Raw genomic sequence first — 72,089 nt, 5'->3', positions numbered from 1 at the left:
CCAGACCATGCTGGGACCTGATCCAGCTGCTCCCGAGGCATGTCCTGGTCCCCCTCCATGAGGACCTCATAGACCAGTCCGAGTTCCTGCCCTGACAGAGCGTGGGTCTCACAAGGGCTCCTCGGGGTTTCCCAGGAGGACGTCTGGGATCATGGACCTAACAGACTTGGGGCTGGTTTGATGTCTACAGGTCCCACACTCTGTAGCCCCTAGCTGTCTAATAAGGAGATAAACTCCACGTGTCCTCATCCCTGGCCACATATGCATGGTACTGGGGACCTTCAGGGAATCTCAGTGACATTTCTGCTCCTTGAGAAAGTGACCTTGGGGAGCCTGTCCTAAGGGGGCGGTTTAGCTCTTTTCACAGTGGGATGCTGGAAATCTACTAATGGTGAGTCCTGAGGGCAGCATTTCGGCTTTGTTTGGACCTAGCATATAAAAAATGAAATAAGGAAGGAAGGAAATATAGGACCATAATCTTCATAGTTTTCTTAAAAATATGTATTTAGTAAAACAGACCCAACATTAGTTTAATTAGATTTTTATGTATAAATGTTGCATACTTGACCCAAGTTAGTGATTTGTGTCTGTGTGCTAAGCCTCCTCTACCACTAACTCAGAAGAAAAAGCGGAGACCACAATTCTGTGCCAATGGTTGACAGCGTTCCCAGTGGGGCAGGGACTCAGGACATCTCCACCACCACATAGGACTGGTCATATGGAGACAAGGGTCCACCCTCTGCTGAGATGGAGGGGAGGGCCAGCCCAGACCAGGGCCATAAATTACAGGATGTCATACGCAGCATCCATGGGACACGGGACGAAGACACAAAAGAAATGAAACTCCAAAGATTCAGAAGCAGATGTCGCAGAGGCTGCAATCAGCTTCCACCATCATAGAACTGGAAACACTGACAAATGCATGAGGTCATCCTCTGATGCTGAGGATTGTGAGCAGGAAGGGAAGGCTGAGGCAGAAGCTTGGGTCTTAATGTTCAAGGGGATCCTACAGAAGGAGCTGAGAGTGAGAACCTGCCAAGAGGTCTGGAAGGATGTGGCTGCACAGGTGAGGTTGTGGGGAAGGGTCAAGGCAGCCAGGAAGCCCAACATAGGTTTCGGTACTGAGAAGTGGGCTGATTCTGTACCAAATACCAAAAAAGTGTGGAAGCAGTTTTGGAAAGGGGTGATGGGTAGAGGCTAGAGGAGTGTTGAGGTTCAGGCTCAAAAAGCCTGGATTATTGGGAAGGGACCAGTGGTGGAAATCGGGATGTCAAAGGCCATTCTGCTGGGGTCTCAGGTGGACGTGAGAAATGTGTCATTGGAAACTGGAGGAAAGGTGGTCCTTGCTATAGAGTGGCTGAAGTTTGTAAGTGGCTGTGCTCTAGAGTTTTCTGGAAAGGTGAACTTGCAAGCAACGACACTGGATTTTTAGCCAAGCCGATATCTAAGCCAACGGTTGCAGGAGCAGCCTGGTTCCTCCCAGTGGCTTATAGTCAAATGTAAATGGAGGGAGATGAATTGAAGAAGGAATTATTAAGCCAAAAGCAGCCAGAACTGAAGATTTGGGAAATTCTCAGCCTATACATGTTGCAAAAAGAGATACCTTGTTTTGAAGAGAACACTGAGGGCATAACTGAATGACCATCCAATAAGGAGATGTGTACGGTGTGAACCGTGAGCCGCATCAGTCAGCACAGAAGAAGCAGAGGCAGAGGTGAGTGTTACCAGCGGAAGCATGCCAGCTGGAGCCAAAGGGTATGGTTGCTCTTGTTGTTCAGTCACTAAGTCATGTCCGACTCTTTGCAGCCCCATGGACTGCAGGGCGCCAGGCTTCCCTGTCCTTCACTATCTCCCAGAGTTTGCTCACATTCATGTCAGTTGAGTAGATCATGCCATTCAACCATCTCATCCTCTAAACTAGACTTGCCTGTGTTTGGGAGTCTCCAGCAGAAGTATGGGCAGACAGCGGCCTGCCATGGGTTCAGGGGCACTGGCAGCAGCAGTCCTAGAAGGCACAGCACATTGGCATAAGTCCTCTTGGAGGAGGTCGCTGTTAGCCCTAACATAGTCCCTGTAGATCTACCATAGAGACTGCAGACTCTAGGACTGGGCCACCTCAGGCCAAATTACAGGGAGAGAGCATGGTCCCAGCCATTAGCAGAATAATGGATTAAAGATTTACTGAGCATGGCCTGCCCACCAGAACAAGACCCAGATTTCCCCACAGCCAGTCCCTCCCATCGGGAAGCTTGCACAAGCCTCTTATCCTCATCCATCAGAGGGCAGACAAAAGAAGCAAGAACTTCAATCCCATGGCCTCCAGGATGAAAACCAGAGTCACAGAAGTGGATGGCGACAGGACAGGAGAAGGACTTAGATTCTACAGAATGGCATCAAAGAGCTATTGGAGTGTGAACATTCGGTATGTTTCAAGAGAAAGGAAAATGACCCTGAGGGAAATACAGAGATCATCAGAGCCTCCACCAGAAGGACCTCACCCAAAACCAGAAGCCTGGGGTTATAGCCCAGCAGAACCATGTAGGCGACACTGCTGACCCAGAGGGTCTGGAAGGCAGTGCCTTTAGCCAAAAGCATTTACTCTCCACTTCAAGATCTAACAGGATTTGCCTTGCTGGGTTCTGGACCTGCTTGGGACGCGTCACTCCTTCATTCTTTCCAGCATCTCCCTGTGGACTAGCGAAGTGCGTCCCATGCCTGTGCCAGCCTTGTATTTCGAGAAAACATAGCTTGTCTGGTTTCACAGGTTCCCAGATGGAGAGGAATTCTGCATCAGGATGAATAGTATGTCCAGCCTCGCCCACATCTGATTTAGATGAAACTTAAATGAGACTCTGGACTCGTGATTTTAGAGTTGATTCTGGAACAAGTTAAAACATTTGAGACTGCTGAGATGGAATAAACGTGTTTGCATGTGAGAAGGGCATGAATTTGGGGAGATTGGGGCAGAGTGTTATGGACTGAATGTTTCTGATCCCTCTAAATTCACATGTTGGAGCCCTAATCACCAGTGTGACTGTGTTTGGAGATGAGATAAAGCCTGTGAGAAAGCGATGATGGTTAAATGAGGTCATGAGAGTGGGGCCCAAATTCTCTAGGGGCCCCTCTCTAAGAGGCAGAGACACCAGAGGCTCCTCTCTCTTCCACATGAAGATAAAGCATCAAGTCAACCGTCAGCCTATGAAAAAGCAGAGACGTCACTGCCGACAAAAGTGTGTAGAGTTAAAGCTGTGATTTTTCCAGTAGTCATGTATGGGTGTGAGAGTTGGACCATAAAGAAGGCTGAGCACTGAAAAATTGATGCCTTTGAACTGTCGTGTTGGAGAAGGCTCTTGAGAGTCCCTTGGACTGCAAGGAGATCCAACCAGTCCATCCTAAAGGAAATCAGTCCTGAATATTCATTGGAAGGACTGATGTTGAAGCTGAAACTCTAATACTCAGGTCACTTGATGCAAAGAGCCAACTTATTGGGGAAAAAAACCCTGATGCTGGGAAAGATTGAGGGCAGGAGGAGAAGGGGACGACAGAGGATGAGATGGTTGGATGGTATCACAGACTTGATCGACATGAGTTTGAGCAAACTGCAGGAGATAGTGAAGGACAGGGAAGCCTGGTGTGCTGCAGTCTATGGGGTCACAAAGAGTTAGACATGACTGAGTGACTGAACAACAGCCGTCAGCAAGCTGGGAAGAAGCTCTCATGGGGAATAGAGTCAGTGGCACCTTGATCTTGGACTTCTGGCCTCCAGAACTGTGAGAAAGCAAATGTCTGGTTTTTCAGGCCCCTAGCCTGTGGTGCTTTGATAAGGTAACCTGAGTCCATTACTACAGCCCTACTGTAACTCACGGGCTGAGCCCCAAGAATGCACTTTGGTGCCACACACTGAAGGACGTGAGCAAAGCTGAGCAAGCTACGGAGTGCTAACCTTGCTTCATACAACCATCAAACCAACAGGGTAACATTGACATACCACCATGCATGGACTTCCCCAGTGGCTCAGAGGTAAAGAACCCATCTGCAATGTAGGAGATGCAGGAGACGCAGGTTAGATCCCGGGGTCAGGAAGATTCCCCTGGAGGCAACCCACTCCAGTATTCTTGCCTGGAGAATCTGGAAAATCTCATGGACTGAGAAGCCTGGCAGGCTATACTCTATAGGGACACAAAGAGTCAGACACGACTGAATCAGCTGAGCATCCACCACCACGTACAAAATAGAGAGCTAGCGGGAACCTGCTGTATAGCACAGGGAGCTCAGCTCAGTGCTCTGTGATGACCGAGAGGACTGAGTTAGGAGGGAGGGAGAGGGGAGGCTCAAGAGGAAGGGGACATATGCATACTGTCCAGCTGATTCACATTGTTGTACAGCAGAAGCTAACACAACATTGTAAGGCCATTATCCTCCAATTAAAAAACAAGACTGGAAGGGAATTATCCAAGTGGATACAGGGATGCATAAAAGAAAAAAACATACAACCACTGGAAATGCGTTACCTGCACTTGGTTGAAACCCTACTGCTTGGTGCCCCCACAAAGGAAGTGCCCCCCAGCAAGAGGACAGGCAGAGCAGTGGAGACCACGTGAGACTGCGGTCCAGGAGTCCGGGCCTAGAGCTCCTCAGCCTTGCCTAGCAGGGAAAGCCAGGCCCACCGGGCACATCCCAAGGGAGGACAGTGTGGCCCAGAAAAGCTTGATGTCATGAAGCTGTCAACCAGACCTGTCAGAGCCCTGGGGGTCCTCTGGGAAAGACCCCAAATATCACAGGGACAGGGGACTCTCCCTGCACGGGCAGGAGGGCCACAGATGGGGAGGACCAGGACCATGTTCTGCAAAGTTACTCAATTTGTGCCCACTCAGCATTCAAAAAACTAAGATCATGGCATCCAGTCCCATCACATCATGGCAAATAGCAGCAGGGGGAAATGGAAACAGTGACAGACTTTATGTTCTTGGGCAGGGAAGCCTAGGGTGCTGCAGTCCATGAGGTCACACGTAGTTGGACACAACGTAGCGAGTGAACAGCAGCAACAGCTGGTGGGGCCCGGATCAAGTCCAGGATTTCCATCCCTGTGCTCATCCACTGACTCCACGAATACGTACAGGTCGCCACCCCTTTGCCAGGCATCATTCGAAGCCACCTCAGCTTGCTCTGGCTGTCAGGACAAAAGTACCATAAACTGATGGCTTGTCGACAATAGGGCCTTCTTACAGTTCTTACAGTTCTGGAGGCTGGAAGCCCACGGCCAAGGCACCAGCATATTTGGTGTCTGGTAAGGACCTGCTTCCTCACAGACAGGGTGGGAGGGGCAGGGGAGCTCTCTGAGTCTCTGTCATAAGGGCACTAATCCCACTCATGGAGCCTCCACCCTCTTGACCTAATCATCTCCCAAAGGTGCCCTCTCCAAAATTAGAGTCACCTTGGGGACTGGGTTTCAACTCATGAATTTGGGGAGACACAAATATTCAGTCTAGAGCATATGCTCTGGAGCTTCAGCAGTGAACAGACAAGGTGTCTTCTGGTAGAGCAATGACGGCCTGAAGGTGGGAGCAGACAAAGCCCTGGCTCAGAGGGAACAGGAGCGAGGGTACACGCACAGGCGTATATGGGACATGTGGGATATATTCACATTATATTGATATGTTCAGTCGATCGGCCGTGTCCGACTCCTTGTGACCCCATGGACTGTAGCTCACCAGGCTCCTCTGCCCATGGGATTTGCTTGGCAAGAGTACTGGAGCGAGTTTCCATTTCCTTCTCCAAGGGATCTTCCTGACCCAGGGATTGAACCCACGTCTCCTGCATTGGCAGGTGGACTCTGTACCATTGAGCCACCAGGGAACATACACACAGTTCATTTCTCAATGGGACAATCACTATGAAGTTACTTGTTGTCTTCATAAAATTGAGAGTTAAAAGGAGAGAGGCAGGTAGACACATTATCCCTGTTCTGCAGACTCTTCTTCCACCGCAGCCAGGCCCCTCCTCACATGACCAGCTCACAACCGTTTTGTACCAGGCAGGTGCCCGGGGCGCCTGGTCCTCCCAGGCAGGCCAGTCACACAGCCACCTGCTGCGCATGGCTCAGGAGGACTTTGCTTTACTAGCTTTGGGGGAAAACTGACAGGTGATAATCCAGCCAGCCACCTCACCCCCGTGAAGCTGCTTCAGCTACACTTCCAACATGTACGCATGCGTCAGGTCCCTGTGCCTAGTTATTCCTGGATCGCGTCATCTTCCTGCCAACCCCGAATGCTGCCTTCATAGGCTTAGGCGTCACGAGGGCCAAAGGGATTGCACGTGAATGCTGTTTTCATGGCACAGAAATGCAGCTGCTGAACCTCATCACGGCTTTCCTTATTATATTTTTTCTTATATATACAACCGTTCATGTGCCAATGTCAACTGTTACAGGGACTCGTGTTGCAACTACTATGAAAAAGCAATGAATCTATTCTCTATGTCTGTTTCTCCATTGCTGGAAACTTACGTTACCATGTGTAAAATAGATAGCCACCGGGAATTTGCTGTATGGCTCGGGAAACTCAAACAGGGGCTCTGTATCAACTTAGAGGGGGAGGATGGGGTAGGAGATGGGAGGGAGGTTCAAAAGGGAGGAGATGTGTGTGTACCTATGGCTGATTCATGTTGAGGTTTGACAGAAAACAGCAAAATTCTGTAAAGCAATTATCCTTCAATTAAAAAATACATAAATTTTTTACAAAAAGCAATAAGGAGGTTGGAACACTCAGTTCCTGTTCTCCTGCTATAAGCCTGTTTGACAATAATAAGGTCTCACCTGAATGCTGTATCCTGTGCTTTCAAAGCATTTCTACATTTTCTTGTTTGATGGCAGCACCTCTGTGACACTGGCAGAATAGACTATATTTTCATCTTTTAATAAGGAACTGTTTTTTCGCACATGCCTTGGCTGGTCAGAGGCAGACTTGACTTCAGTGCCAAGTCCTGGCTCTCCAGCACCCAGCCCCAAGCGCCCAGAGCAGATGACCTGGTGAAACTGTCAGGGGAACCACTAACTAAAACCACCCACCATGGCCAGGCCTGAAGGTAGCCACCGGCATGAGTTATATTAAAGTTATCTTCCTGGAAAGGAACACAACACTAACAAGTTATCACCAACTGGAAGAATTTGGAGAAGGTAAAAGGAGAGAGGAGATGCCAGCCCATATGTCCTACCAGCCTCCCAGAATCCTCCTTGCTGGAAACCATCTTGGCTGAGCCACGTATGCGCCACTTGGAAGAGCCCCAGGTCAGAGTGATTGGCCAGAAACAAGCCAGAAATTAACCCCATCACCATAAAGTCCGGCCCTGTGACCACGTGGCCGAGCAGTCCTCCCGGGTTGCCTCACCCTCCAGCTCTCTGCCCAGGCGCCCCTTCCTGACCGAGTCTCTTGCTTCGTCAGCATGTGTGTCTCCTTGAACAACTGAGCTCTGAATGTTAGACAAGAGCCCTGGAAAGGGTCCCGCTTACTGTAACAAACACTCTCCTTTCTGTTACCCTCAAACTCCATCCAATACAGGCTACCATTAAACTTGTCACGGTTAATTCAGGACCTGCAAGACCCATTTTGTCTACAAATGCAGTTACCTTCCTTTTTATACTTGATGATTCTTGCTGAAAATCCTCCATCTTGTCAGCTCATCCTTAATGTGGACAGTGCAAGGACTCTTGAGGGGACAGAAGAAGACGGTTCTACCTGCTAGCATCTCCCCCTTCAACTGGCCCAGGCAGAGTGCATGGGGGAGCAGTGGTTTTCCTCGTAACAGAGGTGGCGACTGAGCTTGTGACAGGACAGAGGGTTATCCGGACATGTCAAGAGTCTGTGCTTCTCAGGGGACGGTGGAGGTTCCCAGAAGTCCCAGCAAGAGACCCCCAGTCAGGGAGCCCTGCCAAGACCCAGGGTGTGTTCTTAACTGCTCCAGCCTGTGGCCCCAGAGTTGCCCAGAGAGTCTGCTGAGCTAATGTTTATTGATGCTGTTTTCTGTTAATTAAATTAAACCTCTTTCTGAAGCAGCGCTGGCAGGCAAGGCTGCCTGGGGGTGTGTGGAGGGGGCCTGTTTTCCCAGGTGCTGGGGTGGGGCCCCAGCCAAGGGAAGTGAAATGGGATCCCCCCAAGTGTGAAACCCCCCTAAAGTAACCCTGCCCTTCATGCCAGAGGCCCCCCACCCGGTCACCAGGGCTGCACTCGGAGTCCAGCACATCTTGCTTCGATTCCGTGCTTTTTACATAAAATTCCAAGCAGAAAAATAAAACTGAGACATAATGATTTTGACTGGAAATTACTGCTAACATAAAACACACTAAATGTCACTAAATTTATGGATTGCGATTCCCTAGTGGACAGCATACTAGTTTTGTGTTCAGAAAATCAGATATTTAGTGCATTTAGATCCACATGATTTATCAAGAAGATCTGAAATGGAATCAAAGTGACTTCATTTACATACCACAGATATGATGAAAACTTGCTGTGGTTGTTTTTAATGACCGTTGTCCTCTTTATGTGCTGATTCCATATCTGCAAATTCATCTTCTCACTGAAACTTATTGGTAACTCCCAACTAGGACACACAGTGTCTGGTCGCTTGTACACGTGTAGAGCAGTAAAAGCCATGAGCGTCCAAACACGTGCTCCCAGCTGAGGTCATACAAGGCGATGCTCTGTTTTTTGTTTCAATTCATATTATGAACAAGTGGCCTTTTTGCAGCCTCTTTGGTGCCCTGTTTCTCTTTTTGCATTTTTGTGCTTTTTGTAGGTGATTTTGAAGTTTAAGATGTAACGCTGATGAGTTGCTTAGTGTTCCAAGCACCAGAAGATGGTGATGTGCCTTCTGAGAAAATATGTGCATTAGCTGAGCTTAGTTCAAGCCTGAACTATAGCGCTGCTGGCTGAGCACAGTGTTAATGAGTGGACAGAACAGCACATTTAGAAAAAGGAATAGGAAATTCACCTGTCTCTGTGGAGGCTACTCTGGGAAATGCCAGAAGAACATCTACGGTGCACAATGAAAAAATGGAAAAGATGGAAAACAGCTAAATTTATGCTTTCATGAGATGATGACTGGTTTTTTAAATCTAGCTGTTGTGACACTAAAAGCCAAAGAAATTTATGACCACGTTTCTCAAGATCATGAAAATCTTAAATCCTTCTCAGCTAGTGTTTTATTATAAAGAAATACTGCATGTAGTTTTTTGATTCATCAGAAATATAAAATAAAATGTTTTTAAACAGAAACACACTCATGACAAGGTTATGTATTGATTAGTTGACGAACAAAGGCTCACAGGAACCTAACCCGTGTGTCATTTGGGAGCGATGGTTCAGTATTTGCAAATTCAGTGTCTGTGGTACCAGGACAGAAGATAACTACTGTGGACAGTGAGAACGAGCTGCAGTTTCATTAACTATGAACGCTGCACATAAAGAAAACAATATAAAACCACCAAGGGAAACTTACCTGCCACCTCTTCTCCTAGAGACGAGGAGGGTGAATGCTGGCCGATGCCCTTTCTGCCTTTCTGCAGGGGGTCAGTGTTGGTTCTTTACCCTGTTCGGGTCGCTGCTCTCTTTCTTACTGTTTCCTTGATGGCCTTTCTCAAGAAGCATCGGCCTACAACATGTCATTCCTTTGTTATTGCTGCTTAGTCACGAAGTCCTGTCCAACCCTTTTGTGGCCCCATGGACTATAGCTTGCCAGGCTCCTCTGTCCAAGGGATGTTCCAGGCAAGATGCTGGAGTAGGTTGCCATTTCCTTCTCCAGGGGATCTTCATGACCCAGGGATTGAACCTGAATCTCCTGCGTTAGCAGGAGAATTCTTCACCACTGAGCCACCTGGGAAGCCCCAGTGTAATAGTCCCTCCTACAAAGTTACTCTGATGCTTATATTGAATCCTCTTTTCTTGGGCAGGGTTTCCAGGTATGGTTGTACAGGTTGCTCACTGCACAACAGCACTTAACAGAAGGACCCGAGAGATGAATCCATCTCAGGTGGAACTGCCAAACCACGCATCCTGACTGGGGCTCTGTCTCCTTGGAAGAGGGGTGCTTGTCAGATCATGAGCTGAGGGCTGGCCACTCAGAGGGCACACATTTTCCCTCCAGGACACCATATAGGCCAGAGGTGGCCGTGATTGGACATCCACGTTATTTCCAGTTTAGGACTTGAAAACCATGTGAGGCTGTAACGGTTTCACTCACAACTCTTTCTGGCTCAAGCCACTGTTGGTTAATTCTTCATCAATTCCGAGAAGTAGAGTAACTAGGTTAAAAAAGACTATTAAGAGGCTACTTCAGGAGACAGAATAATTCAGATGAGCATAGGTTAAAATAAATTCTAACTTTAGGAAGAGCTCTCACCAGTAAATTGAGTGCAGCCAGATTTTGATGGGCTGAAGAAGTTAAAGAATTCTGAAGGGCAAATCTTTCTCAGCAACTCTGACCCACCATCTAAGAAAGCAGCGCTTTTATGCAAATAGACTCATTGCAAATCCTTCTCATTTATTCATGAACCCTGAGAAGCGGCGGGGTCCTCCCGGCTTAACCCTGAACAGGAATAGGATTTTAAATAAGGGAAGAGAAGCTGGTGTTTGTTCAGATTCCTTTTTATGCCAGAAACTCTGCCTTTACTTACATTTTCTCAGGGAACCTCCCTGCACCGCAGCTTCTTTTGAAAAATTATGTGATTAAATTAGCCATCCTTTTCTGTTTTAGAAACATAACTCATATTGTATTCACTAGACTTTGACTTTTATTTGGGGATATATTTGGTATCAGCATTTTAACTGGTTGTTGTTCAGTCACTAAGTTGTGTGTGACTCTTTGAAGGCCCCGTGGAGTGCATAACGCCAGGCTTCCCTGTTCTTCACTATCTCCCAGAGTTTGCTCAAACTCATGCCCATTGAGTCAGTGATGCTATCAAATCACTTCATCCTCTGCCATCTTCTTCTTTTGCTTTCAATCTTTCCCAGCATCAGGACTTTTTTCCAGTGAGTTGGCTCTTTGCATCAGGTGGCTAAAGTATTGGAGTTTCAGCTTCAGCATCAGTCCTTCCAATGAGTATTCAGAGTTGATTTCCTTTAGGATGAACTGGTTGGATCTCCTTGCAGTCCAAGGGGCTCTCAAGAGTCTTCTCCTACACCACAGTTTGAAACCATCAATTCTTTGGCGCATCAACTCTCACATCCATACATGACTACTGGAAAAACCATAGCTTTGACCATACAGACCTTTTAACCAGAGCACTTCTTTATTAAAATTCTATAACCCAGCATTATCCAGCCCCTGTGGCTTTCTGCCTTTAGGAATCACCACTGTGAGTTGCATTGGGTTTCATCCACTGAGCTCCTCTGTGTTCTCAATGGTCCTGCTGTCCATCTACTCCCATCTGAAGAGTTAAGCCACAGCCATTCCAAACCAATAAGCCAAACAGATGGAGAAATGCTAAAAATGCATTAATTGGCCTTTAAACAAATAATTTCTCTCTGACTGGCTAACATATATCTCCCCTGTTTGTTTTTTTCAGCAGGAGCTCTGTTTCCCACCATCCCTTTGACGCTAGCACCTGGCCCCAGCCTCCAAGCCCTCCTCACAGAGCAGCACCCTGAGGTGAGCAAGGCTAGTCCACTACAGCCAGCGCAGAAATGCGACCCCCACTTGTAGAAGACTGCTGCTGCTGCTGCTAAGTCGCTTCAGTCGTGTCCGTCTCTGTGCGGCCCCATAGACGGCAGCCCGCCAGGCTCCGCCGTCCCTGGGATTCTCCAGGCAAGAACACTGGAGTGGGTTGCCAAGACTAGGCAGGGGTTAATCTCCCTCTCCTCCCTGAAACCCACTGAAACATCATCCAGATGATCAGAAATCGGAGGAGAACTTCGTTTCCAAGGAGGTGTGATATAGGGTAGTATCGCTGAGCAGTGACCGTGGGAACTCAGGTTCTGGGTGGAAGGATGGTCATGGCATCATCCCTCCCGGAAGTGACTGACCGCTGCTTTGTCTCCCAGGACTCGATCTCCCCTGAACCCCCATAAGTGAAGTCAAGAGAGCCTCTGCTCCTAAACTCCCCCCAGGGGCGGGTAGGAAGACAAGCTTTCCCAATGAGGGAGCGGGGGCAGCTGTCCTCACGGGGGCAGTGCCTGAGAGGTGGGCCCACAGGTGAGAGTGTGGTGGGTTGCCCTGATGCTGCAGGGGCAAGATGGAGCTTTCTAAACTGAGGGTGAGGCTCTAGGGAAAGGGGAAGCTCTGCCTCTAAGACAGCTGGACCCAGACTGGAGGGAGGGTGATCATGAGAGAGTCAATTCCTAGGCAGGTTGGTAAGAAGTCCGGGGGTCCCCAAGAAGAGAGGGGTCTGGGGTCTTCGAGGAGGAGATAGGGGTCTGGAATTCTCAAGGAGGAGGAAAGGACAAATTTTCCCCTCTACATTCTTTAGGATTATATAACAATAATGTATCCTGCTTGAGGACAGTTTCTGGAAAAAATCTTCTGGCTAATCCCGTTATCTTAAAATGTAAATTATGAAAGTGGGCCTAGTAAGGTCTTTACAACCTCCAGACATTCTTTTGACTCACTGTAATAACTAATTAAAAAGTATACAACTCCATTGCTGACACTAGCTAGGCGGCACTCTTTCTGCCCGCTTCTGATGTCTCTGTCAGAAGCTTTCTCTATCTCTTTTATACTTTAATAAAACTTTATTACACAAAAGTTCTGAGTGGTCAAGCCTCGTCTCTGGCCCCGGATTGAATTCTTCTCCTCCAGAGACCAAGAATCACGGCCTTTTTCATGGTTCAGCAACAACCTTTCAATCACCGCCCCAGGGCAGGCAGCCCCTCCGTTGGAGACCACATGACCAGCTGTGGGACCCTGCAACCACAATGAGTGTCTCTCATGCTAAGACACTGCAGAGGGGGACATGGGGGTCTCTCTTTACGGCTCCTGGAGCAGCTGCAGATCTGAGGCTCCAGATCATACTCCTCAAGATGCCGGTGCTATCCTGGAGCCCCAGGCTCCTGAGTCAACGCTGAGAACAGAGAAGACTCCAGATGCTTCTCCGAGTTTTATCAGTGCCTGGTCCTCAGCCGACCTTGAACAGGCAGGCTCCCAGTGCCTCCTGGAGCTGTGATTGTCCACCATATCCACCAGCTCGCCCCACCTCTGGGGGGCTGTTCCACTTTCTCTAAGCCTGAGGACTGAAACTGTTTGCGCAGAAGGTGATCTCTGCTTATGTCTTCAGCTCTTTTGTCTCAAAATTCACATTTTTTATTCTTTGCTTCTTTTTTTAAAAATATTTATTTATTTTGGTCTTTTTTTCTTAATGTATTTTTTTTATTGAAGTATAGTTGACTTACAATGTTTCTGGTACATAGCGAGGTAATTCATGTGTTGTACATATACACATATATTATTTTTGAGATTATTTTCCATTATAGGTTATTACAAGATATTGACTATAGGTCCCTGTGCTATACACTAAACCTTTGTTGCTTGTTGCATATCTGTTTGTTTGTTTGTTTTTTAATTAGAAATCTGGCATTCTATTCATACTAAGTCAAACAAGTGGAATCAAAATGTCATAAATTTTTTTACTCAGGCAAATATTTATAAGTTTTCTGAAATATGTATACTATACATACTATTTACATGTATGTATACAGAAGCTCCTGCTTATTTAACTTCTATGCAGAGTACATCATGAGAAACACTGGGCTGGAAGAAGCACAAGCTGGAATCAAGATTGCTGGGAGAAATATCAATAACCTCAGATATGCAGATGACACCACCCTTATGGCAGAAAGTGAAGAGGAACTCAAAAGCCTCTTGATGAAAGTGAAAGTGGAGAGTGAAAAAGTTGGCTTAAATCTCAACATTCAGAAAACGAAGATCATGGCATCTGGTCCCATCACTTCATGGCAAATAGATGGGGAAACAGTGGAAACAGTGGAAACAGTGTCAGACTTTATTTTTTTGGGCTCCAAAATCACTGCAGTGGTGATGGCAGCCATGAAATTAAAAGATGCTTACTCCTTGGAAGGAAAGTTATGACCAACCTAGATAGCATATTCAAAAGCAGAGATATTACTTTGCCAACAAAGGTCCATCTAGTCAAGGCTATGGTTTTTCCTGTGGTCATGTATGGATGTGAGTTGGACTGTGAAGAAAGCTGAGCGCCGAAGAATTGATGCTTTTGAACTGTGGTGTTGGAGAAGACTCCTGAGAGTCCCCTGGACTACAAGGAGATCCAACCAGTCCATTCTAAAGGAGATCAGTCCTGGTGTTCTTTGGAAGGAAAGATGCTAAAGCTGAAACTCCAGTACTTTGGCCACCTCATGCGAAGAGTTGAGTCATTGGAAAAGGCTCTGATGCTGGGAGGGATTGTGGCCAGGAGGAGAAAGGGACGACAGAGGATGAGATGGCTGGATGGCATCACTGACTCGATGGACATGAGTCTGAGTGAACTCCGGGAGTTGATGATGGACAGGGAGGCCTGGCGTGCTGCGATTCATGGGGTCGCAAAGAGTCAGACATGATTGAGCGACTGAACTGAACTGAACTGAACTGATATAGAAGCTTTTGTACTATGCTTGATAAAGGCTTGAGAAGGAACATAAAAAAAGAGATGGAGAAATTGGAAATAAATTTTAAAAATCTAGATGCATATCAGAATTATCTTGGAAGATTTTGAAAATTACAAATGCCCAGGTATAGCTTTTTTCTCCAAAGCTCCAGATATGTTTCTAATGAGCAGCCATGTTTAAAAATAACTGGACTATATGATTCTTTACTTCTTCCCTTGCATTCGGCAGAGTCTTGCTTTGGGCACAGATTAGGAATCTGGAATTCTCACCCCAGCTTTGCTATTAATTAACTGGGGAATCTTGTGCAATGTATTTAAGCTTTCTTGGCCTCAGTTTCCTGAGTCAGAAGACTTCCCAAACACTACTCTGTAAATTGGTGCCAGTCAATGAAAAAGATTTTATGAGGCCAAAGCTAAATGAAAACCCCAGGGATAAAGATATTTACATGTGTGTGTAGTTATAACGACTGGGAAATTTTATATTTTCCAAATTTAATATTTGAGAAATCTCTTATTCTTTATCCTGATATCACAGCTTTCTAGTGGGATTCGTGTAAGGGTGGAGTGATAAATTGTTTTCATTAATGAAACTGTTATAATAAATTATTACTGTTTAATGTTTTTATCTTATTACTACTTTTTTTTTTTTAGGCAGTAAAAATAGTATTTTATTCCACCCCCTCCCCCCCTCCCTCCCCCCTTATTACTACTTTTATATGAGAAAATTAGAAATTGAGATATTTTGTTGCCAATGTCCTTTACGTTGTTGTTCAGTCGCTCAGTCGTGTCCGACTCTTTGCGACCCCATGGACTACAGCAAGCCAGGCTTCCCTGTCTTTCACCATCTCCCGGGTTATACTCAGACCCATATCCACTGAGTTGGTGATGCCATCCAACACTGAGTGTAAACTGGCCGAACCAGCCATTGTCTTAAGTTCTTTAAGCATCCAGTTCTCACAATAACCTTCAAGAAGGGTGGTTCCCGCTGGGCTTTTCTGTTTGTTTGGTTTTACCTCATTACATAAACCTTTATTGGCTATTTGGAAACCTGGAATTCGACTTTTAGAGCTGGAAGGAACCAATGAACCACAGTGGGTTTATTCTCCGTGTAGGACCAGTTCACATAATGATTCTATTTTCTCCAACTCTCTCCTCATTTAAGAAGATGAGTACAATTACCTCTGGCTCGATCCCAAGAACACAACACCACAGTTCTGCCTCCGTGTAATTCTACCAGTTGTTTTCAGAGCACTTGGAGGGAGAGGGAAGGATGACTTGAGGGAGGAGACAGACGTGGGGAACTGGTTAACAGCAACTTGCCGAAGGGGGCGTAGAAGGTGTAGAAAGCTTGTCACACCCATGGATTCACTGAGAGGCCCCAGCCTCCTGGTCAACCTCTCAGGCTCCCTCCCGCTTAGCCTGCAGTTCTGTGAGTGGGCCCTTCGTGAAAAGCATCTGGCAATACCCTCACCAGCTGCCGGCTGTTTTCACTGTCAGCCTGAAGGAATGAGAGGAGGAGACAGTGACAGAAACGCAAGAGTTGGTCCACTGAAGGCAGCTGAGAGGAGATGGGACCCAAGTGGAGGAAGCAGGCATCTCCCCGCCCAGATTTGTTCCCTCCCTCCCTCTGCCCGGGATCCCTGCTGGCAGAACTCAACCAGAGCTGGAACTCTGGGGGCCCCACAACAGTAATCCACAGGGATGGGGGGCAGAGGAGGAGGGCCTGTGCCATGGCACACAGCTCAGAGAAGGGCACAGGAGGGCCAGGGGCAGACACAAGCCTTCGCCTACTTCACAAACATTAGGCGTCTTTCACACTCCTTTCTTGGAAAGCCATTTTTATCATCTCTCTGCTTAGAAGTCCTTCTACTTCAGTAAGGTTATCTCACTGTCTGCTTTCTTGACTATTTTCTACCTCTAGACTTAAAGTTTCTTGAAGTCAGGAATTGTGTCTTAGTGATCATTACATCCTGGGTGCCCATGTGAGAGCCTTTTATTCAATGCCTGTGGGGAGAAAAATGCAGAATAAAACTTCATTTATGACAACACTTAGGGAGTTTTTCACAGAAGCATATTTTTACTCTTGTGTTTTACTCACTTATTATTCTTCCCAGCACAGATGGAATAGACACAGTAAAATATGAAATGTAGTTCATCGTTCCTGGGGGGTTCCCCTGGTGATTCAGATGGTAAAGAATTTGCCTGCAATGCAAGAAATCTGGGTCAATCTCTGGGTTGGGAAGATCCCCTGGAGAATGAAATGGCAACCCTCTCCAGTATCCTTGCCTGGAGAATCCCATGGACAGAGGAGCCTGGTGGGCTACAGTCCACAGGGTGGCAAAGAGTTGGACAAGACTGAAGTGACTTAGCTCTCATGCACGCACGCCTTGTGCAAGAGGAGGAGACACCAGGGGTGTGAGCCAACAAGAAAGGCCACACGAGGACACGGAGAGAAGATAGCCATCTTCAAGCCCAGGAGAGAGGCCTCAGAAAAAAATCTACCTTGCTGGTACTTTGATCTCCGACTTCCAGCCTCCAGAATTGTGAGAAACCAATTTCTGTTCTTTAAGTCACCCAGTTTGTGGTATTTTGTTACGACAACCTGAGCAGACTAACACAATGACCTGATATTTTTTAAGTTTCATCTTGTATTTGAATGATTGGAGAAAAACTATCTATGAATAAGATCCACAAAATAGGGAAGCAAATGGCATAATAGTTTCTTATTTTTTCAGTTCAGTTCAGTCACTCAGTTGTGTCCGACTCTTTGCGACCGCATGGACTGCAGCACATCAGGCTTCTCTGTCCATCACCAACTCCTGGAGCTTGCTCACACTCGTGTCCGTTGAGTTGGAGATGCCATCCAACCATCTCATCCTGGGTTGTCCCCTTCTCCTGTTGTTCTCCTTCTCCCCCACCTTCAATCTTTCCCAGCATCAGGGTCTTTTTCAATGCGTCAGTTCTTCTCATCAGGTGGCTGAAGTGTTGGAACTTCAGCTTCAGCATCAGTCCTTCCAATGAATATTCAAGTCTGATTTCCTTTAGGATTGACTGGTTTGATCTCCTTGCAGTCCAAGGGACTCTCAAGAGTCTTCTCCAACATCACAATTCAAAACCATCAATTCTTCAGCACAGTTCGAAATTCTTCAGCACAGTTCTTTGCATCAATTCTTCGGCAGAATTCAGAAGCACTAATTCTCTTCTCTCATTTTAGTATTTCTGATTAACCATAGATAAGACTTTTAAAATGTAACATAAAAGAGCAAAAGAAACACAATTCTATTTTTCCTTTCCAGGCACTTTTAAATTTCTTAGCATTCTAAGCAAGGATTTATGGTGTCATTTCGAAAGCATTCATTTTTTTTTTTTTTTGAAAAATGCATTTCTTTTATGGGTGTATTCTGTACCTCTATGGTGAATGACCAGAATTTGGGCCTATGAAACCAAAGGACACAGGCTAAGCCAGTTATCAATTGTGCAACATCACAAATATGTGCTGGGAGCCGGGGTAAAACAGGATTTAAAGGAAGAGCTAAGTTTTGAATGTGGGAATTGCTGTGTTGGCTCTTGTCATGAACGCAGGCATATAACAACAATGAATCAATATTCTAGCAAAGGAACACTGAACTGAGTTGGCAAATCTAGTGTGTAATGCCCCACCATCCACCCTCCCATGTCCAAGGCACATCTAGCCAATCAGCCAGACAGCTGCCCCCTACCGACTCTGAACTTGGTCCACGACCCTCCTTACCAGCAGAGCAGCCACCGTCAGTGAGTCAGGGAGCTCACACACTCTAAATCCCAGAGCTTTGTCTCCAGAGTCTGGTCTAAGCATTTTGTTCACGTGACTGCTTGCTTGTTCTTTGGTTTCTCAAGCCCCATATAACCATCTTCTAGTTCTATGCCTTTTTATTGTGGGTGGAATTGTGTCCCTCAAAAGGTATGCTTGGGTCCTAACACCCTGTATCTCTGAACATGACCTTCTTTGGAAACAGTCTTTGAAGATATAATCAAGTTAAGATGCGGTCACGCTGAGGTAGGATGGGCCCCGATGCAGGGGCCGATGTCCTTACAGAGAGCTGGCTGGAAAGAGAGATGCGGAGGAGCCACGCCCGCAGGGAGCAAGGCTGTGGGAGGATGGAGGCGTGGCTGGACGGACGCCCCCCGTGCCAAGGCCCGCCCGGACGGCGGCACCCGCAGCTTCCCGGAGCCCTCGGAGGGGCGCGGGCTCGCGGCACCGGGTCCCCGACTCCCAGGCTCCAGACTGGACAGGGCGGGTTTATTTATGCCCTGCGCTTTGTGGTCGGTTGTCACCGGAGACGGACAGGCTTGCTTTCTGCCCTTTCCTTCCCGCAGAGTGGAAGGACTTAGGGTCAGTGTGGTGATGGGTCCGGGTGAAAAAGACACACCACACACCACACCACGTACCACACACGCACACACAAAGCACATACACATATATACCACGCACACACACACACACACCACATACCACCAGGCACACACACACACACCACACACACACACACACACACACCACACACACACACACACACACATCACATACACATATATACCACGCACACACACACACACACACACACACACACACACACACACACCACACACACACACACACACACACACACACACACCATACACACCACACCACATGCCACACACACACACACACCCCACATACACACTCCACATGTCACAAACATACAGACACCACATGCACATATCTACCACACACACACACACACACACGCCACACACACACACACACACACCACATACACTACACACCACACATACACTACACACATCACACATATCACACATACATATGCACACCACAAACATATTCAATACTAAATGAAGACCATGAGTGCAGAGTTCCATAATACAATGTGCTATAAATACTTTTTTCCTGACCAAAGGGGCGTAACCCTCGACGGTCAACCCCCAAAGAAAGTGCTCTGACACACACAGCTATTGTGTGATACACTGTGGTATGTGTTAAGAAAAGAATTGTATTTTGTTTGTCTGTGGCCACAGTCGACCGTGAAAGTTCAGTTATTCTAGCTGCTTTTTCTCTAAGCCCTCTAAAACCTGTGGCAATGTTTAAACAGAGCTTCCAGAAATAAATCCCGCATGAAGCCTCACAGATACTGTAGTGTTTGTTAAAGTCACACAACAATAGAACAATAAGCTGAAGTGGCTAGTGGTTTCCTTGCATTCAGTCTCTATGTCTCTGAGCGGGAAGGAGATTCAAAGACAAGATTTGTGGGAAAAGTCCTAGTACCCAGGCCCCAAAAGGAGATAAAATGTGATCATTTGTCAGAAAGCAAAACAGAACTGGGTTTTTTCTTCACTTGTGGCAGTTTAGGAACTAGGACAAGCAGATATTTCTGTTTTCCTTCCGACCTTCTAAGCTTTCGATGTTTGATCCGTTGTGAGTTTCATCATGGGCCTTGAGTCAGTGACTGAAGCAGCTGTGGGAGGAGAGGCAACTCAACACAGCAGGATGCATGTTTCAGAAAAGCGCTGTGGAAAACCACATCCTTCTAATCTTAGAACCCTTTGACGGCCTTGCTGAGACCATTTTAATCTGCCGTGCTTCACGCTATAATAATTAAATCGTGCAAATTAATGCTATTTCTAATTAGTTTCTTCTACAGAGATTTTAACACCAGAGCATTCTTTAAGCAGATTCATAAATCTTAAGCAATTTCAGCCTGAGTAGGCAAAAGTTGAAACAGGGATGTGGGGCCGTGTTGAAATATTTAGAAGGTTGCTCTGAGTCATTCTAAATCCATTATTTATAGAGTGAATTGAAAATACCACTCCATAATCATTCATAATCCAAAAAGCTCTCCACAACTATGCAAACTAAACATCGTCCTGTGAGTTGGAAATTACGGAATAAACACAGATTCTAGGGACCACGGTTCCAGAAACTAATCTCTCTGTGATGGGCAGCCTGGTCTGGACCCCTCAAAACCGCACACGTGTTCCCAGCAGGCCTGGCTTCTCCCAGTTGTGAAGCTCTCAGTGAAGCTTCACAGCTGTGAAGCTCCCAGGCACCCGCCTGGACCCTGAGATGTGCCTGTTACCTCCCAGCTGCAAGGTCACTGCTCTAAGGAAATGAGACTCGATGTTGGGGAACACTTGGGGCTCCTCAGCTCCCCAGAACTCTACGTTCTTGGGTATAAAAGGTCTACAGCGCTCTGTCGAAACTTGCCTGGAAAAGTCCATCTCAAGGAAACTTAAGCAAGAATAGAGGTGGCAGGCGGGGTCATGAGATTCCCCACTCAGGGTCTGCTTCCAGACGTGGGCATCTTACTTCCTAGAAGGCTGACCTCTGTCTGCACACTTCTGCATTTCATCCACCAAAATGGCAGCCAGCAAGGCAGGCGGCTTTCGTCCAAGCTCAAAGGACGTGGTTGCTGCCCGGGCGCTACACCACCCACACGAACCTTCTGGAAAGGACTCCCTGCCCAGTTGGAGGACTGTGTGCATCTGATACTGGCAGCTGCAGGCTCCTTCAGGGTCCGCCTCAGCTTGGAGCCGTAGTCACGCTCCTCTTCTCGTGGCTTCCAATCAAAGACCTAGCAAGGCCTCCAAGGGCCTGCCATCCCCAGCCATCCCAGGGCTCTTCAGGGCACTCTGCTGGGTCTGCGCCAATGCCCAGTGATGCCCCTGCCCATCCTGCTCCTTCCCCTTGAGTTTGCAGCAGTTACCCCCAGTGCACCTCTTCATTCCCACCCCCGTCTTCCTCCTTCTCAGCACCAGCTCCCGGACAACCCAGCCAGCTCAGGGGCTGTTATCAATCCCACGTGCAGACTGACTGGATCCTAAAGAATCTTGGGCTAAAGAGAACAAGCGGAGTTACATTTGGTGGACCCTCTAAGTGAAGGGAATTGCAGGAGGGAAAATGGGAATTGGGACTGTGAATTGGCACATGTTTAGAAGGCAGAAATTAGGAGATCATAAAATGGAAAGGCTGTGAATATTGCAGGAGCATTCACAGACGCTGTAAACCCTCCTCTGAGCTTCCTGATAATTTAATCAGCAGTGGTTTCCCTTTTACAGATGCTGTGTGCTATGCCCTAGCTTGTGTTTCTAAGGTCTCAATGATAAAGTGTATGTCATCCACAGCTCAAGCTCTGTGGTGCTGCGTGCCTCTCCTGGGCCCTTGTAAGACCTCTGAGAGATCAGGACACTTGCTTTGGGGGGGACCCCATCAGCAAAGCATCACCAGAGAAACGAAATACAATTGCCAGATCTCTTATGAGTTGCGTTGATTGGGCATTGCTGCTGCTAAGTCGCTTCAGTCGTGTCCGACTCTGTGCGACCCCATAGACGGCAGCCCACCAGGCTCCCCCGTCCCTGGGATTCTCCAGGCAAGAACACTGGAGTGGGTTGCCATTTCCTTCTCCAATGCATGAAAGTGAAAAGTGAAAGTGAAGTCTCTCAGTCGTGTCTGACTCCTCGAAACTCCATGGACTGCAGCCCTCCAGGCTCCTTTGTCCATGGGACTTTCCAGGCAAGAGTGCTGGAGTGGGGTGCTTGTGGTGGACTTGTGATCATTTATGAGTTATGATGTTACAGTTTTCCTTTTATGTCTCAGAGCCCATATCTCTTTTATCCAGGCTGTAATGATTTTATATGGCAGTGTAGTAAGGGGCTGCTTAGAAAACGGGGAGCCGTTGGTATTTCCCCCACAGCACACAGTGGCCCCTTCGTGAGTCTGGCAGGGGTTTCTCTGGCTCCTTCTAAAGGTCGCATTTCTGTGAGTGACTGTGGAGGGGCTGCCCACACACAACAAGGCCTCAGGCAGCTCCTGTGGACCGAAGGCCAGAAACTTTCTCCTGTGAGCTTCGCATTCTTGGTACTTCAGCAAGGCTGCAGGGGGGATTCTGCTGGCATGGACTCTTCTGAGTCAGAACTTCCAGGTCCCTGATCTGACCTCATAGCTGGGTGGGTCCCTGGGAACAGTCTGCACTTACCCTGGAGGAGTTGGAAGTAGAGGCCTCTGAGGGACGTGACAAGAAGTTGAAGGCAGGACAAACAAGCCTGGCCCCTGCAGCAAGAGAGAGCCAGGCGGGCCAGGGCAGAGCATGGGCTGTTCTTTTGTCTTTTTTAAAAAATATTTTTGAACACTTTTTAAAATGTATTTTACTGAAGTGTAGTTGATTTACAATGCTGTGCTACTTTCTGCCACACAGCACAGTGGCTCAGTTATACGTTTATATACACACATATATGGGCTTCCCAGGTGGCGCTAATGGTAAAGAACCTGCCTGCTAATGCAGGAGACATAAGAGACCCAGGTTCAATCCCTGGGTCGGGAAGATCCCCTGGAGGAGGGCACAGCAACCCCCTCCAGTATCCTTGCTTGGAGAATCCCATGGGCAGAGGAGCCTGGCGGGCTACAGTTCATAAGGTCGCACAGAGCTGGACACGACTGAAGCGACTTAGTGCACACACACACACACACACACATACATATAATGCATTCTTTTTCACATTTTTTCCACTGTGGTTCATCACAGGATATGGAACATAGTTCCCTGCGTCCTTGAGCAGGACCTTGTTGTTCAGTGCTGGGTTTTCATAGGAGGGACACCAGCTCCACTGGGGCTGCCCGTTTCCAGCTTCCTGTGTGGTGTCGCACCTTTATGCTTCCCCATCCCCTCTCTACCCGGGGGTGCAGCACCAGCTGGGTTCCCCTCCTGCGAGCTCTGGTTGGGTTTGGTCAATAAAGAGCCTGGTGGGGGAGGCCGGGGGTGGGGAGGTCAGACATCGTCCTCTTGACCTCTCCCCTTCCCCAGAGAGGTCACCACACACCCCAGGACAGCTGTCTCTGTCCGTCAGTCAAAGGTCCCTGCCCTCTCAAGGCAGCTGAGTCTTCACCCCGGCTGTTCAAAGCATGTCCACTCTGGGGGGTCCCAGTGACATGTGGAAGAGGGGCACCCACAGTCCCCACTGACTGGAACAGGCATCTCAACAGGCCCCCAGCCCAGCTGCCTTCTGCTCTGCTTCCTCTCAGCCCCCCTCAGCCACACTTCTGTAGACAGACCATCTGCCACTAAGCCTTCCTCGATTTACCCCATTGAGAGTCTGTGGGTATTCTCATCTCCCCCACCTCCATCTCTGTCTCCACCCGCTTTCTAACTAACCAGGTTCCCATCGTGGCTTGTGATTCGTTCAATTACTTCATACCACTGGGGACACGCCAACCTGAGGTGACAGAGGAGGGTTGGGATCTGACAAGCCCAGAAAGAAAGGAAGCCTCAGACCCGGGGTGCCCAGGGGACAGGCTTGAGCCTGTGGAGGAGAGAGACCCCAGAGGGACTGAGTGTCAAGAGAAAATGCCCGAGGTTGAGAGAGGGATGAGGGGATTACAGCAAGACAGAAATGCACTCGGGAGTGTGAATGAAAGATAGAACAATGGTAAAGCCTCTAAATCTCAAGGTGTCGAGTTGTTGGAAGTCAGTTCTCAGCAGGCTGAAAAGACACCCACCCATTTAGAAGGGGGCTGAGCAAAGACTCCAGCATCCATGCTCCTCTGACTCTTCAACCTTGACCCCAGGCACCCCTGCCAGAGGCTCTGCTTCCCGTCTTTGTCCTCAGCTCCCTCATTTGGTGACCTCACATAGCATCTTCCTTCCAGAAAGTGACTTTCGTCCCGCTTTTGACCCCAGACCTCTGCCCGCACCCTGACCCCAGTCCCCCCAGCACCTCCCAACCCCCTTGACGCCCTGCTCCAGGCTCCCAGGTCACAGCGAGAAGGAGCTGGATCTCTTCCCAGTGAAAAATGAAGCACCAGACGGCATCTTTCTCTACTTAAGCTTAAACCAAATTAATTTGGAGAATGGTATTTGCAGTCTAACTCCTAATGACTGTACACGAATGGATTTTGTCCCACTTTCTGATGAAATAGTCTACTCTCGTAGAATATTTGTCTATGAGAAATATTTGTCTCTTGTATAAAAGTGGCAAAATGAATGAGTGTGAGACTGATGGATGCAGAGATGTAAACTAGGTAAGTGCTTTCTGCCTGGTCCAAACCCGCTTTTAATTGGAAGCACTCTGATAGATATTTCTGCACCGTCTCATTTACAGCATGAAGTAGTTCAAATAGATGGTCTCGCCCTCCCTGACTTGCTGAGGTCTTCTGATTTTGTAAGGTGAGAACGGGATGAGACAGCTCCTGCCCGGAGGAGGGTTCTTCATGTTTGACGACTAATCCCTGCATGTGCATGAAAGGAAACATGTCACAGGCCTCAGAAGGTGGACACTTGGACACATGGGTGCTCCCTCCTGGGGCCAGAGTCTGGGTTATTCCCAGGAGACCCGTCAGCAACACCAGTTTGTCCACCAGCATCCAGGGGACGCTCAAACTCCTTTAAACTTACCCAGCTGCCCAGTGAGGTCCGGGGCCTGGCCTCCCAGCCTCAGTCATGATCCGTTATTTTCTTTTGAGCCTATTTCTCATCATAAAAGTAGAACAAAATCATTTGTGGAAATTTTCAATATACACAAAAGGGAAGAAAGAAAAAGAAAGGAAATTATATAAAACACGCAGCACCCAGAGCCTATTCTTGGCATCCTTGTGTGTTTCCCACCAGTCTGAACCACATGAAAAAGTGTTAAGTTCAGTAGTGATCACACTGTGTATGCCGTTCCACTGTGTCTACAGTTTCCGGTTGTGTCCCATCACATTAGAACACAGGCATTTAGGGCAGATGATGGAGCAGATGTCTGTGCCCATGAACATGGTGCCACTCAATGCCAGGGACGGGCTGCCAAGACGGAACGGGACTGTGGTCACTGCCTTAAGAAAATGATAAAAGATTTGCTAGACTAGGAAAAAGGAATGAGAAAAAGTTATATTTTGTAGCAAAGTACTTGACAGTCTCTCAGTGTGTCCTTTTCTACAGAACCATAGAAATGAAGGCTGGGTTTGGATCTGGAGACCAGCCATGGTTCTGGGTCAGGGAATGCTGGCCTAGCTTCCTACCTGCAGCTGGGCTGTGTCCACTGCTGGCCCCAGCACCTGGCCCAGCCCACAAGACAGGTGTGGGCAATTTGAAACACCTGAGTTACACCACGCTGCCTGACTCAGGTTCCCACCTGTGCCTGGTCTATTTCCAGGTACCTCCCAAGACTCCCACGCTGGGTTGACCTCTGTGTCCATCTCTGCACAGACACCTAATTCTGATTCTATTCCATTCTGTTCTTGAGATGTAGCAGGGTCTTCTGTGACCTGAAGGCTGCTTTATTATATTAGAGGAGAAAAAAGAAGTAAAGAGCTGTTCTCAGAGGAGATACCTCAAAATTGTTTGTCCTTGACAAGCTGGGTGACTCTGTCCCGTGGCCAAATTAGACATCTCCAAAGCCACTGATCTCACTCTAAGTTTCTGGCACTTCTTTGATGTTCCTGAGAAAGCAGATAACTTCATCAGAAGGAGCTGACTCCTCCTGTGGTTTTGGCACAGTTCCCAGACTCGGGGTACTTCTGTGTCCCGAGGAGTGAAGAACCTTCGGCCAGGTTGCATGTGGTCCAGGATGCCCAGAGCACGTGTCTCTGACAGGCGCCAACAGGACCAGCCTATGATCTGCAACACAGCCTCACCTCGTGGGATGGGGGGATGTTGTGGTGAGGCGAGCATCTCCCCCATCAAAGCAGGCTTCCTGGAGATGCCAGCCATGGGGATCTGGGAGGGGGAGAACCAGGAGGACTCTGGGTGATAGAGGCAAAGCAGGGAGGGTGAAGCCTCCTCTGGCCCCAGAGAGATGGAGGGAGCTTGTCCAAGCAAACAGGGTGGATGGTTGGATGGGAGACAGGGTTTCAGAGGAGCTTCACAACGCTGGCAGGATGGAATCCAAGGACAAAAGGAGAGGTGGGGAAGCTGAGAGCTGCTCCTGTCTTCCTTGTCTGCTCCTACATGTGCTCAGCTGTGTCTGACTTTTTGTGACCCCATGGAGTATAGCCCACCAGGCTCCTCTGTCCATGGAATTCTCCAGGCAAGAATACTGGAGTGAGTTGCTATTTCCTTCTCCAGGGGATCTTCTTGATTCAGGAATTCAACCCATGTCTCTTGCATCTCCTGCATTGGAAGGTGCTTTACCACTTTTTCCTACCTGGAAAGGCCCCTTGTCTGCTCAGTTATCCACAAACAAGGAGACGAGAAGGGAGTTATCTGGTGGAGGGGTCAGAATTAAGCTCCTGGAAGTCTTCCTAGAGCCTAGGTGCATCCTGCCCATGTGTGGTTTGAAAGGAGTGATGGAGACACCGTTCCAAGGAGGACGTGAGGTCTGAGTGGGTCAACCTGCCCATCTGGAGCCCATTTACTGGCACTGTGAACCCTTCTGACACCTCCCGCAGCTCCTGTGGCCTGTCTGGCCTTTGCCAGTGTGGTTGCAGTGAAGGAATCATCCAGAAGACATTCCCCAAGCCTTCACAAGGGCATCAGGGAGCTTCAGAAAACAACAGGCTGGCCCCTAGGGCCTGAGGATTCCTTCATCCCCACCAATGTTCTCTGGCCCCGAATTTCTCACAGAACATCCATATTTCTAAAATTCAGCCTTCCACAAATCTTAATTACCACCAAGCATTCCAAACTGATTATGCTGCTCAGACTTGGGGAAGAAAAAAAAAAGGCAAAAGAATCCGCTAAATATATTTGTCTTCTCGTGTCTCAGCTTAAACCATTAAAAGTCAGTTGCTTAAGCTTCTTTTGTGATTGTGCACTGGTTTAAGAATTTTGACTGAAGTATGATTGCTATGACTCATTGGCTCCTTCGAAAAATTCATCAAAAATCTGCTTTGCCTAAATGCTGTAACTTGAACCAGTTGTTTCATTAAATTTAATTTCTCTAGGTGGGGAGTGGGGGCACACAGTCATTTGATGATTGATCGCATGAAATGGTTGAAAAGTTTCTCTCCTTGCTCCTCAGTCTTTCTTTCTCATTTGAGGATCGGATCCACACGAGCATTTCCCAGGAGGCGGGTCTGTGCCTGTGTGTACAGAGATGCTCCCATGGGCCTGACAGGCTGGGTCCACAGCAAGAACCACACTGCTTCACCTCTTAGGTGGGGGGGTGGGGGGCAATCATTCCTCCGGACAAACAGCTCAGAGGAGGGCAGAGAGGAAGCTCTGTTCTCCCTGCCAGGACCTCAGAAGAGGATCGGTGGGTGGAAACAGGGAGCCGGGCAGCCTGAAAGCCGCCTGTCTCTGCTTGCTCCTGCTGTTTCTCTGGCAGATGCTCTCAGCTAATTCCAAGAGGTTCAGCTTGGTCCTCTGTCCTCTCTTCTCAGATGCACCAGCTTCTACAGTCTTGTGTCCCTTCTCCCAGCCCAGCCCTGGTTCACATCTGATCAAAGACAATCCCACGTGATGATTTCCTGGGAAATATCAGATAAACAAGCCCAGGCAGGGACGCTAAGGACACTATCTGGCTAAGGAGAAGGGGTGAACATTCTCCATCCCCATCAGGGTGACGTGTCAGGGGAGGGCAGGGCACAGAGGAGTGGGAGCAGATGTTAGCGGGGGCGCCTCGGGGCGTGGGGTGTGGAGAGAATGGCTGAAGGCGGCTGCTGGCGCTTCACTCACCCCAGCTCTTGTCATTTCTCTGGGAACAGCGCTCCTGGCTTCTCCATAAATCCCCATGAGCAGGAGGACATGGACTCTTACCCACCTATGCACAGGTCTCTCCTGGCACTCTGCTGGTGCATTGGAGTCTACGTGGGGTAGGGAGAATCTCACATCCTGAACAAGGAGGGAAGAGCATCCCCCACTGCCAAACTGTGGGCTCCTTTCCCTCCCCTCCCCACCCCCACCCCTATGCACCACCATCCAACTAGGCTTTTCTGCACCTGTAAGATGTCTTACATCTTGGCTTCCACCTCGAGCCCCCTGCCCCATCCCAGGGTCTCCCCCATGGTTCTGGATTCCGTCTACTAAGCTCAATCCCAAACAAGCAGCCAAACCCACTGCTAGGAACCAGACCTGGCCTCTGAGCCTTCTTTGGACTTCTTTGGAATCATGACCCCATCCCAAGTTCTGCCCAGAGAACCCCAGGCCAGGTCCTTCCCTTGGTCACGGCTATCAGTCAGAACCGTCTCGAGAAGCACAGACCTTGTGAGTGGACACTGGGTACCAAGTGACCCCTCGCCTCCATGCTCCAGCTGCAAACTCCCTCCTGCCAGGCCAGCTTGACATGCCCACCCTACCTTGAAGCTGTTTGCTCAAGCCACCAACAAGGTGCCACTTGAAATGCCCAGGCTAAAAAGGGTATGAATTCCCCCTGCACCCAAAGTTGGCACTTTGGTACAGCTAGCCCATACTGTGCATTTGCACAAAAGGGAATTAAAAATAGCCTATGGAAGTTATAACCTATGATTCATGATCATTAGGAAAATTAACCAGTCTTAACTAGCTGACTGCACCAGGATCCAGGAAACACCCGAGCCCAGACAAAAGGGTTTGGAATCACGGCTCTCATGGGAAATAAGGAAAGTGTCCTGCACGTGGGGTTCCTCTCAGAAGTTACCTGTGCAGACATCACAGTCTGCATCAGCTTATTTTTTAAAGTTTCTTCCTACTAATAAGATGGGATTTAATACTTCTTTTAGAAGTTGTGTTATTTACAGCTAGACCTCTGCTGTGATGTTTATACCAGTAAATCTCTCTGGCTCCTCACAGACGTTGCCAAATCTCTCCACCCCCAAATAATCCAAACCCAAAAGCTGCATCAGAAATTAATAACCATGATCATAAATCAAAGTGAAGGTTTTATCCTTTCATTTTGCATACGACATCCTGACTAAATGAGTACCCCCATGCACACAGGACTTATCATAAAGGGGGGGAAAACCTTCCTTAATCAAAGGCATATTTCATCTCTGAAAAATTCATCAGAATGCATTACCGAGTAACTGTATGTCTTGAAAATCGCTCGTGAGCACATCTGGAAACTCACGGGTTTTTTTCCCCATCATTATATTCAGGAATACAAGCAGTTTCGATTTGCATGCATGAAGCAGTTTCTTCATCTCTTATCTTATGTGCCATGTGAATGAATTTCTGTGATCTATGGTCACAATTACCAGAATATGGATTAAGAGTGCCTACATTATGCAGATGGTGGCCGTGATCAAGAAGCTGCAGGAAATATAACACAGTGAGGGAACGTGCTCTGCTGTTTCTACAACGCTGATCTCTTCCTCAGAGCCCTGCCTGCTGCCTGGAGCCAGAGATCACAGGAGTACCTGAACCCAGACTTTTCTGGGCTTTAATCAGAAGTGATGCTGACAAGTTGCCCTGCTCGCACAATCTTGCACTCAGAGCCAATCACTGAGATGCCACCTTCTGACACCTGTAGCCCATCAGGCAGACTCATCCCCCCACCCCCGGCCACCCCACTCTGCTCAAGGACTCTTCCTCTCGTCTGTAAATGACACATCTGCCTGTTTTTGCCACATCCTCCCAGGTAGATGTTAAAGTGAAAGTGAAGTCGCTCAGTGGTGTCCGACTCTTTGCGACCCCGTGGACTGTAGCCAACCAGGCTCCTCCGTCCATGGGATTCTCCAGGCAAGAGTACTAGAGTGGGTTGCCATTTCCTTCTCCAGGGGATCTTCCCGACCCAAGGATTGAACCTGGGTCTCCCACATCACGAGCAGACGCTTTAACCTCTGAGCCACCAGGGAAGCCCAGATGTTAAGTGCGTCCATTTCTTATATTTTGGCTAAAATGGGGGACCAATGTCTCTAGGAAGGGCTTTCATCATTATAATCATGCCATTCTACCTGTTCATAGCATCCAAGTTAGTGAGCCAGACAAATGGTGAAATATACAGAAAAGCGCTTTGTGTGCATTGATATCAGGCATGTGGAAGCTTATATTTATCACCACCATTTTCCAAAAGCAGGTTGCTGGTGTGCATGATGGCTGTCAGAAGTAGGCAACATCCTTGCCTCCTGGGTGAGAGGCACTGGAGAACTCTAAAGATGAAGATACTTCAGTTCATCCCATGACACCAGTTGAGATAGCTTGGAGAAATCCTGAGACTCAGTTTCCTCAACTCTAAAATAGAAACTACAATATCGCTTAGAGTATTCATTTCCTAAGATTACTGTAACAAAGTTCCACAAATCAGAGAGCTTAGAACCACAGAAAGTTATCATCCCACAGCTCTGGAGGCTGAAGTCCCAAATCCAGGTGCTGGCGGGGCTGGGTTCCCTCTGAAATCTAAAGGAAGGATCCTTTCTGGCTTCTTCCAGCTTTTTGTGCCTGCAGACTTTGCTTAGCTTGTGGCAGCATCATTCTGGTCCTCCAGTCCATCATAGCATCCTCCCTGTGGCTCTCTCCACATAGTCCTGCCTCTGTGTCAGTCTGTCTCTGGGTCCAGATATCTCTTTTTCACAAGGACTGCAGTCATATAAGCCACCTGGATCAGGGCTCACCATTTGAACTTGGCTACCTCTATGAAGACCCTATTTCCAAATTAAGTCATCTTCGGAGGTGCAGGGGTTAGGTCTCAGAGGTGCCCTTTGCAGGGGACACAGTTCAGCCCACAACCTGATAAGCTGTAGTGAGACACAGGCAGAGCCAATTCTATGTGTCCCACGTTAATGGCAGTCAGTGTCAGTCATGCCCACCTCTTCATCCCAGCCCCCGGGGACAGGCATGCTGGGCACAGCATACAGTGCGTCTCAGTTAACTGAGGGGACTTGCTTAGGGTGCAAGCTCTAGTGAGTAGGACATTATGAAAATGAGCTGCAAGCATTACAGTGGGTCCCTGGACAAGTCCTGCAAATTGCCCGTGATATGCTTCTAGATAATCCTGGCAGCTCAGGAAGCTGCCCCAAATAAGGCATAATAGGAGTCAAGTGAGCTTCTAAACTCGGCGCAAAACCTGCTATCTTCCAAAATCATGGGCAACTATTTCCTCTGAAAAGATGGAGATGGTTCATTGTTTTTCAAGGAAATATGAAAGGGAGAAGAAGAATGAATTAAACGTAACTGTTAAAAATGCTGTTGGGATAAATGTCAAACCCGTAATGAATGCTTTGAGCAAAGACTGGCTACAAAGCACCTTCGTCACAGAGAAAACAAGTGAAGCATCTGGACCGAGGGTCAAGATCGCAGGGTTTCAACATGGTTCTGGCAGTTCTGTCTCAGCCTGCCTACACTCAGGACGCTTTTAAAGAATTGTCAATAAACAATACGACGTTTCTAGCCCTCAGGGACCTGTGTCCAGGCTTTGACTGAGGACCCAGCCAGGCTGCAGGGTAAGCAGTGTGCACGCTCAGCGGATTCCAAGATTTATTCATGCCTTTGTTGCTGTTCAGTTGCTGAGTCATGTCCAGCTCTGTGACCTCATGGACTGCAGCAGGCCAGGCGTCCCTGTCCTTCACCATCTCTCGGTGTTTGCTCAAACTCATGCCCAATGAGTCGGTGATGCCATCCAACCATCTCATCCTCTGTCATCCCCTTCTCCTCATGTCTTCAATATTTCCCAGCACCAGGGGCTTTTCCAATGAGTCAGTTCTTCACATCAGGTGGCCAAAGGATTGGAGCTTCAGCTTCAGCATCAGTCCTTCCAATTAATATTCTGGATTGATTTTCTGATCTGTATTAAACACGGTTGCATGAATCTGGGAAAATCAAGCTCTAATTTCACATGGTATAAAATAGGACCTTATAATTAAAATGGCTTTGGGCAGCGCTGACTGCCCACCCTCCTGCCTGGGAAAGCTTCAGACAGGCTCCTCGTACATGGGCCTCATAGCTGTACCGTCATGAGTTGGGAGTCAGTGGGGAACCCAGTCCTGCTGGGTAACTATTGCCAGAGATCAGAGTGTGATATCAACTTGTCTTAACTCCAATCTTCATTCCAGCAGAACTTCTCCAAAAAATGTCATGGTAGAGGGCAATGGAAGGGTACATTTGGCAATGATTTCCTCTTGCTGGCTTCACTGAGAAATCATACAGCATCAAAATGGTGTTATGGGAATATTACTTAGGTTTTTTCCCCCTTTGGCCATGATGAGAATCCTACCACAAAAAAATTCCCAGCTAAGAACTTACTCCAGTGTTCTGTATGGAACAAAACTTTGGGAAACCCACTCATTCTTAACGTTTTCCTAATCTCCCGTCCCTTCAGTTTCCTTCTACAGGAAAATTTTGGTTGAAAGTCTCAGTTCCCCAAAACAGACATGCCACATGACCATCTGATAAACTCTCCAAGATACCTGAGTCTGCCCTCAACCCATAACACCAGTTTTGGTGCACTTTCAAAGACAATTATCCACATCCACCGCAACTCTTATCCACATTCCTGTTGCGAAAGGGCACAGAGTCCATCTAGGCTTCCATGGGTTCCAGAGTTTTCTGCGTGAGGTGTGTCTTATCGTCTCGTTCCCTTCGCTGCCGTGGATTTGCACCATCAGACTCTCTGCATATGCACAGTGAGGTCAGAAGAAAGAGCCTTGAGCTCTTGAGGACGCTGTGCATTCTTAAGTGTTCAAATCACTTAAGAAGCCTGATGTAAGAAATGGCAGTGCACACACAGGCACACACATGTACAGTCACACACACGCGTGCGCGCACATGCACACACACACACACACACACACCAGGAGACATTTTGCCTCCGTAAGGGACTCATTTGTTTTCTTTTCAAGAACACTGAGATCTGATAACCGATTCATGTTTGTGTTTTTGCTTTGGCTATTAGGACCATCAGATCCAAATTTGTACCTTCTTCAATCAGGCTAATACCTTTGGGTCTATATTGTTTTTCTGCCACCTTGATTCTCCCCAACTGTGATGTCCCCAGTCCTAGCGCATACTTTTGTATTCATTTTCCCCTGATTCACAAATCCATTTTGCGAACATCACCTAAAATCATTTGGGGGAAAAGGTAGGTAAGTAAATAAATCTATCGTTGATACATTGGTGACAAATGAGCTTGCAGAGTTAGTATATCTTTAACCCAAGTTGTAGCTCCGTTGACAAAACATACGTTTCCATGTGTGAACTTAGGAAATTGGGCATTGGCTCCAATGGTGGTCGTTCTTCTGAAGCCAAAATTAGAACAAAATAAGGACTTCCTTGTTGGCTCAGATGGTAAAGAATCTGCCTGCAATAGAGGAGACCGTGGGTTCAATCTGTGTCGGGAAGAACCCCTGGAAAAGGGAATGGCTACCCACTCCAGTATTCTTGCCAGAGTTCCATTGACTGACATGCCTGGCGGGCTACAGTTCATGGGATCACAAAATAGTCAGATACGACTGAGCAACTAACACATTCTCAAAAGCTAAGGAAGCCCAATCTCCTCTAGATATGAACCCTTGCTCCTCTAGGTCCTGCTCCCTCATATCCCAGTCCCTCCTGCCTCTGCACCCTCCCTCTCTCTGGGCTCTTCACTCATGGCATCTAAACTTGCTCACTTTTCAACAGAGTGAAAAATAAATGTGAGCCATGTCCTTCCACCCTCTCTATTCCCCTGTTTGGAGGGTTGGCGCTGTTCCGTGGATGGGCATCCAAGACTGTCAGGGTCTCAGAGCTGGACCGAGCCCTCCTGGTTCCACAGGAGACCCTGTGGGGGTCCCTGTCTGCTGATGCCCAGATTGGCACAGAGTGAATGGAGGGCCATTTGTGATTTGATGCACAGCATCCTCAAGAGCTCAAGGCTCCATTCTCTCTTCAAACGTTGGAGAACTGTAATCAATGGAGGGCTGGATTCTATGTGCACTGCTCGGCTCTAGAGGTCAGGGAATGGATTTTACAGGGCATCTCATGTCTTAGGGGTGGTAGAGACCTCAGATGTGATCAAGACCAGCCCTGCCCAGCAGGGCTCCCCTCCACCCCACACCTGCAAGCAACCAGTCCCAGCATCTGCCCGTCTCCCCAGACACTGGGCTGAGCACCCTCACCATGCCCTCCCCGGGCCGGGGCTGCACCCACGAGTGCTCCCAAGCCCGTTGGCAGGATTGATTATGAAGAGGACACAGCCTCAGTTTAAGGGCACTGAGACGAGCCTAGCCATGTGTCCCCGTGGGAATCTGTTGTGTGCATTTTGCAGAGTGATGTATGTGGATCACTACTGGTTAAGCCCACCATCTCTTTTCCATCCAACTTCCTCTTCATTCTCCTGCAGCTGGTGGAGGAGAGGACCCGGGGAATTTGAAGATCCATATCAGGGCAAGTTGAGCTGGGAAACTGATTAGTTCCAGGTCTTGGGGTAGCTGCCTGTGGGTTGGGTCCAGTTCCATGTACAGTTATGCTGTTGGTCACCATCCAGGTTTAGGTACAGCTTCTGTGACTCCTCCTATCACCCACTAGCTGCATATGGAACATGCTAACATCTGGGTTGCGGCAAACTGAGTACCAGTGTCACCAACACAGAGAATCCCGAGGGCTAGAAATGCAGAAATGCCCTGAAATTGAATAGGAAGGAATTTCAACAACTACTTTTCCAAGCTCAACAATTCTCCAGTTTACCTGGGTTTCTAGCATTTGTCCCCTAACGTCCCATCACCAACAACAGGTTGCAGAGCTGAAAGACACGTACCCAGAGCAAATATAAAACTAATTTTGACCAACACTGCCAAAGGAAGGACTGAGTTGACTGCTAGTCTCTCTGTAAAAAGCAATAATTCAGAATTATTATTGAATACAGAAGTGATTAAAGAATATGCAGCCAAATGGAACGGGATTGTATGATAGAGTGAGGGTAGGCAGTTAATAAAATATATTAACTGTAATTCCAAGAGTCATAAAGCAAGTTGCTTTCTTGGATTTTGTAACTTATGTATTATGTATCAGCTTTTCAAAATTTGTGATTTGCCATTGGAGAAGGAAATGGCAATCCACTCCAGTACTCTTGCCTGGAAAATTCCATGGACGGAGGAGTCTGGTAGGCTATAGTCTATGGGGTCGCAAAGAGTCGGACATGACTGAGAGACTTCACTCACTCACTCATGATTTCTTTTCAAGTGTAAATGAATACTTACCTAACTTGCAATCATGTTTCCTCTTTCTTGCAGAGAACCATGAGGGTTTAACAGACACGAAGCTTACATCCTCCCCTGACATCAGGGTGTGGGGTCAGGACTCACTCCAACAGCCCAAGCCCAGCATCCTTGAGGAACCACCTGGGGCTGGGGCCGTCCAGCTGCCGCCCTTCAGCTCAGGCTCCCCTGCCTGTGCCTGTGACTGTTCAGCCTGCAGCCCGTGCTATCCCTGGGATGAGGTGCTGCTCTGAGGCTCAGCTTCTGTAGCAGGCTCTGACACCAGCCTATACTTGCCAAGTCCCGGTCCCCAGGAGTGGGTTGTTCAGCCTCTCAGTTGTGTCCGACTCTTTGCAGTCCCATGGACTGCAGCATGCCAGGCTTCCCTGTCCTCCACTATCTCCCAGGGTTTGCTCAAATTCATGTCCACTGAGTTGGTGATGCCATCCAACCATCTCATCCTCTGCCACCCTCTTCTGCTTTTGCCCTCAGTCTTTCCCAGCATCAGGGGCTTTTCCAATCAATTGGCTCTTTGCACCAGGTGGTCAAAAGATTGGAGCTTCAGCGTCAGCATCAGTGTTTCCAATGAATAATCAGGGTTGATTTCCTTTAGGATTGACTGGTTTGGTCTCCTTGCAGTCCAAGAGACTCTCAAGAGTCCTCTCCAGCACTACAATTCAAAAGCATGAATTCTTCCATGCTCAGCCTTTTTTTTGGTCCAGCTCTCACATCTGTGGATGACTACTGGAAAAACCATTGTTGTTGTTCAGTCGCTAACTCATGTCCAGCTCTTTGAGATCTCAAGAATTGCAGCACGACAGGCTTTGCCTCAGCCTTCACCATCCAGCCTTCACCATCTCCTGGAGTTTGCTCAAACTCATGTCCATTGAGTAGGTGATGCCATCCAACCATCTCATCCTCTGTCGTCTCCTTCTCCTGCCTTCAGTCCTCCCCAGCATCAGGGTCTTTTCCAATGAGTTGGCTCTTCACATCAGGTGGCCAAAGTATTGAAGCTTCAGCTTCAACGTCAGACCTTCCAGTGCATAGTCAGGGTTTATTTCCTTTAGGATGGACTGGTTTGATCTTGCAGCCCAAGGGACTCCCAAGAGAGCTTCAGGGCTGGGAGCTCTTCCTAAAACCAGGCAGACTTTTCCTGGGTCAGGACGAGTGCTCCCAGGGAGAGGCTGCTGTGACATCTGCAGTGAGCCTCCAGCTGCTGAGGCCCTCCCCCTTAGATGGGACCCCCTTGAATATGAAAGAAACTTAGCTGTCCTCCCCATGCCTCCCCTTCCCCCGCCCAGCACCAGCATTTGTTTCCTCAGGGCTCCTGCTTTCCTGGATTATAGTGCATGATTTAATCCCCGTGGAGCTTTGGGCACAGTGCCCAGGATGCCGTGAGCATTCAAGACAGTTACCGGGAGTTGTGGTTGCCCTTGTCACTGTTTTCATTAATAAGAAATATTAACATTATTAATAATAATGCCCAGAGTGCCATCAGCGTCATCTAAATGATGGATGGAAGTATTTCACTGTGGAGTATAAATGATAGAACTCTTTGGAAAGCTGGGGTTACCCGCTAATTTGAGAGCCATCAGCCCCTTTTTGGAGTACCCATTAATCCCGTCCCCATCCAGGGTGATGCCCCAGCTTACAAATCCAGAGGAGATCATGAGAAACTTTCCCCAAAATGTTGTTTCGATCCAGATATATTATGTCTACAGATGGCTTCAGCTGTGTGAGCCCGAGTTCCCTGTCAAAACAAGGAAATGAAAGTAATCTTCCCCAATTGGCCCTTATTGAACTCCCACTGGCTTCAAACAACCGTCTTCCCTTTCCAGAGGCTAATAAACCATCCACTTGAAAGTCATTTCTAAATTCTTGCCGTTTTGTCCAGCTCATAAGTCTGAGGTTGAAGGAGATGTTCCATATTCCTCTTTTTATAGAAAGTATTAGTTATGCTGGAGCTTTCACATGGGCCATAGGCTTAACAGAAGCAATGACCCCACGGGTATAAGTGGCTAAAACTGGACCAGCACTATCTCTCCATCCTAATGATTTGCTTATTTTCCAAGGAGAATTCTGTCTCCATCTTAAAATGCTAGAAGAGTGAGGGGCATGAATTTTCATCAGAGTGATGGTTTTTTTTTAATTTTTCTTGGACTTGGTTTTCTAAAAGACTTGGGGCTTATATTTGAATCTATCTGCTCCTGATACCCTGAGGAAATGCAGTACCTGCTAAATAGGAAAAGATCACCCTCAGGTTCTTGGCTTCATCCCTGTTGTCCAGGACTTGATGAGCTGGAGACACTGTGCTTCTCTGACTGCTACCACGGCTGACCCAGAGCAAGGCTGAGCTGGGTTCTGGTGGAGTGGAGGCCACAGTGGGAAGGGCTGGTAGGAAAAGTGAGGTCACATGATTTAGATTGTGACATCATCCTGGATAACAAGAGGTCACAGCTGTTCAAATAGAGTGAGCCATTTGGGATGTATGGTCCTTGACCCAAACCAGCCAGCCAGCTTGAGCGCCAGCCCTGAGGCCCTTGCCGAATTTCCCAAGAAAGAGCCTCTCTAACTGTTGTAAACCTGGAGCTTCCATCCTTGGGAGACCCTGTCTGAGATGGAAACCAACACAGATGAAAGCAGAACCAAGAGATGGAAACCAGCTTCTGACAACGTTGCCTGAATATCTGAAACTAGTTTCCCCTAAAGCTAGATTCAGCTCCCATTGGGACTTGCAGTTCTATTAAGCCAACGAATTTGTTTTTTCTGAGGCCAACTCGAACTATATTTCTGTCTATTGCAAGTAAAAGAATCTTACCCGATTGTTTGCAGAACCAGAGGGCTTACAAAGGGGTTGGACGGGCCATGGATCAAAAGCATTGTGGCAGACGCCACTGATACATCAAATGTCCGCAATTCTTGGTTTTCCAGGCACTTATTAGGGTTACATTTCTTTTTTTTTTCTACTTCCTTTGAAGTTAGCTGTGGCCATATGACTTGCTTTGGCAAATGAAATGTGGTCAGAGAAGCTCATTTCACCTCCAGGGAGAAGCTTTAGGAACAAATATGTTATTTCAACATACCCTTTTCCTGCCTTGCCAATCATGGAAACATCAAGATGGAGCCTCGTTCATCCTCGGTCTGTGAGACAGAGAGAAGCCCATGTCCCAACCAATCAGTGATGGACATGTAGCCTGAGTGAAGGGGACAAACAAACAAAAGCAAAGTTTTTTAATCCACTGACACTTTGGGCTCATTTGTTACTGCAATGTAGTTTTCTGCTTCTGACTGATACAAACATCTGGCCTGTGGGCGTAGCAGTGAGTGTCCTGGCAAGAACCAGGCATGGTGGGGATCGTGGGTGAGCAGCTGGCTGTTATCTGGGTCTCCCAAGTGAGGGGAGAAACTGGTATGAGGATTTTGAAGATTGTTCTGACTTTTTTATTTTTTATTTTTTAAAATTTTATTTTATTTTTAAACTTTACATAATTGTATTAGTTTTGACTTTTTTTTTTAAAATGCACGACATGAGAGTTGAAACTTACCTTTCATTTGGGGCAAAACGAGGACTGCGGTGCAGGAGACAGCACCTCAGGTAGCTCTGAGACTGCTCCAAAGAGGCGAGGGGAAGGTCAGTGTGTGAGTGATTCTGGTGAAGGGGTGGGTAGGACCTGCATTCAAGCACATATTTTTGCTTTAGGTTGCTGCTTCAGTGTTTTTCTAGGTACGAGCTGAAGCTAGAATTGGGCTCATAAAATCAGCCCCTGAAAATATCTAACTACTTGAAGACCTACTCTGCCAACTTTTTCCCCAAGTACAGGTGTCTCATTTCTGCTTTCCACCCCGAACTCCCTTCAGGGAGTGTTGAAGGTCAACAGCCGCAGCAGCATGCGATTTAATCCTTGTAGAGGTAGATGGCAAGTGCCAATTTGTAGTTGACAATCGGAAGGCCCAGAGGACCATTAGACAAGGAATGTGAACACTGTTTAAATAAAGAGGTAAGGAAACGGTGGGAGGGAAGACTTAGCTTGGGCAGAAGCCAGGAAACATTGGGCAGTACTTGTGAGGAATAGCAGCCAAAGGAGATAAGAGAAAGGGAATTTGAGAGAAAGCATGGAAGTGATCACACCCAGAAGATAGAACTGAGCTGGCTAATGACACTAAAGTTGAAATTTACCTATCTGGATTGGTTTTGAGTCAGATTCTCACCTCACTGACAGACATTGAACTGGGGCTCCTTGGTAACTCTGAAGAAGCTCTTAAAAAGAGACAGATGGTAATCCCAAGGGTGTGGTCATTGGGATCAGACCTTATTCATCTTGTCCCACCGGGTGGTGTGGGATCCTGATTAGATAAGACAGTTTCAAATGCTATCAAAGCACAAAATAATGTGTTTTCTTTTGAGTGGGAGATTCTGAAATAGCTTGTTGTTTTAATGATCTGTTGCTATACATACAGCAAATGACCTCAAAACTGTGGTTTAAAACAATAGACATTTATTATGTTATAGTTTCTGTGGGTCAGGAATTTGGAAGTGGACCAGCTGGGTGCTTGTGGCTCAGAGTCTCTCATGAGATTAGGGTCAAGGTATCAGCTGGGCCTACAGTCATCTAAGGGCCGACTGGGCCTAAGGATCCACTTCCGAGGTGGCTCACTCACAAGGCTATGGGCAGGAGATCTCAGTTTCTTACCCATGGGCTTCTCCATAGGGCTGTTTGAACATCCTTACGGCATGGCAGTTGGCTTCCGCGAGAGCCAATGAACCACGGGGGAGAGCAAGAAAGAGGTCACAATGCCTTGCATAACCTAGTCTGGCCTTCCCTGGTGGCTCAGTGGTAAAGAATCTGCCTGCCAATGCAGAAGACACAGGAGATACCAGTTCAGTCCCTGAGTTGGAAAGAGTCCCTGGAGAAGGAAATGGCAACCCACTCCAGTATCCTTGCCTGAAGAATTCCATGTACAGAGGAGCCTGGCGTGCTGCAGTCCTGGGGTTGCAAAGACTTGGACACAACTAAGAGATTGAGCATAAAGAGAAACATATTCTACAAGTCCTGGGTTGAGAGCTGGACTGCTTATACCTATGACTGAGACTTGATCTCCCCCACACTCTCTGCCCAGAGTCCTCTGTAATTCCCAGACATGTGCTCTATTTCTTCAGAGCAAAGAGAGCCAATAATTTTTGCCAAGCAGTTGCATTTGACACTTAATTACCACATGTTCCTCGGAAAAAAAAAAAAAAAGAATCACCAGTTTTGGGGGCTTTCTCAGTATTGAGAGTTCAGATAGTATTTGTTCAGTGAACGTGTCAATGGATGGATGAGGTGGACTTTATCTGAAAAATCTGGATCTCACTGGCCAACCTTCTTAGTGGAAACTCCGGCTCTGACAACATAGATCTCAGAATGACAGACTCAAAAGATTTATTAACAATACCTGTAGCCAAATAGTCATAGATATCAAGTACATGGCTTAAGGCATGGGTGATTGCAAAACTTCCAAATATTTAAAAAATTTTTATCACTTTTAAAATCTACTACATCAGTTACCAAGGGTGTGTGCATAGTATTTCTGTTCTTTGGGGAGCTGCTCTTACTGGCCATGATTTCAACTTCTGGCCACTGGCTTTGGAGAATTGCATGACTCCATTCCTAAGCCAGTAAAGCATGTCTGTACCCAGAATCTTAAAGCTGCATAGATTCCAGGAAACAATTGCTTTAGAACTCCTAACAATAAATATGATGAAACAAATAATATAACAGACATGGGAAATGGAAGAAATGTTATTGCCCCATAACCCATAAGCAATTGCTTCTACATGATATTTCTATGGCAGCCCATGCACTTCATGATTGTTTTAACACATGAACTAGTAAAGGGGCCGTTCCTTACTGAGCACAAGGCTCGTTCGACTTTCTTACAACTCACACGCTTCCAGGACATACGGGACCCATGGCAACTGATCAAATGGAAAGAGGAGAAGTGAGAAATGTGGTTAAACTACTAAAGCGTTGCATCCTTTCTTCCTTATAGAGCAAATAGCCCAGTCACCCTCAATCTAGGCCCCTGTTTTGCTAAATAGACAAAATCGGTCCTTTCGCTCTGAAGAGTAACTCCTGGGTACATCGTTTCAAAGAGCATCATTTCAAAGCAGGAAAATGAAAGTGTTCGCTGCTCAGTTGTGTCCGACTCTTTGTGACCCCATGGACTGTAACCTGCCAGGCTCCTCTATGGGATCCTCCAGGCAAGAATACTGGAGTAGGTAGCCATTCCCTCCTTCAGGGGATCATCCCGACCAAGGGATCAAATCTGGGTCTCCTGCATTGAAGCCAGATTCTTTACCAGCTGAACCTCCAGGGAAGCCCTTTAAAGCTGGAAGGTAGGAAAAAACCTTGGCCAAGCAGATGGCTGGCCGACCACGGTTCTGGTTAATTGAATCTGCTGGTTAACTCTGGTCTCTTGACTTCCAAACACCGCACCCCCCCCCCCACCCACACACACACACCGCCCGCCGCCCCATGCTCTTCTCACCCCTGCATTTACTAAAACACAGCTGAGATCATCTCACTGGCTTGCCCACTGCCTTTTGGGTTTTGTTTTCTAATGTGTTTGAACATTAACTGCAAAGTGTTTTTGTGTCTTCCAAAGAAAAGCAAACTGAACAGAGCTGACGCTGTGGAACGAGGAGCCTGCTGGGAGTTTCAGCTGACTTTGTAAAAAATTGGAATAGAGTTGCTTTACGATGTTGTGTTCGTTTCAGGTGTACGGATACAGTGGTCTGGTTACACTTTTGCATTTTGGTTCAGACTTTTTTGACACCCTCATGTCACCCCAGCTTGTTCTCACCCCAGCCCTGTGAGGAGAGGAGGTTACTTTATCTCCTCCATTTTTCATCTGAGCGGTACTCTGACAACTGGATAAAAGGGGTTTGAGCCTTTCTTGGGGAGGGATGAAAGACAGCTGGATGTTTTCAGCTCAGTGATAAAATCGGAGCTGCATGCTGGGGTCTAGTAAACTGCTGGTTGTGCTTATGATGGTGGGAGAGACAGAGGAGGGAGAGAAGCCAGAGGAGAGAACAAGTGGACTATCTGGAAGCTATGAGGCTTCCCCTGTGGCTCAGCTGGGAAAGAATACGCCTGTGGTGCAGGAGACCTGGGTTCGATCCCTGGGTTGGGAAGATCCACCGGAGAAGGGAAAGGCTACCCACTCCAGTATTCTGGCCTAGAGATTGCCATGGACTCTATAGTCCATGAGGTTGCAAAGAGTAGGATATGACTGAGTAACTTTCAGTTTCACCTATTAGGAACGACATCATAATTTGGGAATGGTTCACTTTCACTTTCAACTATTAGGAAAGAGGTCATAATTTGGGAATGGTGATGGGGAGAGCAGATGCAAGGAATTTTCTAGAAATCGCTTTGACTTTCCAGAAGTGGCACCTTTTAAAGTGGTGGATGAGGACTCTAGAGAACAGTTAAATCCCAGTGAAGCCCCCAGAGGCATATTGTGCCACCTACAGCACGATGAATCAATGGAAGAGGAGCCCTTAGAATGAAGGAAGGATGCTGACCTCGTTTTGATGTGCTGAGGGGCGGCGGCTGCGGACCAGCCAAGTTCTTTGGCTATTTGTGCCATCACTTCAGTCTTGTCTGACTCCTTGTGACCCCATGGACTGTAGCGCAATAGACTCCTCTGTCCATGAGATTCTCTAGGCAAGAATACTGGAATGTGTTGCCATTTCCTCCTCCAGGGGATCTTCCTGATCCAGGGATCGAACCCATATCTCTTACGTCTTCTGCATTGGCAGGTGGGTTCCTCACCAGTAGCGCCTATTTAAGTCACCTCAAATCTGAGTGCAGATTGACAGCCTCCCAGATGGAGATTCAGATTTGAACGGTAACACACAGCTTATGCCATTGCAAGAGATAGAGCGTGGAGGAAGGGAGGACAGAGAAAAGAGGAAACACTAGCAAAGACAGAACCTAGAGCTCCCAGGGTGTCTGTGGGGACCTTTTTTCTACGATCTGAACAGAAAACTAGTTGTCTCAGAAAGCTTACTAAAATAAATCTTGGAAGTAGAACTTCAGTTTTGGATAGAATTTTCATTTTGATAGAAACATGATATATACAATGTAGAACATGTAACTTTCAAAATTTTTATAATAATTAATGCCAGGAATATTTGGTCACCGTTACATCATAAGAACAAAAGAACATAATCTACGCCTGATTGTGTGTGTGGGGTTTTGTGTGTGTGTGTGTGGTGTGCACAGATGTATGGAAATAATGTGTAACGAGCAGGGCCATGTTCTCCGTGGGCCAGGTGTCTGTGGTTGAAACAAGTGGGCACCTGCCCCTTAAAGGTCCCACCACTGAGCCCAGGGCTGTTATGATTGCTGCGCCTGTGGACTTTGCGGTAAGAAAGGAATGTTAGTTGAAGGCTGCCCCTCCCTGTGAGAGTCAGAAGCAGACATGGGCTTCCCCTCCCCAACCAGAGGGCGATTTCCCAGTTACCGTGGCAACATCAGGGAGATCTGTCAACATGAGATGCTTTCTCGTGTCCACCTGGTCCTTTGGCATTTTAACCAAAAGAAGTTTTACTTCTTAAAAATGTATCATAAGCCAAAAAAGAGAAAAAATAGATAAGTCAGACCATATTAAAAATTTTTTTAAGCTTCTGTGTATCAGAGGACACAATCAACAGTGTGAAAAAGCAGCTTATGGGATAGGAGACAGTATTTGCAAATCACGTGTTTGATAGGGGTTAATATCCAGAATATGTAAAGAGCTCCAACAACCCAATAACAACAAGAAAAGTACCTGATTAAAAATGGATAAAGGACTTGAATAGATGTTTGTCCAGAGAAGATATATCAGTTGACCAGTGAGCACATGAAAAGAGGCAAGATCAGTATCACTAATCATTAGGGAAATGCAAATTAAAACCACAGTGAGATATCACTCTGTGCCTATTTGCATGTCCTCTATCAAAGACAGAGAACAGGTACTGGTGAGCACAGGGAGGAACAAACCCCTGTGCACTGTTGGTGGGATTGTAAACTGGTTCAGGCACTTTGGAAAATGATATAAAAGTTCCTCAAAAATTAAAACAGAACTACCGTATTATCCAGCCATTCCATTTCTGGGTATGTACCCCCAAAGAATTAAAAGCAGGGTCTCCAAGAGATAACCGCACACTGTGTTCATAGTAGCACTACTCACAGCAGCCAAAAAGTGGAATCAACTGACGTGTCCAGCAGCAGAAGAAGGAATAAGCAAAGTGTGGTCTCTAAATATAATGAAATATTGCTCAGCATTGAAAAGAAGGAAATTCTGACACAGGCTACAACATGGATGAACCTTGAGAGCACTCTTCTAAGTGAAATAAGCCAGTCTCATGATCCCACCTACATGAGGTGTCTGGAGGGGTCAAATTCATAGAGACAGAAAGTAGATGGTGGTTGCCAGGGCATGGGGAGTCAGTGGTTAACCAGGGCAGCTTCAGTTTGGGAAGATAAGAAAGTTCTGGAGATGGATGTCCGTGATCACTGCACAACAATGTGAATGTCCTTAATACAACTGAAACTCACACTTAAAAATGACTGTGTTTTTTTACCAGTTAAAGCTTTCCTAATCTAAAATTAATGTATGATAAGTCATCAGTTCTTCCCTTTGCCTTTTGGTATTCTTTCTGTATGTAGAGAATCCACCTGTAATGCAGGAGGCCTGGGTTCAGTCCCTGGGTCGGGTCGGGAAGATCGCCCTGGAGAAGAGAATGGCAATCCACTCCAGTGTTCTTACCTGGAGAACCCCATGGACAAAGGAGCCTGGCGAGCTAAGGGGTCACAAAGAGTCGTACAAGATTGAGTGACTAACACTTTCACTTTTCACTGTACGTAGACTTCTGGATAAATATGGAAAGGTAGTTCCTATTAATGAAAGGGAAGGTTGTGTTTAAGTCCACAGACAGGCTTCTTCCATGGAGGGAGGCAAAGTTCCTTTAGAAGCAACATGTCTCACATTCATAATTTGTAAATGATTTGTTTCCTGGTGGCTCAGATGGTAAAGAATCTGCCTGCATTGTGGGAGACACAGGTTAAGTCCTTGGATTGGGAAGATTCCCTGGAGAAGGGCATGGCAACCTGCTCCAGTATTCTTGCCTGGAGAATGCCATGGACGGAAGAGCCTGGCAGGCTACAGTCCATTGGGCTGCGAAGAACAAATGTCACACTCTTGAGTGATGCTTCCTAAAACCTGGCCTCATAAAACTCCATTCAACAGGTCAAGTAGACAAGCACTCCATGGAAAAAACATGTTACAAGCCCCAGACCTGGTGCATGTGGGTCCTTCAAGGGATGACCACCAGGTCCTAGAGCCAAGTGCCCCCAGAAGTCTGTGACCTGGTTCCTTCCCACCTGGGACTGGCTCCACTGGGTCTCAGGGCCTGCCACTGAGCACTCAAGGACAAGCAGTGTCCTTTCTGGCAGAGCTGGGATTGGGGGATGACCAGATGTCCCACGGAGTGAAAGTGAAAGTCACCCAGTAGTGTCCGACTCTTTGTGACTCCATGGATTGTAGCCTGCCAGGCTCCTCTGTCCATGGGATTCTCCAGGCAAGAATGCTGGAGTGGGTTGTCATGCCCTTCTCCAGGGAATCTTCCCAATCCAGGGACTTAACCTGGGTTTCCCACAATGCAGGCAAATTCTTTACCATCTGAGCCACCAGGAAACACATGACCCATAGGGTAGTAACTAAATACATACAAGATCCATTCATGACCAGGTCATAGGACCTGGTCACGAGTCTCCTTGCGCAGGACACATGGTGGACTATGTGAAGTGACCACTGCCCCACTCAGCCACCCTCCAAAGGGCCTTTCACCAGCAGGTGCTCTCAGGTGTGTGGTCCACCCATCTCTTGGTCCCCAGGGTCCTTGCCAAGGACACATGTGCTGAGCCACGTTCATCCGTCAGATATAGAAATGCATGGCTGCCATTAGTGATTACCACATTCATGAAAGAAACATGGCAAATATATGGGGAAACAGTGGAAACAGTGGCTGACTTTATTTTTCTGGGCTCCAAAATCACTGTGGATGGTGATTGCAGCCATGAAATGAAAAGACGCTTGCTCCTTGGAAGGATTTCAGTGCTTTTTAGATATAAGGAGCTACAAGAATTGGGCTCATAAAATCCAGCCCCTGAGAATATCTAACTACCTAAAGACCTGTCCTGCCAGTTTCTTAGAGCACAGAGGGCCTCATTTCTGCTCTCTACCCTGAACTCCTTCTGTTGGAGGTCATCAGCTGCAGCAGCTCATGGCTTAACCCTCATTGAGGTAGAAGGCAAGCCCATGGCAAGTGCCAATTTGTGTTTGACATTTCTGAGGCTCACCTGAGTTGGCAGCCCAAACTTCTCTTGAATATCAATGAGAAGGGGGAAAAAAGTGAAAATCTTCACATTCCTTGCAGGAATCTGGAGAAAACAGACCTCAACAGAACCCAAGCATGATATGCTTCTCATGGGTTCCCGTGAGGAAACCAAAATCATTGTTCACTCTGCAGCAAATCCTCCAGAAGGTGACCCAGCAGAGAGGACCCTATGGGAGAGATGCAGGGTTTGGCAGGAAGGCCCTTATCAAATCCTGGGTGTGTTGGGCCATGAAGAGACACGTTCAAGAGTGAATGTGTATGCCCAGTTGCTCAGTCCTGTCAGACTCTTTGTGATCCCATGGGCTGTAGCCTTTCAGGCTCCTCTGTCCATGGGATTTCCCAGGCAAGAATACTGGAGTGGGTTGCCATTTCCTTCTCCAGGGGATCTTCCCAACCCTGAGATCAAACCCGCATCTCCTGAATTGGCAGGTGGATTCTTTACTGCTAAGCTACCTGGAAAGCCTAGAGCTGAGGACCAATGTTTCTTGCATGAAGATGGAGCTTGTGCACCTCCAAAGGAGAGGACCAGCAGCTAGAGAAGGACTGAACTGGGGGGAATAAAGGTTCCTCCCCACAGGCCATTCGTGAATGATTAATTCACATCAGCCAGGCATGCATCGCAGCAGAAAGATTGGTAAGGATCCCAGACACAGCTATGGTCACCCTTCTGAGGGCAAACAAACGGAGCCCACAAGCCAGCCCTCTCCTCCTGGATCACACAGTCCACGGAACTCAGGACATTTGCAAAATCCTCCTCAAAGAAGCTAAAACCATTAACACTGATCCTTGGCTATAGGTCAAAGCTGTTGCTAAAAAAGGGAAATGGCTGAGAGAGATTCCAGAGAAACAGGGTTCTCCAGCGTTAATATAAACTCCATAAACTGTCTTTGCAAATAGGTTATTTGCTATGAGGTTTTTTTTCTTTAATTTAAAAATTCCAACTACAAAAGGATCCGAAAATGTCTGAAATTCTTTCTTAAAATGTCAAGATTCTTCCCACGTTGGCTCACTTTCTTCTCAGTGGTTGTTTTCTTCATCACTGGGAGCAAAGACATGAAATACTCTCTTTGTTTCAAAACCCCTAATTTTACAAAGTATGTTGCTGTTTAGTGACTAAATTGTGTCCGGCTCTTTTTAGACCCCATGGACTGGAGCGTGCCAGGCTCCTCTGTCCACAGGATTTACCAGGCAAGAATACTGGATCGAGTTGCCATTTCCTTCTCCAGGCGATCTTCTCAATCAAGGGTTGCACCTGTGTCTTCTACATTCAGTTCAGTTTAGTTCAGTCGCTCATTGTGTTCGACTTTTTGTGACCCCATGGACTGCACCAGGGACCCCGGATTCCCTGTCCATCACCAACTCCCAGAGCTTTCTCCACCTCATGTATATCAAGTTGGTAGTGCCATCCAACCATCTCATCCTCTGTCGTTCCCTTCTCCTCCTACCTTCAATCTTTCCCAGGATTGGGGTCTTTTCAAATGAGTCAGTTCTTTGCATCAGGTGGCCAAATTATTAGAGTTTCAGCTTCAGCATCAATCCTTCCAATGAATATTCAGGACTGATTTCCTTTAGGATGGACTGGTTGGATCTCCTCGCTGTCCAAGGGATTCTCAAGAGCCTTCTCCAACACCAAGTTCAAAAGCATCAATTCTTCTGTGCTCAACTTTCTCTATAGTTCAACTGTCACATCCATACACGACTACTGGAGAAACCATAGCTTTGACTAGATGAACCTTTGTTGGCAAAGTACTGTCTCTGCTTTTTAATATGCTGTCTAGGTTGGTCAAAGCTTTTCTTCCAAGGAGCAAGCCTCTTCTATGTTAGCAAGTGGATTCGTTACCACTTAACCACCTTGGAAGCCCTTCAGTTCAGTACAGTCACTCAGTCACGTCTGACTCTTTGCGACCCCATGAATCACAGCACACCAGGCTGCCCTGTCCATCAACAACACCCAGAGTTCACCCAAACTCATGTGCATCAAGTTGGTGATGCCATCCAGCTCATCCTCTGTCATCCCCTTCTCCTCCTGCCCTCAACCCCTCCAAGCATCAGGGTCTTTTCCAATGAGTCAACTATTCGCATGAGGTGGCCCAAGTACTGGAGTTTCAACCTCAGCATCAGTTCTTCCAATGAACGCACAGGTCTGGTCTCCTTTAGGATGGACTGGTTGGATCTCCTTGCAGTCCAAGGGACTCTCAAGAGTCTTCTCCAGCACCATAGTTCAAAAACATCAATTTTTCAGTGCTCAGATTTATTCACAGTCCAACTTCCAACTCTCAGATCCATACATGACCACTGGAAAAACCATAGCCTTGTCTAGACAGACTTTTGTTGGCAAAGTGATATCTCTGCTTTTCAATATGCTATCTAGGTTGGTCATAACTTTCCTTCCAAGGAGTAAGCATCTTTTAATTTCATGGCTGCAATCACCATCTGCAGTGATTTTGGAGCCCCCAAAAATAAAGTCTGACACTCTTTCCACTGTTTCGTCATCTATTTCCCATCAAGTGATGGGACCAGATACCACGATCTTCGTTTTCTGAATGTTGAGCTTTAAGCCAACTTTTGCACTCTCCTCTTTCACTTTCATCAAGAGACTTTTGAGTTCCTCTTCACTTTCTGCCATAAGGGTGGTGTCATCTGCATATCTCAGGTTATTGATATTTCTCCCGGCAATCTTGATTCCAGCTTGTGCTTCTTCCAGCCCAGTATTTCTCATGATGTACTCTGCGTATAAGTTAAATAAGCAGGGTGACAATATACAGCCTTGACGTACTCCTTTTCCTATTTGGAACCAGTCTGTTGCTCCATGTCCAGTTCCAACTGTTGCTTCCTGACCTGCATACAGATTTCTCAAGAGGCAGGTCAGGTGGTCTGGTATTCCCATCTCTTGAAGAACTGTCCACAGTTTATTGTGATCCACACAGTCAAAGGCTTTAGCATAGTCAATAAAGCAGAAATAGATGTTTTTCTGGAACTCTCTTGCTTTTTCCATGATCCAGCAGATGTTGGCAATTTGATTTCTGGTTCCTCTGCCTTTTCTAAAACCAGCTTGAACATCTGAAAGTTCACGGTTCACGTATTGCTAAAGCCTGGCTTGGAGAATTTTGAGCATTACTTTACTAGCATGTGAGATGAGTGCAATTGTGCGGTAGTTTGAGCATTCTTTGGCATTGCCTTTCTTTGGGATTGGAATGAAAACTGACCTTTTCCAGTCCTGTGGCCACTGCTGAGTTTTCCAAACTTGCTGGCATATTGAGTGCAGCACTTTCACTGCATCATATTTCAGGATTTGAAATAGCTCAACTGGAATTCCATCACCTCCCCTAACTTTGTTCATAGTGATACTTTTTAAGGCCCACTTAACTTCACATTCCAGGATGTCTGGCTCTAGGTGACTGATCACACCATCGTGATTATCTGGGTCGTGAAGATCTTTTTCGTACAGTTCTTCTGTGTATTCTTGCCCCATCTTCTTAATGTCTTCTGCTTCTGTTAGGTCCATACCATTTCTGTCCTTTATTGAGCCCATCTTTGCGTGAAATGGTCCCTTGGTATCTCTAATTTTCTTGAAGATATCTCTAGTCTTTCCAATTCTGTTGTTTTCCTCTATTGCTTTGCATTGATCGCTGAGGAAGGCTTTCTTATCTCTCTTTGCTATTCTTTGGAACTCTGCTTTCAGATGCTTATATCTTCCTTTTCTCCTTTGCTTTTCGCTTCTCTTCTTTTCACAGCTATTTGTAAGGCCTCCCCAGATAGCCATTTTGCTTTTTTGCCTTTCTTTTCCATGGGGATGGCCTTGATCCCTGTCTCCTGTACAATGTCATGAACCTCATTCCATAGTTCATCAGGCACTCTATCTATCAGATCTAGGCCCTTAAATCTATTTCTCACTTCCACTGTGTAATCATAAGGGATTTGATTTAGGTCATACCTGAATGGTCTAGTGGTTTTCCCCACTTTCTTCAATTGAAGTCTGAATTTGGTAATATGGAGTTCATGATCTGAGCCACAGTCAGCTCCTGGTCTTGTTTTCACTGACTGTATAGAGCTTCTCCATCTTTGGCTGCAAAGAATATAATCAATCTGATTGCGGTGTTGACCATCTGGTGATGTCCATGTGTAGAGTCTTCTCCTGTGTTGTTGGAAGAGGGTGTTTGCTATGATCAGTGCATTCTCTTGGCAAAACTCTATTAGCCTTTGCCCTGCTTCATTCTGTATTCCAAAGCCAAATTTGCCTGTTATTCTAGGTGTTTCTTGACTTCCTACTTTTGCATTCCAGTCCCCTATAATGAAAAGGGCATCTTTTTTGGGTGTTAGTTCTCAAAGGTCTTGTAGGTCTTCATAGAACCGTTCAACTTCAACTTCTTCAGCATTACTGGTTGGGGCATAGGCTTGGATCACCATAATATTGAATGGTTTGCCTTGGAAATGAACAGAGATCATTCTGTCATTTTTGAGATTGCATCCAAATACTGCATTTCAGACTCTTTTGTTGACCATGATGGCTACTCCATTTCTTCTAAGGGATTCCTGCCCACAGTAGTAGAAATAATGGTCATCTGAGTTAAATTCACCCATTCCAGTCCATCTTAGTTCACTGATTCCTAGAATGTCAACGTTCACTCTTGCCATCTTCTGTTTGACCACTTCCAATTTGCCTTGATTCATGGACCTGACATTCCAGGTTCCTATGCAATATAGCTCTTTATAGCATCGGACCTTGCTTCTATCACCAGTCACATCCACAGCTGGGTATTGTTTTTGCTTTGGCTCCATCCCTTCATTCTTTCTGGAGTTATTTCTCCACTGAACTCCAGTAGCATATTGGACACCTACCGACCTGGGATAGGTGCCCAGTAGCTTTTCTTCCAAGGCGCAAGTCTCTTCTATGTTAACAGGTGGATTATTAACCACTTAGCCACCTTGGAAGCCCTTACTTAGTATAGTTAAAGCTATAAAATATGGGGAGTTTTTTTTTTCAACATAACCAGTCTTTTATATTGTTTGTCAAGAGTACAAGAGGGTACCAGGAACGCTCAGAGTTGGGGGAAAAAAAAAACAAAAAACAACCTTGCTTGAGACCTGTATGTTGCTGCAGCTGTTCTGTCAAAATGCCTTGTAACTCTTGTTTCCAGAGGAGAAAAGCATAGCGCACATTTATTTTTTTTTTAGATCTAGGACCCTCCCCTCCCATAAAACAGCTACTATGTTCATAGGGTTTCATTAAATTATAAGAAATGCACAAGTAAACAATTATATATACAATTTAAATGCTCAGATAAATTATGCTCATCAACACAGTGGGAGTCATTAAAATACAGCTATTAAAATTTATGTTCTCAGAGAATTTTTAAGAGCATAAAAATGTTCACCATGTCATGTTGAGTGAAGGTGAGCAGGATATTCAGCTGCACACAGAAGTGAGTGTTCTGGGAAGTAGTTCATTTATTTTTAATTTAGTGATAATTTATTGAGCAGTTGCTATGTGCCCAGGCAACAGGGAAGCGGGACACACTTTGTCTCATTTATTCTTTGTTGTTGTTTTATTGAGAAGTTGTGTCTGACTGTTTGTGACACCATGGACCGCAGCACGCCAGGCTCCTCTGTCCGTGGGATTTCCCAGGCAAAAATACTGGAGTGTGTTGCCATTTCCTTCTGCAGGGGATCTTTCTGACCCAGGGATCACACCCGCATCCCCTGCATTGGCAGGTGGATTCTTCATCACTGGGACACTTGGGAAGCCCAAAGTCTCTATAAGGTTGACGCTGCCCCCATTTTACAGATGAGAAAACTGAGGCTAAGAAAGGTCAGATAATCTGCTCAGCAGCACTTCTGGACTATAAAGTCTGAGCACTCATCCTCCCTATGCAGCAGTGAGTTTCCTAGACCAGGAACATCTATGGCCTGAAACTCAGACATGTGAGATCCCAGGTTCTCCCTAAACTTTCTGATTCATAATCTGAACTCCCGCACAATCTCCAGGCGATTCATATGCGCAGATGACTTCAACCAGCGCGGCTCTAGATTACTCCTTGAAGAATAAAGTCATGGAGAAAATGCATCAAAATGTTAATAGTGATTAACTGTGATTCTATAAGTGATTTTCTTCTTTACACTTTCCTGTATTCTCCAAACAGCTTCAATGAGCTTATATTTCATCCCAAATTAGAAAAATATGGAGATGAGTTTCCATTTTCACTCCCTGATACAACACAGCATAGATCTATAACATCACAAGTTGCAAACACATTAGAACCAAGTCTTCCCCTTCCATCACCACCAAACTCCAGACTTACAAAGCACAGCCATGGGTTTTGATGTAAACAGTAAGGGTAAGCCTCACCTGGGGACAATGTCATTTAGTGGGATGTCATCGATCACAGCTGTTTCAGGAAGGATGGATTTGGCTCTACTGGGGCAGCCTTGTGGCCCAGCCAGGGCCCTCAGGGAACCAGATGAAGAGAAAGCAAGCACTGGTCAGGGTGCACTCAACAGTGGGCTGCCCTCCTCCTTCCCAGGTGGCGGCAGGCTGGGGTGACAAGGAGAAGTTTGTCCAGGGAACGGCTTAGTGAGCAGATTTGAGGATGAGTGATGGCGGGCAGCCCTTGGAGAAGGATGCTGGGTTCTTCGAAAGTGAGAGCTCTGTCCCAGCCCTCCATTGGAAGCCATCCATCTGGGGCTGGACACAGTGTCCACGTGCACTCCCACCCTGTTCCTGGAACCATCCTGTCCTCACCCGCGTGAGAATGGTTAGTGGTGCCAAGATCGAGCAACATGAACAGAACCCTGTCCAACTGCAGGCGGCCCTAGCCCTGCTTTTTCTCTGTAGTCATTTTGGAGTTATCAAGGCAGCTCTAGAAAGCATCAGGGTCTCTCTGGTCTCTTTCTAAGGGTCCTTTGTTTGGGCCGCTGACTCAGCTCTGACTCTCTCCCCTGCAAGCAGCCATGCATGCTCATCTCAGCAGCCATGCATGCTAATCTCTTGATGCTAAATGGCCCTGAACAGACACCAAGGTTTCTCCACACCCAGAAAGGGACTCTGCCCAACCCCCGTCCACACTATCCACCTTTAGGGACCCCAGGCCATCTCCCCAATTCCAGCAAACCCCTTTCTGCCTGCCCCTCCCATCCCCACGGGTACAAGTGAGGGTACCCCAGCCAAGGCCATTTCACCAGGGGGTGGGCACCGTTCCCAAGCTCAGCCAGCAATCTTCTCAGGAATTTTCCACTTCCTATCTAAGAGATCCTATGAAAGCTTTTAGGATAAAACCCAGAGCTGTCAGGTAGCTTCTTCTCCCTCCTCCTGGTATATCAGCAGTGTGTCCTGAGACGATAGACACAGGTTCAAATTCCAGCCCATTTCTCTTGGGGGCTGAGTCCTCTGCTTGTTCAGATGCAAAAAGGGAAGCAGCTACAGAGGACCTGCAGAGGTCGTTTTGTGTCTGCCTGGAAGCTTGGGGAGTGACTTGATCTGGAATAAGGATCTTTGTTGAAGTAACTTAGTTACTTTCATTTCATGAGATCACCCTGGATTAGGGTGGGCCAAGACCTACAGGCCTATCCCACATTGAAGGTCAGAAAGGGCAGCGGTGAGGAGATACCCCACGTCCAAGGTAAGAGAAACCCAAGTAAGACGGTAGGTGTTGCAAGAGGGCATCAGAGGGCAGACACACTGAAACCACAATCACAGACAACTAGCCAATCTAATCACACTAGGACCACAGCCTTGTCTAACTCAATGAAACTAAGCCATGCCCGTGGGGCCACCCAAAATGGGCGGGTCATGGTGGAGAGGTCTGACACAATGTGGTCCACTGGAGAGGGAATGGCAAACCACTTCAGTATTCTTGCCTTGAGAACCCCATGAACAGTATGAGAAGGCAAAATGATAGGAAACTGAAAGAGGAACTCCCCAGGTCAGTAGGTGCCCAATATGCTACTGGGGGTCAGTGGAGAAATAACTCCAGAAAGAATGAAGGGATGGAGCCAAAGCAAAAACAATACCCAGCTGTGGATGTGACTGGTGATAGAAGCAAGGTCCAATGCTGTAAAGAGCAATATTGCATAGGAACCTGGAATGTCAGGTCCATGAATCAAGGCAAATTGGAAGTGGTCAAACAGGAGATGGCAAGAGTGAACGTTGACATTCTAGGAATCAGCAAACTAAAATGGACTGAAATGGGTGAATTTAACTCAGATGACCATTATATCTACGACTGTGGGCAGGAATCCCTCAGAAGAAATGGAGTAGCCACCATGGTCAACAAAAGAGTCTGAAATGCAGTACTTGGATGCAATCTCAAAAATGACAGAATGATCTCTGTTTGTTTCCAAGGCAAACCATTCAATATCACAGTAATCCAAGTCTATGCCCCAACCAGTAATGCTGAAGAAGCTGGAGTTGAACGGTTCTATGAAGACCTACAAGACCTTTTAGAACTAACACCCAAAAAAGATGTCTTTTTCATTATAGGGGACTGGAATGCAAAAGTAGGAAGTCAAGAAACACCTAGAATAACAGTCAAATTTGGCCTTGGAATACGGAATGAAGCAGGGCAAAGACTAATAGAGTTTTGCCAAGAAAATGCACTGGTCATAACAAGCACCCTCTTCCAACAACACAGGAGAAGACTCTACACATGGACATCACCAGATGGTCAACACTGAAATCAGATTGATTATGTTCTTTGCAGCTAAAGATGGAGAAGCTCTATACAGTCAACAAAAACAAGACCAGGAGCTGACTGTGGCTCAGACCATGAACTCCTTATTGCCAAATTCAGACTTAAATTGAAGAAAGTAGAGAAAACCACTAGCCCATTCAGGTATGGCCTAAATCAAATCCCTTATGGTTATACAATGGAAGTGAGAAATAGATTTAAGGGCCTAGATCTGATAGATAGAGTGCCTGACGAACTATGGATGGAGGTTCGTGACATTGTACAGGAGACAAGGATCAAGACCATCCCTATGGAAAAAAAATGCAAAAAAGCAAAATGGCTGTCTGGGGAGGTCTTACAAATAGCTGTGAAAAGAAGAAAAGCAAAAAGCAAAGGAGAAAAGGAAAGATATAAGCATCTGAATGCAGAGTTCCAAAGAACAGCAAGAAGAGATAAGAAAGCCTTCCTCAGCGATCAATTCAAAGAAATAGAGGAAAACAGAATGGGAAAGACTAGAGATATCTTCAAGAAAATTAGAGATACCAAGGGAACATTTCATGCAAAGATAGGCTCAATAAAGGACAGAAATGGTATGGACCTAACAGAAGCAGAAGATATTAAGAAGAGGTGGCAAGAATACACAGAAGAACTGTACAAAAAAGATCTTCACGACCCAGATAATCACGATGGTGTGATCAGTCACCTAGAGCCAGACATCCTGGAACGTGAAGTCAAGTGGGCCTTGGAAAGCATCACTACGAACAAAGCTATTGGAGGTGATGGAATTCCAGTTGAGCTCTTTCAAATCCTGAAAGATGATGCTATGAAAGTGCTGCACTCAATATGCCAGCAAGTTTGGAAAACTCAGCAGTGGCCACAGGACTGGAAAAGGTCAGTTTTCATTCCAATCCCAAAGAAAGGCAATGCCAAAGAATGCTCAAACTACCGCACAATTGCACTCATCTCACATGCTAGTAAAGTAATGCTCAAAATTCTCCAAGCCAGGCTTTAGCAATACATGAACCGTGAACTTTCAGATGTTCAAGCTGGTTTTAGAAAAGGCAGAGGAACCAGAGATCAAATTGCCAACATCTGCTGGATCATCGAAAAAACAAGAGAGTTCCAGAAAAACATCTATTTCTGCTTAATTGACTATGCCAAAGCCTTTGACTGTGTGAACATATTGTGGATCACAATAAACTGTGGAAAATTCTGAAAGAGATGGGAATACCAGACCACCTGACCTGCCTCTTGAGAAACCTATATGCAGGTCAGGAAGCAACAGTTAGAACTGGACATGGAACAACAGACTGGTTCCAAATAGGGAAAAGGAATACGTCAAGGCTGTATACTGTCCCCCTGCTTATTTAACTTAAATGTAGAGTACATCATGAGAAACGCTGGGCTAGATAAAGCACAAGCTGGAACCAAGATTGCCGGGAGGAATATCAATAACCTCAGATATGCAGATGACACCACTCTTATGGCAGAAAGTGAAGAGGAACTCAAAAGTCTCTTGATGAAAGTGAAAGTGGAGAGTGAAACAGTGTCAGACTTTATTTTTAGGGGCTCCAAAATCACTGCAGATGGTGATTGCAGCCATGAAATTAAAAGATGCTTACTCCTTGGAAGGAAAGTTATGACCAACCTAGATAGCACATTGAAAAGCAGAGACATTACTTTCCCAACAAAGATCCATCTAGTCCAGGCTATGGTTTTTCCCGTGGTCATGTATGGATGTGAGATTTGGACTGTGAAGAAAGCTGAACACTGAAGAATTGATGCTTTTGAACTGTGGTGTTGGAGAAGACTCTTGAGAGTCCCTTGGACTGCAAGGAGATCCAACCAGTCCATTCTGAAGGAGATCAGCCGTGGGATTTCTTTGGAAGGAATGATGCTAAAGCTGAAACTCCTGTACTTTAGCCACCTCACGGGAAGAGTTGACTCATTGGAAAAGACTCTGATGCTGGGAGGGATTGAGGGCAGGAGGAGAAGGGGACGACAGAGGATGAGATGGCTGGATGGCATCACCGACTCGATGGACATGAGTTTGATTGAACTCCAGGAGTTGGTGAGGGACAGGGAGGCCTGGTGAGCTGCCATTCATGGGGTTGCAAAGAGTCGGACACGACTGAATTGAACTACCTCCTTATAGGAGACAGAGAAGGAAGAGTAATGGGAAAAAAAGCAAAAATACAGTCACAGAGGGTGGGCAGGGCCTCATGAAGCTGAGGCAGAGGTTGGAGGGATGCAGCCACAAGCCCAGGAGTGCAAGGAGCCGTCAGGAGCTGGAAGATGCAAGGAAGGACCCTCCCCTGGAGCCTCTAGACAGAGTGCAGCCCTGCCTGCCAACACCTTGATGTCGAACTCATGGCTTGAAGAGCTGGAGAGGACATGTTTCTGATGCTTTAGGCCCCCAAGTTGCAGCACTCTGTTACAGCAGCGAAGGAGACATCACAGAACTTCAGGCACTGGGCAGACAGATGGACAGGGTCAGCAGTGGCGGCGGAGGCTCCAGGAACCTGAAACAAGTCTTGAAAGAAGCTCAGCACCATTCTGGCACAAGCAGACCAGGGCCAGCTGTTCTTGAAAGGGCCACAAGGAAGGTAGTCCTGGGACGTGAGCTTGCAAACCAAGCAAACGGCGAGCTGGAGATGTGCGTCCAAGCCTAAAGTTTCCATCAGTAAAAGAAAAAAAAATGAGTAAATAAATCTGTGATCGTTTCAGCTCTGCCCCTGGGCTGTGTGCTCACAGGAGGCTTCAAGCCAGGAAATGTACCCCTGATAACGGAAGGCACGGGGTGGTCACGATTGAGGTGACCAGAGTGATGCCCAGGACACAGAGCTGGGTGTCCTGAGGCTGCAGGAATCAGGGGAGGACTCGCGTTCACCGGGAGCACAGCTGAGGGACGTGCTGATGGTGACAGTGATGCACACAGCTCCTGTCACACCAGGATGGAGGTTCTCAACTGACCGGAGAGCATCCCGGCCTCTGGGGAGGACAATCAGAGGAGAGCCTCCTGGTTTCCTCTTGCCCACACAGCATCTCCATGGGCTGTTTGACTTGTCCTCAGGAACACAAGTCTTCATGGACCCGAGGCCTGGGAAGCCTCGGACCTTCCCCACTCACACTCGAACTTCTAGACCCAGACCCCGGTGGGACGCTTTCAGACAGACCCGGGGCTTCTTTCCAAGCCTTGTGTGAAGCGAAGTGAAGTGAAGTCACTGTCATGTCCAGCTCTTTGCGACCCCATGGACTGTAGCCTACCAGGCTTCTCCATCCATGGGATTCTCCAGGCAAGAGTACCGAAGTGGACGGCCATTTCCTTCTTCAGGGGATCTTCCCAACCTAGGGATCGAACCTGGATCTCTGCATTGTAGGCAGATGTTTTACCGTCTGAGCCACCAGGGAAGACCTCCTCCTTGCACCTCTGTCCCCATAGGGACTCATCTTCTGAACCTGTCACCCCCCTCCATCCAGCTTGGCATGCCTGGGCCACCCCTAAGGGTCAACACACCCGGGGACCAGGGTTTGTGTCTTCCATCTAAGGGCATCTGGTTTGTCCGGGGTCCAGATCATGAGCCAGTGTTGGGGACAGTGTCTCTGACTTGGTAACCACCTTGGAGAGCATTGCAGCAGCCCACCCAAATGGCAGGGGCATTGGGGGCCCCTCCCAATCCCCCAGTTTCCTCAGTGCAGACAGTAATCACTAATTTGCCTTCCATCTGACTGACTCCTGAATGTCACCTGCTGGGCCGCTCCATCCTAAAGCTTCCGATGTCCCCCCATCTCCTTCCAGTTCTCCAGGAATGATCCTGGAATGATCGTCAGGAAGCTTGCCTGAGACGCCGTTCCCGGAAACATCCACAGTGAGACCGTGGGGTCATCCCCCAAAGACCCCAGTTCCCTCAGTCCAGGCCTCTCCTCCCACTGTGCCCCCTGCCCTTCCACCCCACACCCCGCCTTGTGTCCACACCCACATCCTGGGTTTCACCTTGTGTGCAGCCTTGGGCCTGGCACAGGTGATATCAGGATGAATAGGACCCCTGCCCTCCTGGCCCCCATCGTCCTAAGGAAAGGACACCATAAAGTCCTAAAAACGCAGACACCCAGGTCTAAACCCTTGGGCTGGACTTGCGGGCTTCCCGCTGCCCCCTCTTTCTGAGTTCCTGCCCCCACTCCCTGTCCCACATTCCTGGTAGGAGCCCCTGCTCCATCAGGTCACTCCTATGGAAACTATTTTTTACCCACAGGACACACTTCAGACTTGATTTCATTGGGGTACAGTTGCTTTATAATGTTGTGTTAGTTTCCGCTGCATAACAACATAAACCAGCTGCATGTATTCGTATATGAGCCTCTCTGCCACCCCCATCCCACGGCTCTAGGTCATCACGGAGCACTGAACTGAGCTCCCTGTGCTGTCCAACAGCTTCCCATTAGCTATCTATTTTACACATGGCTGTCCATGTTGCTCTCCCAATCTGACCCACTCTCCTCTCCCCCACCCTACCGTGTTCACTAGTCCATTCCCTACGTCTGCGTCCCTACTCCTGTCCTGCAAATAGGTTCATCAGTGGGCTTCCCCGGTGGCTCAGCGGTAGAAGCTCCCTGCCATGCAGGGGCCGCAAGATATGTGGGTTCGATCCCTGGGTTGGGAAGATCCCCTGGAGGAGGAAATGGCAACTCACTCCAGTAGTCTTGCCTGGAGAATCCCATGGACAGAAGAGCCTGGCAGGCTACAGTTCATGGGGTCGCAAAGAGTCAGACACAACTTAGAGACTGAACAACGACAATATATACATTAACACACTATATTTGTTTTTCTCTGTCTGGCTTATTTCACTGTGTATGACAGACGGTAGGTCCATCTACATCTCTGCAAATGACCCAGCTTCATTCGTTCTTGTGGCTGAGTTGTATTCCATTGCGTATGTGCACCACATTTTCATTATCTATTCATCTGTTGATGGACATTTAGGTTTCTTCCATGTTGGGCTATTGTATTCATTCCAGACTTAGGCCCCTTCCTGACATCCTTACTTCATGCCGCCCCCCACCACCCCCGAGATCAGTCCTGAGTGTTCATTGGAAGGACTGATGTTGAAGCTGAAACTCCAATACTTTGGACACCTGATGGGAAGAACTGACTCATTAGAAAAGACCCTGATGCTGGGAAAGATTGAGGGCAAGAGGAGAAGGGGACAACAGAGGATGAGATGGCTGGATGGCATCACCGACTCAATGGACATAAGTTTGAGCAAACTCCCGGAGCTGGTGATGGACAGGGAGGCCTGGCATGCTGCAGTCCATGGGGTCGCAAAGAGTCCGACATGACTGAGCAACTGAACTGAACTGAACCAGCACCGCTGACTTAGCTCGGGATCTGCCAGTGTAGCCCTTCCCCAAACACTCCGTTCAGCTGATGAAGCACTCAGAAGCCCCTCCGCATCCTCTCGGCCTTGCCACTGGTCCTCCACATCTGGGTCAAGACCCTTCCCTCCCAGGAAACGGCTCTTTCTGCCTCTGCCCTCTACAAGGTACCAGCATCTACTCATCTGGGGTTAAAAAGATTACCTTAAAAGCCCCCTTACCCCAAACTCAAAACAAAACATTTCTCATGCCAAGGACTAGTGGAAGAAGGTGGCCTCAAGGGGGCTAGGATTCTGCAAAGAAAGCTCTTGGGTCTTGCAGAGAGAAATCCCAGAGCCTCATCCAGATGGGAGGTGACGCTGTGCTGGAGAAGGGGAGCCCGCCCAGGCTGGGTGGGGAGCTTGGACCACGTCTGGCTTCCACTGGGAAGACAGGCTCTGGAAGAGGCCTGGGTCCCCTCCTCCTGAAGTCAGTACCCTGACTCTTGTCATTTGTCTCTAAAGGTCAACAGGAATCATCTCGCAGGCTGGGACACCCAGAGGACTTCGGTGTCAGTCACCCCCACGGCATGACCACTGTCTGTTCTTGATTAACTGCCTTGTTCCTGCCACAATGTGAGAAAAAGCTATGCAGACCAGAGACACTGAGGCAAAATCCATTATCTCGTAACATGGTGCAGAACCAAGGGAAAAGGTTTCTATGTCAACGTTAGCAACGCTCGTGGTAAAGAATCCTCCTGCCAATGCAGGAGACCCAGATACCTGGGTCAGAAAGATCCCTTGGAGTAGGAAATGGCAATCCACTCCGGTAATCATGCCTGGGAAAGCCCACGGGCAGAGGAGCCTGATGGGCTACAGTCCATGGTGCCGCAAAGACTCGGACACGACTGAGCACACTCACACACACACACACACACACACCAACATTAAAATCTGGAATCATAAGCATTTTTGTGTTGTTGACAGACCCCAGTCCCAGAGGAGAGGAGAAAGGGGATGGGGTGGGGGTGGGGGTTGGTTTCTGGATTCAAGACCTTGAGCTCAGAGCCGGAGGTCAGCGCCGAGCATGGCCAAGAGTACCAGCCAGAGGAGGAGAGAGAAGACGCCTGTGTCTCCAAACCAGGCTGCTCAGCGGATGGGTTGGCCCCCCAGGGACAGCAGCTTTGACTCCAAAGGTCAGCTTCATGCCACTCACCACAGACCAGAGGCAGGGATGGGATGGGCCAGGAGGTTAACCTTGGGGTCCTCTGTGAAGGAGGGCACACAGGGCAGGAACTGTCTGGAAGGCATTACTTAATGCAGAGATTCAGGTTTCGCCCCACACACAGAAAGTCTTTCATGTGGAACCCTTGACCTTCAGGGCTTCCAATTTCTGCGTGAGTATTAAATGGTCTCAGAGGACACACTGCAACAAGAAACCCCAGATTTAATGGCCAGATCCAAGGTCACAGGCCAGCGGGGCCTGCTGACTGCATGTGCCACAGTCATCTGGGCACGTGACACCCTGCTCCCTCCGTTCATTGACTGACAGAGCGAGACGGGGTGCTGGTGGTGGGTGCTGGGCTTCCAAGATGCTGAGGGCAAGTCTCTGCCTCCCAGCCTGGTAGAGAGGCAGCCCAGAAACCTAGGAGTATTAGCAATAATGCCAGCATTTGCCCCCAGCTCCCCTTCTATTGGGCTTCCCTGAAAGCTCAGTTGATAAAGAACCTGTCTGCAATACAGGAGACTCGGGTTTGATCCCTGGGTCAGGAAGATCCCCTGAAGGAGAAAATGGCAACCTACTCAAGTATTCCTACCTGGAGAATCCAATGGACAGAGGAGCCTGGCAGACCGCAGTCCACGGGGTCGAAAAAGAATCGGACACAACTTAGTGACTAAAGAACAACAGTTCCCTTTTATTGTCTTGAGAGGCCTGGTGTTTCATTCTGAAACCTTTCTGCTTCCCTGCTCCAGTGGCCAGGGGTCTGGTTCCCTGTTTCCTTACACCCTGAGCTGTAACTTCTTGCACGCCACATGGAGACTAGTGGAGGGATGAACAGGTCGATTATAATTCAGTGGGTCATCGTCAAAGGGCACCATTTACAGAGTGAAAAGGCAAGCCATAAAACAGGAGAAAATGTTTGCAGATCACAAGTCTGATAAGGGTTATGTCCAGAGATACCCAAACTCCCACAACTCAACAACAGCAGCAACCAAGCGGCTCTAAGAACAGGCGAAGGACTTGCATATTCTCCAAATCAACAAATGGCTGATAAGCACATAAAGAGATGCTCAAAATCGTGAATCTTTAGGGAAATGCACTTCAAAACAACAATGAGATGCCACTTCATACCTATTAGGATGGCTATTAGTTTAAACAAAATACAGACCCACACACACAAAATTAAAAGTGTTGAGGAGGACGTGCAGAAATTGGAACACTTGTGCATGGTTGGTGGGAATGTAAAATGATGGAGCCTGAATGGAGTTTCCTCAAAAGCCTAAACATAGAGTTACCATGTGATCCTGCAACCTACTTCTAGGTGTATACCCCAGAGAAGTGAAAGCAGGGATTTAAATAGATATTTACACATCCTTATTCATAAGTAGCATTGTTACAATGGCTAGAAGGCGGAAGCAACCTCCATGCCCATCAATGGATAAAAGGATTAAAAAAAAAGTGGTCCATCCACACAATGGAATATTAGTTAGTCTTTAAAAGGAGTGAAATACTATGTGATTGCACTTCCATGAGGTTCCTAGAGGAGTCAAGCTCATGGAGAGAGGAAGTAGACTGTGGTTGTCGGGGACTGGGGAACGTGGATGGCGAGTGAGGGCTTCATGGGGACAGAGTTTCTGTTGGGGAAGATGAACAGATCCTGGAGACGGGTGATGGTGATGGTTGCAAGACACTGTGAATGCACTTAATTTCACTGATATGTACAGTTAAAAATGGCTATAGCCTTAGGTATGCATATGTCCCCTGCCTTTTGAAACTCCCTCCTGAAACTCCCTCCCACCCCATCCCACCCCTCTAGATTGTCACGGAGGGCCAGGTTTGAGCTCCCTGCCTCTTATAGAAAATTCCTACTGGCTCTGTCCTCATATTGATATATGGCAGAAACCCACACAATATTGTAAAGCAATTATCCTCCAATTAAAATATTTTTTTAAAGACGATAGAACGTTTACAATATTAAATTTTACGTTGTGTATATTCTACCTCAATCTTTTCTTAAAAAAGATCTTGGGTTGAGTTAAATTCAAGTCACAATGTAAAACCAGCTTTGCTTTTAGACCAGTAAAGCCAAGGAGGTCCTGGTCTATCTGCAGGTGATGAGCTGTGTGTGTGTGAGTTCTGTCCCCTCCCTGCTGGGCTCCACTCTGGAGCCTTTAGTGAGAATTGGAATATTTATTTGTTCCCCAAACCAATACCAGTTTCCAGAAGGAAAAAGAAAAATCAACTGTGGTGATGCATTCTAGGGGGCTTCTATCCACACAAATCACCCCAAGTATCCTAGACAGTGTTTATGGCCTGGCCCCAAACTTGTACCAACCTGCATGTTCCCAAGACGGGACAGAGGGCTCAAGAGCCTGGGGGTCTGAATACTAACCCTGAGCCATATGGCTCGAATTTCTCTTGCTTTTGAAAGTACAAAACCATTGTAAAACCGGTCTGAGTCTTTTCATGGGCACACACTGTATCGAAAAATTGACTAATTTTCCATTTCAAAACCTGGTTTACCCTTACCAGGGTGGTCCCTATCACTCCAGTGTCTGAGGTCCTTTTAAAGGCTCTTTATGGGGGAAGGTTGAAAGCTTTGAGACTGTTTGTTCTTTGCAGAGATAGACACATTTAAAGCCCCTGTCACGGGCCTAACTGATGTGGTCACATGGCCCGACCGGGGGAGGATAGGATTTGTCCAGCTAAACCCTAAATACGGCAGAGATTAAATCCACGGTAAACAAGGGGGATTAAGAATGAAAAGCCGGGCTGGGTGGGATCAAATGACACTGGTCGCCTGAGAATAAAGGCTTCTTGGGAAGTTTGAAAAGTGATTTAACAGCGATGGTGCTGGCCTCTTAGGTCCTGTTCACAAAATCAGCAATTATGTATTTAATGGAACAAAGAAAGCAGGGGCAGAGGCCTCGGACAGCAGGGTCTGCACTTCTCAAGCCAGGAAGACCCGGCACTCAGACATCACCTCGGCCAATGTGCTTTCACCAGGCGCTCCACCGACTACGTGTTCCTTCTTGGTAATAAAGGCCCGCGAGAAAGTGCCCGCAGCTTTGCTCTTATTTCTTCAGCTGGTCTCCAAACACCTGCACGTGTTTTTCCAGAAAGAAAACTTTAAGAAGAAGGCGTCGCCCACCTGGATTTTCTTAGCATGAGGTTTCAACCGCACGTCAGCAGGTACAGGTGTGTGGGGCCACAACCCTGCTCTCTACAGCTGATGGTTTTCCATGCTGCCACCGGGAGCCTGCAGACCCAGAGAGAGGGGGTCCAGACACAGGGCCAGGCTTTGGCTAACCTTTTCAGGGCTGGATATGTAGTCCTTGTGGTCTGGTAAAAGAACTCATCTCAGGCCAAGTAGGCTAGAAAGCATGAATTCTTTTCTCTCCTTTAAAAATTACAACAACACAAAAACACCAGAAACAAAAACTAAACAGAGAATCTGAAAATTTTAGAAATATTTGAAAGCAGTTGTTGTTGTTCAGTCACTAAGTCATGCCCAACTCTTTGCGACCCCATGGACTGCAGCACGCCAGGCTTCCCTATCCTTCAATCTCTCCCGAAGTTTGCTCAAACTCATGTCCATGGAGTTGGTGATGCCATCCAACCATCTCATCCTCTGTCATCCCCTTCTCCTCCTGCCCTCAGTCTTTCCCAGCATCAGGGTCTTTTTCAATGAGTTGGCTCTTCACATCAGGTGGCCAAAGTATTGGAGCTTCAGCTTCAACGTCAGTCCTTCCAATGAATATTCAGGGTCTATTTCCTTTGGGACTGACTGGTTGGATCTCCTTGCAGTCCAAGGGACTCTCAAGAGTCTTCTGCAGCACCACCATTCAAAAGCATCAATTCTTCAACACTCAGCTTTCTTTATGGGCCAACTCTCACATCTGTACGTGACTACTAGAAAAACGATAGCTTTGACTAGACAGACCTTTGTCTGCAAGGGGATCTCTCTGGTTTTTACTACATCATCTAGCTTTGAAAGCATCCTGGATGTCAAATAGCCAGGTATGTGGACCTACTGTCCTGCCTGGATCAGAAATACGTGAAAGCTTCGACAGAGACAGAGAAAAAGAATACGAAGCAAGTTGAATCCCATCATCCAGAGAGAACCTCTGCTGAGATCTGGATGCATGAGCTTGAAACTTGTCTCTGCCCTGTGTTTGTCACAGGTGATCTCTGAGGCTTCAGAGACGAGTGCAGGGTGCAGCTGGCCTGCGAGTGGGAGCTCTCATAGCAGAGATGGCTTAAAGGTAAAGGGATGAGCAACAGACTTTGCTCAAGGTGACATTGGAAACAGACACGTAGCAACACAGCCCTGGGAGTGGGAAGCGGCATTTCCTGTGGTTTTCTGAGCCCCTTTGTGAAGGGAACTGGGAATAAATAAAACAGACATTAAGTTATATATCAAACTGAAAGAATTTCTTACTTTTAATCATTTTACACAGTGGTTTTTTGTCTTGCTCTACTTATCAGTACTGTTGGAGAAATTGAGATCTCACCTCTTACTGAGCGAGACGACAGCCAAGGCGGCCCGCACAAATTACTAAACTTGTGGAAGCCCCAGAGTTTATTGTTCCTGTTCGGAACAATGTATGTGCTCTTTCATGCTCCTCCAGAAAGCACGCACTGGGCTACGTGACTGCCCAGTTCCTCCTTAACTCCACCAGATGTGGAATTGTATTATATGTGCTTCATGTCCAGTAAATCACACGGGCAGACTCTGCAGACACATCTGCTTCCCACGTGAGCCCTCACCTGCTGAGAGGCCGATGACAGCACACGGCTCTTTGATGGGGCTCGGGTGAACTTTCCCTTTAACCGCCTAAGCCTTCCATTTGCCTTCTGTGATGCAAAGCGGCGGAATCAGGGCACGCGCAGGCTCCTCGAGGGACCTGCCTTTCACAGTGCCGTTCCCGCGTCCTGGATGTCAGATGGCCGGGTGTGTGGAGCTGTTGTCCCACCCAGGTCAGAAGCGTGGCCTCCGTGATCAGTGTGGCAGGTGGGTGAGCTGCCGTGAGTCACCAAAGCTGAACAGTGTATACACATCTGAGGGTGATGGAGGCGAGGCTGATGTGGGGGGCAGTGGTGTGGGAAGGTTGTTGATATTGATCAGATCAGTCACCGTTTCCGCAAATCCCCTGGACTAGGTACAGATGTGCCTCCAGCTGCTACTAACTGGGCCTGCCAACGGGTGCATCCTCCTAACTGGTCTTTTGGCCTCTGACTTTCTTTTCTGCTTTCCAGATAAATCTACCATTTATCTATCATCGACCTATCAATTTTTGTCATCACTGTTGCTGCTATTGTTCGGTCACTAAGTCGTGTTCGACTCTTTGCAACCCCATGGACTGTAGCCTGCCAGGCTGCTCTGTCCATGGGATCTCCCAGGCAAGAATACTGGAATGGGTTGCCATTGCCTTATCCAGGAGATCTTCCCAACCTATGTCTCCCATATTGGCAGGTGGATTCTTTGCCCCTGAGCCACCGGAAGCCCGTCTATCTATACCTATCTATGTATCCATCTATCTATCCTATTCCAGGGGTGAAAATATGAAATCTCTTCATGTAGAATAAACCTTTATTCCTTCCCAAACTGAATCCATAGTTACGTTTAGAAGACTAGGAAGAAAGGGCCTCGTTTTGCTATTTCCATTACGCCTTGCATTCAGATCACTGAGTGGGCAGGGCTGTGTCTCTGGCCAGGTGAATGAGGCACCCAGGGTGCAAAATTTTAGGAGGTACTTACTCGCTGGGTCCTGCAAGTTATTCTACACCTGCTGAGAAAAGAAGGACACGATGTCAACGTGAACACAGAGAGCAGAGGTGAGATGCCAGGGTGCTGGGGAGGATTGGCAGTGCCCCTTGGCTGCACCTTGTAATCTCAGGACATGACGGTAGGGGAAATCTTCAGGGGGTAAGTGTCCTCCCAACCCTATCCAAGCCCTTATAAGATTATGACTTAAGAAACTTGTCATTGCCTTTACCTTGGGTCTCCAGAACTTCAGAACTAGACTTGCAGTCCAGTTAGCACTGTGATAAGTGTTCTGAATTCATTGGCCCATGTCTCACTGTTGTCAACATCAGCTTCTGAAATAACTAGGCCAACAATGTGGAGGTTCTAGAATTCAACCATCTGGTCAACCTTATGGCTGCTGCCTGATGGTGCTGTTGCTCATCACTTACTGCCTCCCTGAGTTATGTCATCACCCACAGCTGGGCTCTTCTCCATAAAGCACCAGCCCCACTTCGTTGAATGAAAAGAGTTGAGAGCACCCCACTAGAGTAGCCAGAGCTTTCACCAACCTTCTTTCATGCAAAGCATTGCTCCCAGACCCCACCTCATCCTTCTATCCTTCCCTCCTCCTAAAGCTGAGCTCTCCATGTATATCCTGGATTCCATCCCTTCCAACACTCTTGGTAGGAAACCATCTCTACAAATACCACCCCGCCCCCCATCAACTTTTGATATTCCGTATAGCACAGACTTCATACCAGCAAGTTAAGTCATACCTTCGGTTAAGTCATATTTTAAATTATTATTATAAAAGTAATACATCATCATGGTTAAAAAAAAAAAAAAAGAAAACATTTCACACAGTACAGAAAGATATTAAGTGAAGAGTAAAAATCTCTTCCTCTCTCTGCTTTGATCCCCATCCCACATTTTACTGACGACCTCTAAGAGTTTCTGGTTTCGGTTATCCTGTGGCTGTCATTACAACATTAAACAATGTACTTAGACATCTGTTTCCAAGCCCATCACCCATATGCAGCCGGCACTTACTCTCTGTTCTGAAAGAGGAGAGAGACAGCACAAGGGCCCTTCATCCCTCCATCCTCCCTAATTTTTGCTTTGTTCCATCATCTTCAGTTTCTCTTATCTTCTACAGCGTTAAGTGGTATATTTCAGATAGGAGCTCTTAGCTTTGATGGACCATCTGAAGGACACATGAAGCATTTTAAAAATACAGATAAGAGAATTTTTCCTTTTCAGAACTAAATACCCGTGGCAGTTGCAATACAGCATTACAAAGGAGTGGCGATTGATTCCAACAAGCAATCAGGATGGAGAGCTATGGAAAGAGACATTTTTATTCAGTGTGCGGAAACCAAGGTGAAGGGACAATAATGGTAAGTAAAATCACTACAGAGAGCTCTTCCACATAAGAGAAATAAGATGGAGCCAAGAATAAGAAAACCAAATGTGATTTTTAATAAAGTTAAACAGATTTATCATATGACCAAGCGGTCCCATGGCTCAGTAGTCACCTAAAGGAAATAAAAAAACACATGTTCACATAAAAAGCTACACACAAATGCTTATAACAGCTTTATTCATAATGGCTCTCAACTGGGGAATGGGTAAACACATGGTGATTTAGCCATACAATGGAATATTACCCAGGAGTTAAAAGCAATGAGCTGTTTATATGTACAGAAACACGTGTAAAGCTTAAAAGTATCATGCTAAGTGCAATAAGCCACACCGAGGGTTATATTATGGATGATTCTATTTGTTTGATATTCTGGAAAAGGCAAACCTACAGTGACCAAAATTCAACCAGTGGTTGCCAAAGGCTGGGTGTGGGGAGAAGGATTGACTACAAAGAGGCATAAGGGAAGCTTTTAGAAGAAAAGGAAGCTATGCTCACCACTACACCACCAGTGTTACCAATGCCAAGCTTTTAAATGGATGTGCACATTCTGCTCGTTGATTGTAGTGGTAGTCACACAGCTAAATGTTTGTCAAAATCCATCAAACTGTACAACTATAACTCTACTACCTGAAGATCACACTTCAATAAACTTGATTTTTAAATATAACTGGGAATCTTTTCTAACATGAATACATGGGAATTCGAGCAAGTAAAAATTAATGCTCTAAAAGAACTGCAGCCATAAAAATTTACACTGAGACATGTTATAGGGGTAGGTTTATGGTACTGTGCTGAAATCACTCTTTGAGACTCATCCATGTAAGTCTTATGACTAATTTCTCACTGCAGTTACATTTTCTAATTTTCCCGTATCATGAAAGTGAAAGTGAAAGTGCACGTCACTCAGTCGTGTCAGACTCTTTTTGACCCCATGGACTTAACAGTCCATGGAATTCTCCAGGCCAGAATACTGGAGTGGGTAGCCTTTCCAGTCTCCAGGGGATTTTCCCAACCCAGGGATCGAACCCAGGTCTCCCACATTGCAGGCGGATTCTTTACCCACTGAGCTATTAGGGAATCCTTCCCGTATCATACCAACATTTAAAAAAAAAAAAAAAAACTGGTTTCTAAGTTATTATACCTTTTGTTGCTATGGAGTATAATTTTTCCATGCTTTATAATTATAGCAGAGATGTTAAATTTCATGGGTATATTTTCTGTGTGGTCACCATACTGAACTAATTTACTACTAATAGACACTAAGGCATGCAAATAAAGTTAACTTTTCCCTTGCTTTCCCATATTTATCAATTTTACACTTTTTCATGAAGTTTCTAAAATTTCCAAAACAAAGTTGGACAGCCTCTATAATAGTTGATATGTAGATATGTTTCTTGGAGAAGGCAATGGCAACCCACTCCAGGACTCTTGCCTGGAAAATCCCATAGGCGGAGGAGCCTGGTGGGCTGCAGTCCGTGGGGTCACGAAGAGTTGGACACAACTGAGCGACTTCACTTTCACTTTTCACTTTCATGCATTGGAGAAGGAAATGGCAGCCCACTCCAGTGTTCTTGCCTGGAGAATCCCAGGGACGGGGGAGCCTGGTGGGCTGCCATCTGTGGGGTTGCACAGAGTTGGACACAACTGAAGTAACTTAGCAGCAGCAGCAGCAGCAGATATGTTTCTAATTTCAGAGATGAAATGCTATATTCATCTTCATTAGTGCCAGGGTTTTGGATAGATACTGTTACTTAAGGAAGTATTTTTCTATTCAATTTATGACACAGTTTAGAAATAATTCTATATCAAACTTTAAGAAACTTTTTTTTTTACCATTAATTAAGATTGTAATATGGCTTTTCTCCTTAGTCTCTAAATTTGACGACTTATAAGAATAAATTAGTTGATGTTGAATCAACTATACCTTCTCAAGGTAAAACCACTATTTTTTAAAATGTAATTAAAACATATTAGTTATAATTTTTCCTTTTTGTTTCTGAGTGTTCTGTATTTGTTTCCTGAACACTTTATTTAGTGTTTTAAAATTATTTAATAGATGAGTTATCAAAAATTTTTTTCTGGGCTTTCTTTTTTAGGTTTAGCTATCAGAACTGAACTTGTAATAACATTTTGCCCACTCCTCAACACACATTTATTTCCTTTGAACTTGAATCTTAATTCCAAAATTAAGTAGTTTTTCCTATTTCATAATTAAGGCATATTTATTTAAGGAAAAAGTAAGCACCAATAAGAAACAATAAACCAAATATACTGATGATAATAGGATACTGAAGTTACAAATACAGGAAGGAAGCTAAGAGGGATCCTACAGTTCTGGATTGAAATTAAAGTATCCAAGGGACGTCATATACATGGACGCTCCAGCTCTGCCTTTGAAGAGGACGTGAGCAGCAACAGCACACTAGGGATGAGCATGCCTAGCACCCAGATGTTGGTGTCTGAGTACCATTCTCTCCTTAAAGGAATCAAAGTCACCCGGATAAATAGTCTGTATCAAGGCTGGAAAGCTAGAGCATCTCATTATAACAGCAAGAACAGAAGTACTGAACCCATTGCAGGGATGGGACAAAGGATGTAAATAGATGCCCAGTAG

General features: G+C 46.9%; 2 long non-coding RNA genes across 2 annotated transcripts in view; one reads left to right on the top strand and one right to left on the bottom strand.

Annotated features, from left to right (window-relative positions):
* Positions 1–24,605: 24,605 nt before the first annotated feature.
* Positions 24,606–38,050, bottom strand: LOC133244933 (uncharacterized). The gene is made up of 3 exons (XR_009735558.1): positions 37,872–38,050; positions 25,033–37,389; positions 24,606–24,866 (listed from the first exon to the last, which is right to left on the bottom strand). It is a non-coding gene; the product is annotated as an uncharacterized LOC133244933 (long non-coding RNA).
* A 29,156-nt stretch (positions 38,051–67,206) lies between these two features.
* The window catches only part of LOC133245373 (uncharacterized), a 6,346-nt gene continuing 1,463 nt past the window's right edge, over positions 67,207–72,089 (top strand). The window contains exons 1-2 of the long non-coding RNA XR_009735658.1: positions 67,207–67,317; positions 69,313–69,449. This is a non-coding gene — a long non-coding RNA (uncharacterized LOC133245373). The remainder of the gene's footprint in view (positions 67,318–69,312; positions 69,450–72,089) is intronic.

This window comes from Bos javanicus, chromosome 3 (assembly GCF_032452875.1).
Source record: "Bos javanicus breed banteng chromosome 3, ARS-OSU_banteng_1.0, whole genome shotgun sequence".
NCBI lineage: Eukaryota > Metazoa > Chordata > Mammalia > Artiodactyla > Bovidae > Bos > Bos javanicus.
This window is presented reverse-complemented; position numbering and strand designations above follow the sequence as displayed.